At 34.5% G+C, this 72,089-nt stretch overlaps 5 protein-coding genes across 13 annotated transcripts; 3 read left to right on the top strand and 2 right to left on the bottom strand.

Annotated features, from left to right (window-relative positions):
* The first annotated feature begins 29,348 nt into the window (after window positions 1–29,348).
* LOC145110903 (uncharacterized protein At2g34160-like) lies at window positions 29,349–30,570 on the top strand. The gene is made up of 5 exons (XM_079047217.1): window positions 29,349–29,583; window positions 29,788–29,836; window positions 30,060–30,122; window positions 30,218–30,282; window positions 30,355–30,570. Exons 1-5 carry the CDS (start codon window positions 29,464–29,466, stop codon window positions 30,448–30,450), a joined length of 393 nt encoding a protein of 130 aa, XP_078903343.1. The 5' UTR covers window positions 29,349–29,463; the 3' UTR covers window positions 30,451–30,570.
* Window positions 30,571–31,545: 975 nt separating this feature from the next.
* On the top strand, window positions 31,546–44,386 carry LOC145116568 (Putative thiol-disulfide oxidoreductase DCC). 9 transcript variants are annotated; one of them, XR_013712187.1, is made up of 7 exons: window positions 31,546–31,789; window positions 32,171–32,228; window positions 32,311–32,418; window positions 32,515–32,607; window positions 32,709–32,791; window positions 33,527–33,595; window positions 34,661–34,866. XR_013712187.1 is itself a non-coding variant. In XM_079052901.1 (6 exons), the coding sequence occupies exons 1-5, from the start codon at window positions 31,573–31,575 to the stop codon at window positions 32,788–32,790; spliced, it is 558 nt and encodes a 185-aa protein (XP_078909027.1). In that variant the 5' UTR covers window positions 31,546–31,572; the 3' UTR covers window positions 32,791–32,805; window positions 44,011–44,386. The 9 variants fall into 9 exon arrangements, 3 of the variants coding, with proteins under 3 accessions (XP_078909027.1, XP_078909028.1, XP_078909026.1); XR_013712192.1 differs by having other exon boundaries at window positions 33,504–33,595; XR_013712191.1 differs by having other exon boundaries at window positions 33,453–33,595.
* On the bottom strand, window positions 32,843–35,545 carry LOC145116567 (putative polygalacturonase At3g15720). Its single transcript, XM_079052899.1, has 10 exons — window positions 35,446–35,545; window positions 35,089–35,244; window positions 34,679–34,819; window positions 34,342–34,512; window positions 34,228–34,251; window positions 33,924–34,131; window positions 33,757–33,838; window positions 33,478–33,583; window positions 33,278–33,394; window positions 32,843–33,167 (listed from the first exon to the last, which is right to left on the bottom strand). The coding sequence occupies exons 1-10, from the start codon at window positions 35,530–35,532 to the stop codon at window positions 32,937–32,939; spliced, it is 1,323 nt and encodes a 440-aa protein (XP_078909025.1). The 5' UTR covers window positions 35,533–35,545; the 3' UTR covers window positions 32,843–32,936.
* Window positions 42,644–43,195, top strand: LOC145113465 (uncharacterized). The gene is made up of 2 exons (XM_079049556.1): window positions 42,644–42,842; window positions 42,933–43,195. The coding sequence occupies exons 1-2, from the start codon at window positions 42,644–42,646 to the stop codon at window positions 43,193–43,195; spliced, it is 462 nt and encodes a 153-aa protein (XP_078905682.1).
* A 4,689-nt stretch (window positions 44,387–49,075) lies between the features above and the next one.
* Window positions 49,076–50,231, bottom strand: LOC145115766 (embryo-specific protein ATS3B-like). The gene is made up of 3 exons (XM_079052126.1): window positions 49,902–50,231; window positions 49,603–49,710; window positions 49,076–49,497 (listed from the first exon to the last, which is right to left on the bottom strand). The coding sequence occupies exons 1-3, from the start codon at window positions 50,022–50,024 to the stop codon at window positions 49,207–49,209; spliced, it is 522 nt and encodes a 173-aa protein (XP_078908252.1). The 5' UTR covers window positions 50,025–50,231; the 3' UTR covers window positions 49,076–49,206.
* Between the last annotated feature and the right edge of the window lie 21,858 nt (window positions 50,232–72,089).

Genomic DNA, 72,089 nt, shown 5'->3' with positions numbered 1-72,089 from the left:
CACCTCATCCTACCCGTCCTAACCATTATTCTTGGCTCAATCATGTAAAAGACCCAGTTTACATCTTACCTAACCCTAGCATCTCCGCCTTTTCCACCAGCGACCCTGAAACTTGGTTCTTACCTGACGAGTTAGACGATGATGATGAAATGCAGGTCGACCATTCCAATGCTGGTAGTCCATTTGAAACCGAAGACCATTATGACCTCCCGATCCAACAATTGCCACCACCCCTTTATGGTCAGCCTTCGGGAGCACATTTTGAGCCACAACATGAGTACCACTCTCAACCGCAGCCCAATGATCCCGATCCCGAACATGAGTTTCCTCTTGATATCTACAGTCAGCTTGCTTCCTTGCGCCTCCAGAGCAATCGGAATACAGCCGCCATTCGCCGCATCGAGGAGCAGCAAGCCCGCGCCAACAACTATATGGAGGATCTTTGGTATCATTTTCGGCCCGACGACGGTTACCCCCCTCGTGGGCCTCCTCCACCTTGATCCCGGTATGATCCTTCCTTACTCTCATCCTAAGCATTGAGGACAATGCTTAATTTTAAGCTTGGGGTGAGGTATTCTTATATTTTTATTTTTATTGCATTTAGGTTGTATATAGTTGCATTTAGAGTAACTCATTTAGGTCATTCATAAAAATTGCATAAAAATTTCAAAAATATTGCATATTTTGTTTCTTTCTTTTCTAATTTTCATACTTTTTAGATGCATTCTAGTTTAAGTTCATGCATTTTTGTTCTCTCTTGTCTTCTCATCTTAACAGGTACCAGAGCACCGAGTCATAAGTATTAAATCATAGATTGGTCCCGGGTCTTGATATGGAATTCCTTGTATTTGATAAGTGGGACACGTTTTGAGCCTCACAGACCATTTTAAGACCGCTTGTGTGGGGGTCAGATGCATGTAGCTTGATTGGGTCTAGGTGCGGAGGGATGTGATTGGTCAAACCGATGTGTGCGAGCAAAGATTAGCCCGGTAAGGTACATTGAAGATATTGAAGACTTGCATCTTGGTTTTGGGGGGAGTACCCCATAGTACTCCCGAGTCTCGTCCGAGCCTTACTTAGTTAGATTCTCACCACCTTTTTAAGATAGGTTATTTTTTTTAGGAGTCTAGAGTAGATAGATAGATAGATTTTGTTTATCACACCTTGCATTGAGGTGCTTGATGAACTTTGAAATGGGTCCCCCAATTCATATTTTTTGGGACCAAGTCTTTTCGGTAACACCCATTTTTTGAGTCATTCCCCACCCTTTTTAGTTGATCTTGGCACATTGTCAATGATCATTAGGTGTTCATGTTAGCCTCCATCCTATGTTACATGGTGAAATTCTTTAGACCTTCAAAGAAGAAAACACAAAAAAATGAAGAAATTGGAAAAAAAAAAAAGCAACAAAATCAAAGAAGAAAAAATGAAGAAAAAGAGCAACACAAAAAGAAGAACAAGAATCCAAGTTCAAGGCTTTAGATCAAAAAAAAAAGACTGAATATCAAACAACAAAGAGGCTGAAGACCAAATAACAGAAGTTCAAGATTGAAGATTTAAGCTGTTAGGTTTAAGTTTAGGTTAAGTAGAATTTTTTATTATTTTTATTTTATTTTTTTGATTTTTGGTGAGAAAAGGCCTTGACGATGAGACAGTAGACTGTAAAGGACAGTACAAGGGAGAAACCTCTGAAACCGGATGTTTCCCGGAGGCCGCGCTGCAAAGCCCTATTTCGTACTATACACTTTAGCCTGACAAATGTAGGAATCATAGTGTGTGAAGAGGCGCCTTTCCTTTGTGCATTATGATCTGCATTGGTGATTTAAAGTGCCCCCACTGGGCGCATCTCTGTTTCCTTTGTCTTGCACACCGCGACTACATCCAGCCGTGATCTATTCGCCCATCAAGTGGTTGAGAATGTGGTTTATGGCTCTAAAGCGGGGAACATTTTGAAGATGCGTAGGGTCCATGAAGGACTAATTCTGACCATGTTGACTGATGTTGACCAAGTTCTATGGTACCTTTCTTTTTCCTTTTTAGTTTAGCTCATCCCGAGCTCATTTTAGTCTTGTTCTAACTTGAGGACAAGTTAGGTTTAAGCTTGGGGTGATTTGATAGCTTATTTTATTTCCTTATTTTTATTAGTTTATTTTAGATTTTTTAGCTCTTTTTATTAGTATTGCATTGTATATTCTTTATTTTCTTTAGTATGGATCGTACCGGGTGCTTTTTATGTTGCATGAGGAATTTTGCAGGGTTTTGGAGCTTATTGCGATTGTGGATTACAGTGAAGACGGATTTGTGGGCTCTCGAGGCGCTATTGGGCTTGGCGGATCGATAAGAGAAGAATTGGGCCTTAAAGAATTGAAGGCTTGGATGAAGTGGACTTGTGAAGATGGATCATGGATAATTAATTTGGGTTTGGAGCATCCACATTTGAAGCTAAAAGATGATTGGTTGATTTAAATCTCATGGATATGGAGGGGACCAAAGGAATCTTTGGTAGTGGAAGGGTGGAGTGGTGGAATGAAGGACCAATAGCATCACAACAACATTTGCGCGGGTGGAATTTTCGTCGCCCGGGTACCCGCACAACTGCCCATTTTGGGCATTTTGGTCATTTGGCTTGCCATAACCTTGGGGTATGAGACCTAGCAGCCATAACTTCGATTTTACACCATTGGAGACCTGGAGGAGGCGATTTTGGAAGCTCAAGACTCATTTCTCTTCATCTTTCCAAGATTTTGGTAGTTTCTTTATGCAATTAGACTTTTGTGATTGTTGTTCTATTGCCATGAGTGGCTAAACTCTTTATATTGGTTAACTTTGGTTAAAACCTTAGAATGTTTGTGGGTTTTTGAAGGATTCATGCTAGATTATCAATTATCTTATGTTTATGGTTCTACATCATATTTCTTGTGCTTGTTTAATGCTTTGATCATGAGCCTGGCACTTGAATGAGCTATTGTTAGTTTATTTCTTTGGTTTTGCATTGAATCATTGAATTAACTTAGAACAAGGGCTTTATGATGGTAAAAATCATCTCTAGTTTATGAATCATAGCTCCTTTATGGATGTGTAAGCATTGACATCCTCTAGGAATTGGGGATTCCTTCTTTCTTAAGGCTAATTAACTTCTTGGGTTCAATTGCTTCAATTAAACCCTTGATCTTGATTAAGAGGGTGTGTTGTGGGCTTCCCCAACCTCCATACTACCTAAGAGGAATCTTGGCATATCATGCTTCATGATTGCTATAACCAATTTGGGATGAATGATAAGCTTCATGTTGAATCCTAATGATAAGCACACAAATGTTCATTGTGTTGAATTGCCTTAGTTAACCAACTCTCTCCACTTTGTGAGCATCTCACTATCTTGCTTAATTGCAAGTTTTTAGTTATTCAAGTCTTTTAGTTTTCAAGCAATCACAACACCCCCCCTTTTTAGTTTAATTGTAGTTAGTTAGTTTATTTACAATAGTTCTTTTAGATTGCATTGGTGATTGAATACAACCATTTCCACGAGGATCGATACCCCTTTTTACCATTATATTACGTTTTATTTGCAAACAAAGGGTGTAATTTGCTTGGTGGACTTGACATCCCACCACACTGCTTGGCAAATACTACAGTTCCCCGCAGTATCGCGACACTCCCTCGCTGACTAGTGAGTACTACGACTCCCTGTAGTACCACGATGCCCTTAATCAGCTCGCAACCTCGAAATATTCCCATCTCACACATTGAAACACGGAGGAATCGTCAATGACTAAAAACACGTTGACGAAAATCCGAAGCTCCATCCTCTACTGATCACCACCCATGCGAAACTACTCATACCACTCTGAAATTGGTTGGCAAATCAACTACTGCCCCTCCTGAAGTATAGATCACAATCTATACCTATACCCACAAATGTCAGCTATTGCACCCTGAACTCAGCGACCCAACCGCCTCGAACTCAACATTTGCAAACCCGAAAAATCCCTAGTAAATTCTCTGACCAACGGCCAACCGTCGTGGATTCACTCACCCTTTCACAAGCACATACGCATACATCACCTTGCATCGAACCTCACCTCTTTCACCAAATACCCAGGTTTCGTGTGTCCGCACCGCAGATCCCCATAACCAGTACTATAACTGCACTTGAACGGATCACTGATCCTCTCAATAGAATACCCAGTCCTCCCCCACTCAGGGTTCGAACCATTACCAATTGGCATACCACAATCTACTCCATAGACTGTTTCACCAGGTATATCACACTTGACTTTTGGAATGTATCACGTGATCACTTTAATGATCTTCCTGATGGAAACCAAGAAACTCCACATATCCCGTAACTCAGACAAAATCTCAGAATCCTCCCGCGTGACTGCCTCTAGACATCTCGAAGCCTCCGACCGACACACCGCCGGATACCCCAACTAATCTGAATTAGTCTTGACTCTCGGTCCGGGAATAATGCACTATCACGCACCTCGTCTCTGATTCCTCGACCAGTCTCCCACCGTGGGAATCCTCATAAAATCAAGAGACCTCACTCTTACAGTAGATACACAACATAGACCACGAGGGACACCGCCTCGATATACTCCTCTTAACCACCGGGAACTGCCAATAACAGTACATCACCCTCAATAAGGCATCTCCTTGATCTCATCCATCTTAGTCCCACTAATAACTCTCTCATGGGATAAGAATACCTCGCAGCAAACATATTGTCCAAAAACTCTGGTAAAAAGGTCGTAACCCCTTGCTGCCCCACGGGGTCTACCTCCAACTCTGAAACCGAAAGCTCAATATCCCTTCTGCTTCTCACAGAAATTAGCATAAATCTGGTCACAGAAAACGGCCTCTCCGCTATCGGCCGGCTGCTCAGCTCAGACCGTAATCCTCCATAAAGCACCATCTCTACTCATCCCTGAGTCTTGCGACTCCAACTGGCATCTCACCAAAATCTCTCGAGAACCAACTCGATTTCCCTCTCAAGGTATGATCCATTGAAACTCGTTCAACATGGCCCTCTGGCCCCACACTCTATCACATCTGATCCCTGTCTACACAATCTCAACAGGACAACTCGTAAAACCAGAAGCACTAACCGCCACGAACCATGGTGCTTGAACCACGTGATCACCTCTCAATCTGCTACGGATCATGGTACTCGAACCATGTAATCACCTCTCAATCTGCTATGGATCATGGTACTTGATGTTGGATTAATGTCTAAGTCCATAACTATAATTGGTAAGACTTGACCTGACCCGGCATTGTCCATTTGGGTTGCATGGCATCATGCATTTGGATAGACTATAATGAGAGAAATAACACTTAAGGTTGGTTAATATATTATAAGTTCTAATATATTAATAAGGTTATTTAATTAGTATTGATCAATAATTAATTTGGAATTAATTACGTGATCAAAAGGAGACTAATTAAATATATGGGTTGATTGTGTAAATCATTCATTCTTATATATATGGGCTTGTGATCCAAGATTCCTTATGTTGGACTAAGTCCATGGGGTGACCCATGGATACTCCATGGAGGTTAAAATCCATGGATCATAAGGAATGGGTAAAGTTATGAGTTACATGGTGTAACCCTAATAGCCACCATATAAAAGAATCCCATGGCTCAAGAAATCGTGCACTAATGTGTGAGTGTGAGGGCTAGACGATTTCAAGGAGTGTTCAAGTTTCTCTCAAGTTATTCCAAGTGTATTTGGTGTTGTGTGAACCATTTGAGGTGTCACACTTGGGGCACTAGGCACTCAAGCTTCATGAAGACATTCTACATCAAAGAGGTATGTATTCTATCTTGTTATATTTATTATTTTGTATGCTAGATTAGGATAATACCTTGGATGTTCATAATTGTATGTATAATAGAGAAAACATAGATCCAAGGTATTTAGGGTTGCATGTACACTTAGGAGTGTTAGAATGCTCATAACCCAACAGTGGTATCAGAGCCTAGGCTTGTTTTCTTGTTATACTTGCAAAAGTAGCTGAAAAATCGAGTTGGATGCATATATTCGATTGTTTTGGCTGGAATTGGACTAGGAACATTACCCTAAGATGTTTTTGGACTTATAAACTTGTTTTTGATGTGGTAATTTTCATGCTAATCCAATTTCTAAGATAATTGTCATAATTTCAAGATTTGTATTAGTTTGTATGTTCATGCTAATTTCTTGAAGATTGATGATTTGAATTATCTTGTTCTTATGAGGTTCTTAGATTAATAGAAAAGTTGTGTGAAATAGTTGTTTTCAATCCATTTTAATCTAAGAGTTGATTCCAAAGTGTGTTTTTGTAACTTGTCCTCAAGTTATATGAAAAGTCACATTTAAGAATCATAAAACTCATAAAAGTTGGCAAAGGTTACAAAATGAAGAGTCTGGTTCTAATTAAATGGTTTTATGGCTCCATAACTTGTCCTCAAGTTATGGAGGTTCAAGAGTCTCTTCATTAAATTAAAAAAAAAGTGTAACCTTAATTAGTTCCATAAGTTACAATAAAAAAAGTTATTTTTTTTTATTAATTAGTTTAAAGTCTTCCATAACTTGTCCTCAAGTTATGGAACTTGAAGAATTTTTTTTTTAATTAAAACTACTTTAAACTCATAAGTTATTGAATTAATTAGTTTTGAATAGTTTCAAAACTTGCCCTCAAGTTTTGGAATTTGAAAAGTTTTCACTTATGAATACTTTAATTCCAAGTTAGCCCTTAGAATTTTAAAAGTTAAAATTCAACCCTTATACTTTATAATATTATAAGTTAATAATATTTATATATATGTATAAGAGTAAAGTCAGTCTTACCGTTAGTAGGCCTCATTCACGAAGCCGGTCTATAAGGGGGGTATAAGGTTACTGCCTATAAAATGGCAGTTTAATGGGTGTCCACTCTCACCCACCGCTTCCTTGACTGGTGGAGGGTCGTTAGCCGAACGGGTAGGACAAGGACTATAATTCTCCTTTCATTAAAAGTATTAATGATAAATACTAAGTAACTAAACTCTTATTAATACCCAATCTTAGTTACTTAGGAAAATGTGAATTTGGTGCTAACCCATGAAATTACACTTTGCACTTTGCTTAAGTCGTTAGTGGAGCGTGTGTGGTTAACCGGCACACTAACCTGGACTTAACAAGGTAGGCAAAGGGTAACTTAATATTTATCATAGTATCGGTGGAGCGTGTGTGGTTAACCGGCACACTGATTAAGGGGTAAATATTAAGGGTACCAAGTATATTTGCATGGTTATTCACACCTTGTTTTGTGATCCTCGGCATCCCAGTCACAAAACCTGAAGGGCACACTCGAGATTGAAACATGCCTTTGAACAGTTCAATGAATCTCAAAGATCTAGGACTTTCAAATCCAATTAAAACCTAATAAATTATTTCGTTTTTCATGGTGGAAATTGGTGAATCGTCATTCACCTACCTTCAAATATTTTATAGCTTGGATTACGGCATCCCTCTTCTAAGTTATAAAATAGTTTGTTGGGTCCTAGCCTTAATATTTCATATTGGGTGTCATATTAAGGACTTTAAATCAACTATCTTGAATATCTCCCAAAAAGATGTCTGGTCTAGACATTTATGATCTTCCCAAATCTCTTGAAACAAGCTTTCCTAAATGAAGATGATGTCCCATGGATATCATACTTCTTTCACCTCCTCCAATTATTCTCCCTAACCCACAAGTTCCTAAAAAGTTTAAGGTCACTCAAGCCCTATTGGCAAGGTAAGGTCTAGGTGTGATCACATCTTGGAGATGTAGTCACATATTGACAAGCCGGGAGAGTTGGGTGTCAAAGTCTTGAGAAAGTTGGTGGCTCAACTACTTTCTAAGTCACATAGTGAGTTCTTTTGGGAATCCTATGAAACAGACTAATACAAGACCCTTAATGATCTTATCTATTTGCTAAGATCAACTTCCTAAAACGCTATGGACATTGACAATGATGACATTGGATATCCAGTAAAGCTCTCTCTTCCCAATGGAAAGGGATCGGCCATAGTCAACTCGGTTGACCCAATGGTAAAGAGAGAGGCGAAGTCTGAGGTAGTCCCATTATCAAGGGTCCATAGGTAACTATTGCCAAAGGAAGGGCATTGGTTACGAAGCTGCCAAATTTACCTAAGGATGTTAAAGTCAATAAGTTTGGCTCTACTTCAGGTAAAGTCCATTGTCTAACTCTATTAAGTACATGTTGATTCTGATTGCGAAGATGGATTTCAATCGCATGGTTCGGTGATCAGAATTTTGGGCTATTACTTAAGAGTTATGATATTTATATTGCCTAGGAATAGATAACAACAAGGTTTTCATATGGATTGTAAGGATAAGTTTTTCCGCAAAGTTTTAAAATAAAAGAAAAAGGTTTTGATTTTATTTATTTTAAGTATCCTTACAATGGCATTTGTGAAAAGTTGTTGCTTATAAGATTCCATTGATAGCAATATTGGAAAAATGGATTTGATTTTTTCGGTTGTGGTAGTGTCTAATATTACAAAATAAGGAAAGATTCTCATCACCTAAGGTTCAATTGGATCGAAACTTGGAATCATGCAAGTTGTATAGTATGATGAATGAGAACTTTCAGCTTGGAAAATTAAGACTAATTCCTTATGTGAATAAGGAAAGGACTAAGGGATCGAGTACACATTCTTGTGCACTGGTCAAGTCCACCACAAAAGATCAAGAAGACTATTCGTCATGATTTACTTAAGTTCAGTAAATATGGTTATACTTATAAGTTTAAGTATAAGTCTGTAGCATTGGAGAAGTTTCAATGTGAGACAGAATGAATAAGAAGAATCAAAGTATGGCAGAAAGATAAAAGTTTCTCAAATCTGAAAAGATGGGAGAGTACTTTAGTATCATGTTTATGATCATCTTAATGATTAAGATACCATATCACGGTTGGTCCTCTAAAGTCATCTTAGTGCATTCTTATGACTAAGAAGAGGAGTCATGAATTGTTGAAATGGTTAAATCAAAAAGATGAGTCATACTTCGTTCCAAAACAATTCTTAGAGTCATACTCCAAGATTGTAACTTGAGTGACATATCTTAAAGAGGGTTTGTTAACACTAGTCAAATGTAAGAGTAAAAGGTTATCTACTCTTGTACATTTGAAATTGGTAAGTTGTGATGTTTTGGATAAAACAGAGACCAACTTAGGCCAATTGTGTAAAGTGTTAGTCTTGATAAAGAATCCGCACTATCTCTTGAATATTTGACAAGGGAGTCTTATATGTCAAGAGGACAGTGGGAGTCTTAAAGCTCTTGAAAGTTTCAAGACTTAATCAAGAATAAAACCTAAAGTCCTTCACTAGCACACGACTTGAGGTTTATAACCTACTGTGTTGAAATTTTTGTGCCTATTCAAGTTGGCTTTGCATAGGAGTTCTGAGAGTTCTCAATTGGTTGCACAACTACTTGGAAGCAATGGCAGGCACCTGAGCTGCCAAATGGCAAGAATTTAAGATTGCACAAGTTTAATCAATATGAGTTTGGATTTGTCACTAACCTTGTCTTGTGATTATGGTTTTGACAAATTCACATGGATAAGAACACATACACTATTAAATCTAAGTGTCATAAGGTTTCTCTCCGATTCATGAAAATGATGGTGAGGAAACACTTTCACTAAGTAGATTTTAGCTAGATAGCAATTGTGATATTTGCATTCTCAAAGTCGTTAGTGGAGCGTGTGTGGTTTACCGGCACACTAACATGGACTTGTGAGAAGTGGCAAAGGTCTAAACAATTGAGACTATGATTACGGCATCCCTTTTCATAGTTCTAAAATTGTTTAGACACACATGTGAGCTATCTAAGAGAGGTGTATGATTTTGATAAAGTTTTATCAAAACAATCTAGTATCAGAAATCTGAACTTTGGTAAGAAAGTCAGCTGATTTCTGAGTACATGTCAAAGCTAGTGGGAGCATAAGTGTTATGCTAATAATCATCATGTTAGTGGGAGCATGATAATTATGACAAAGGTTGCAAGTTAGCAGTGTTAATTATAGAAAACAAAAGTTTCAATTCGTGAGGTTGCAGGGGTTGAAAAAGTTGTTTTGCTATAATTAAGGGAGAGGAAATTATACTTCATTTCAATTCTAAAAGCTTAGATTGAGATTTTAATCGTATTTAATCAAGGATATATATATATGAATTTCATGTTGGAATGGCTCAACATAAGGAAATTCTATATATGGGTCCATTATTTGCGTTCTAAAATTCGATTATGATTACGGCATCCCTTTTCATAATCTGAATTTTGAGAACTTGGCAAATTGAAATGGAAATATTATAGCAAAAGACTGGTTTAGTCTTTATGTGAGACATCATGAATCGTGTCCCATATGCTTCGGATATAGGATCGATTACATGTGCTATATTCATCCTTTCTAAAATTTTCCAAATGCCTGGGGCATTATGAAGGGAAAAGGTCTAGAATTGGATATAACTAAAATGATTAAGCAATTGTCGAGGACAATCTAAGGTTTACCAAAGATTGGTTGCTTAAGGACTGGAAGTATAATGTTAATTCTGGAAGGACCATATTGACATAATCTGTAAGGAGGCAACTCTTGTTCAGAAGTGATAGTCAAAATGGAATATGGAAATGTTTCAAAGTTAGAAATTATTCAATCTGTGTAAGATTAGGAAACTTAATGAAAGAAGGATGTTTCCAAGGAGCTGATCTCCTTTGGAATGCTCTGTAATGATTGTTGTCAAGTCTTTCTGACTTCGTGCATAATCATTAAGAGGATCAATGCATATAAGTTTAGAATTTAACATATTTCAGTAAATGACATGAATTTGGAATTCTTGCATTTGCAGTAAGGATTTGGGACTGTGAAAAGAGGATCATTGGAGTGATGTTCAATTGATCTATTTTACAAAGTAAATATCATAGACAAACATAGTATGCATACTTGGTGTATGGCATGACTAGTGTTTAGAAAACATAGTGTACATGCTTGGAGCATGGGACAACTATTGTTTTAAATTCAAGTATAAAGTTGATAAAACCGAAACAATGAATAATGAGTAATCAGTATGGTGATAAATAAAAGTGTTTATTTATATTCATAGGGTTTGATACCATATTTGATTCATTTATTCTTGTGTTTCACTTTGCATGTTTTGACTTCCAGAATAACTAAGTCGCTCTTCCTGAATGATTAAGTTATTCAAACCATCCACAGTCGGTCATATGTTGGAAGTAGATATGAATCAAGACTGTCATGGGTTGGTTTGTAGAGGTCCAAGTTGGTGGACAAAAGTGGTGCTACAACACTCATGAGTGCTCATAAGTTCTGAGTATTGGATTCAACCCGCGCTCATTTGAATCACTTCATGGATTTTATCACGAGTGATCATGAGACGATAATATCTAATATTCTTCAAACCTAGAGATATGAGTTGTTACTATGAGTTGGTTATACATTGATTGCACGAAAACGCATTGGTAACTCGATGTTATAAAACGTGCCTTTGTGTATGATTCAACAAGTAGTAGAACAAGCCATATGAGTCGAAGTTTATCCATTCCTTTTACCTTCGGGATAAAAGCGATATCTGTGGGCCCCTCGATGATTTAAAGATGATACATGTGAGTGCTTGGCCAAGCCAGGACTGATTTGATTTGTTCAATCAGTCAGTCATCATGAATCGGAAATCGGGAAACAACAAATGGACAGAGAGAATGATTGATAATCCATGTCTCAGTCCATATGATATCTAGAATGGAGGAATATATGATCCCTTATCTAATGGACAAGTCATTGACAAAGGTCAGAGTTCATCGACAAGGTCAGAGTTCGACAGAAGCTTTTGAGAGCTACGATTGCTGATCGGTTCCTGAAGTCATACGCAATAATAGTTTTAGACTTATCCAAGTGGGAGACTGTTGGATTAATGTCTAAGTCCATAACTATAATTGGTAAGACTTGACCCGACCCGGCATGGTCCATTTGGGTTGCATGGCATCATGCATTTAGATAGACTATAATGAGAGAAATAACACTTAAGGTTGGTTAATATATTATAAGTTCTAATATATTAATAAGGTTATTTAATTAGTATTGATCAATAATTAATTTGGAATTAATTAAGTGATCAAAAGGAGACTAATTAAATATATGGGTTGATTGTGTAAATCATTCATTCTTATATATGTGGGCTTGTGATCCAAGATTCCTTATGTTGGACTAAGTCCATGGGGTGACCCATGGATACTCCATGGAGGTTAAAATCCATGGAGCATAAGGAATGGGTAAAGTTATGAGTTACATGGTGTAACCCTAATACCCACCATATAAAAGAATCCCATGGCTCAAGAAATCGTGCACTAATGTGTGAGTGTGAGGGCTAGACGATTTCAAGGAGTGTTCAAGTTTCTCTCAAGTTATTCCAAGTGTATTTGGTGTTGTGTGAACCATTTGAGGTGTCACACTTGGGGCACTAGGCACTCAAGCTTCATGAAGACATTCTACATCAAAGAGGTATGTATTCTATCTTGTTATATTTATTATTTTGTATGCTAGATTAGGATAATACCTTGGATGTTCATAATTGTATGTATAATAGAGAAAACATAGATCCAAGGTATTTAGGGTTGCATGTACACTTAGGAGTGTTAGAATGCTCATAACCCAACACTTGAACCATGTGATCACCTCTCAATCTGCTATGGATCTGTGTACTCGAACCATGTGATCACCTCTCAATCTGGTATGGATCATGGTAGTCGAACCATGTGATCACCCCTCAATCTGCTACTTAGAACCTCTGGAATCCTCCATGTATCAAGTATGAGTCCTCTGCTTTCAGTAGTACGGGCCCATACTACCTGCCACATCTACCCATACTTTCCACCTGGATCGTCCCAGATTCCTTAAGTAGCTGCTCAACCTCCTCGATCACTAATCCCGTCATACCTGATCGCTCTCCTGTGAATACTCTCCTCTATCAGCATACTCATCTGACAAAGGTCACTCCCTAGGCTCTTCCTAGGTCCTCACACCTTTCCGCCATTAGCTGCTGAAGAACTCCTTATGATGACAACCATCTACCTCTTGAATATCGTCATATTCACTTAGTAGCTGACTCCCATCATCAAGAGTTCCACAAAGCACGAAGCAAGCAGCATTCGGGCATTGAATAATCTCCACCATCACGTAAAACCACTCTAGGTTACAACTCCACTTTCTCTACACACACTCAAAGGTGTCACCGAACTCAAGCAACTCTACCCCACACGGGTATCTAGCTACTCTCTTAGTAGGCTCCCCCAATACTCATCTAGGTATCTCTCCTAGATTACTCCTCTACTCAAGGCTCTCTCTAAAAGATTCATGCTGGATACTCCTACTCCGTACATACTCAAAGCACTTCACAGATAACAACAAATCCTAGGCCAAGGCATCACAAATCAGGCAACTCTAGCCCTAATATATGAAATACCTAGCCGATCTTCTATCATGCATCACTAATATTTCAATAATAACTCATAACACAAATAAGTAAGGGTATTTTGGGAAATCACCGTTCGGGCTCTGGCTGATTGTACACACTGCTCTTTCTCGTTTTTCTCTTAGAAACTCTTGGTCGTTTTTAGAAAAATCGTTTCTTTTGAAAATTTTCTCAAATCCTCAGTTTGAGTTCAGATTTACTCGAAGGTGCATCCGAATCCCTCAAACCAAGGCTCTGATACCAACTTGTAACACACTAAATTTCTGAGCAAAATTTTTCATTTTAAAATCATATAATTCTCATAATACCTTTCACCAAAGGTCTCATTTATTTAATTTATAAAACACAACTTCATTATTGTTTGATTAATAATCTAGGATCCTCAAAACATAACTCTGTCTCTGTTGTGTACAATCAAGACGGTGCCTTCCCGCGATCATGAGAATAACTTGAAACACATATCACATAATACGGTAAGCACGAAGCTTAGTGAGTTCCTCAAAATACTACGTACATAAAATTAGCCACACGGGGCTATAGCTCTACGAGACCTTCCAGTCAATGTGTCTCAGTGGGACCTTCCGGTCCCACAACTCTGGTAAACCTTCCGGTGCAACCCATGATGACCTTCCGGTCCTAACACTGTTGACCTTCCGGTCCAACCCTGTTGACCTTCCAATCCAAACCATGCAAACATATACATATCACATAGAACATATATCATGATGACCTTCCGGTCCTAACTCTGTTGATCTTCCGGTCCAACCCTGTTGACCTTCCGGTCCAAACCATGCAAACATATACATATCACATAACACTTATAAACACATAAGATTTAGTGTATGTAAGTAAATCGTCATACTCGTGTATGTGTGGTTTTATATTTGAATAAAACACCTTAAATCACTGTGAACTGTGTGTTTTGCTAATTTCCCATGTGAGATGTTATAACCATACTAAACTCGAAGACCTCGTACTCGACGTTCTTCAGGCGTCGGAATGTTATGACACTTGTCACCACAGACCTGCCGGTCTAGCTGTTGCAAGCAGCTTAGGTGCGGGATTGTCAGACCCAATATAGATCTATACACAACTATCACGCTCTCCCTCCAGGAGATTCTGATTATAACTACAGGACTTAACTGTGGTACTTAAGAGTACCCCGAAGGAGAATGTCTCACAAATTTATTTATTAACAAGTTCACGTAGTGTGTAATGAAATACTTGATTTGTAAGTCGATTGAGTTATTGTTTTCTTTGTCAAACGAAGTGCTCAAACTATACCTTTTACAGTTTATCAAAAGTGTTGTGTGTTTGAATGAAACCTTGTTATGCATGTCTTTGTATTTCCATCAAATGGTATTTAAAATACTAAGTGTAAATCATACACACCTTGCTCAGCATGTTACAAGGTGTGAATAACTCTTAAACATGTATTTGACAGTTTTACCCTTAACTGTCACTGTTTTAGAATATTTATATAAAAATCATCGTAAGACGAAAACTAAATCCGTAAACTCTGAGTATTTGGAAAAGGAGTCTACTGTATCCATAAATTTTCCTATAATTTTTGGTGGTCTCAAACCAGGGTGAAAATGTTCATCTTCACAACATGGTCTGACTTTGATGCTGCAGTGATAGGCCGTTTTGTAAAAATCACCATAATTTGTAGAAAAATCTTATGGAGATGTGCAAGTAGTCATTTTAAAGGTATAAACCTGAACTACATTCATATTAAACAGTTTTAAAAAATATTAAGTTTAAGTTGGGTAAAATAGTTCGTGAACAGGTCACAATTTTTCTGTCGTAAGCTGTCAAGTTAAGTTTCAAATATGTTTTGGTGTTTTAACCTGTATTCCTCCCTAAAAACTAAAGAAAACGGGAAAATGTAGGGTTATGAACTCACCTTGAGTGATGACTTGAAGAGTGGAAGGTTGAAGTTAAGGAATATCAAGTCACGAGCACTTGATGAACACGTGAAGACTTGGATGATCCTAAGAACGATTTTTGGCGTTAAGACATGAGTCAATGATCCAAGAGTGTTATGAAATTATGGAATAACACTTGAGTTTAGATGGAATACTTACCAAAAAGTGCAGTAGCAACTCAAGAACACTTGCACAAGGTGGTGGGGAGTAGAGAGAAAGAAGCTTTCTTGAGGTGGTATGAGAAGTGTGTGTATGTTTGAAATGAGCAAGTAAATCAAGAAATCCTCCAGGGATTTCTTTATATATAAGGTTGCTGGAGCAACTTGTGAGTTTGAAGTGATGTGTGCATTGGTTTGTGTGATGTGGATAAGGTGGCAAATGAGAGGATGATACATGGAGGGCAAGTGGGCACACTTGACCCACTTGATAATCTAAGCTATTTTAATTAATAAATCATTGAAAATTAATTAAAATAAGAGTTCTGGGGGTTAAAAATGATAAAAATATGAATTTGGTGAAAAAATCCCTTCAAAGTCAAAAACGGGCTTAGGAAGCGAAAGTAGTCGAAAACCGGGTAATATGGACCGAACCTGCGAGGTTCGGTTCTAGAGAAGGGAAAGAAAGAGCCGAAGGGGGAAGAGGGGACCGAAGGTCCGAAGGGAGGGACCGAAGATGCGAGGGTCTCGGTTCGGTCTGCTGAGCTTCGGTCCGAGAAGGTGCTTCTGACAAGTTCGGTTCTGACAGAAGGGTTCGGCTCCTAAGAGGGGTTTCGGCTCTAATTAGCTGTTTTTCGATCTAACTCCCCGTTTCAAGCGGTTTTTGGCCAAGTTAAGGGTCGGGATGACTATAAAAAGTTGAGAGAGATTTTGAGAGAGATTTGGGAGAGATTTCACATACTTGGAGAGATTTCACATACTTGGAGAGATTTGGGAGAGATTTCACATACTTGGAGAGATTTGGGAGAGATTTCACATACGTGGAGAGATTTGGGAGAGATTTCACATCCTTGGAGAGATTTCACATTCTTGGAGAGATTTGGGAGAGATTTCACATACTTGGAGAGATTTGGGAGAGATTTCACATACTCGGAGAGATTTCACATACTTGGAGAGATTTGGGAGAGATTTCACATACGTGGAGAGATTTGGGAGAGATTTAACCTTAGCCATTATTATTGTATAATCTCGTAATGCAAGGTTCGTGAACCCCGTTATGCTTCGTTTATGATTGTTTTAAGTCCCCGCAAGGGTCCTTAGTCGTGTTTCGATGCGTTTAACTCCCTTTTTAGGGTTTTTACATTGTTAACACATAGATTCTTCAAGACACTTGAATTTTTGACATACAAATGTACATTTTTTATACATAGAATAACTTTGAACATCTAAGTACAATTTGAGTTTGACCGGTTTGACTTGTCGACTTTGACTTGAATTTGACGGTTGTTACATTATCCCCCCGTTAGAAGGAATTTCGTCTCGAAATTTGCATTTTGAGTAGGACTTCAAGGGTTGGGGAATAGATGTGGGTACTTTTGTTTCATTTGGTCCTCACGTTCCCAAGTAAATTCGGGTCCTCGCTTGGCGTTCCACCGGACCTTTACGATGGGAATGCGGCTTTGTTTCGTCGATTTGACCTCTCGGTCCATGATTTTAACAGGTTCCTCTACAAAGTGGAGGTTCTCGTTGATCTCAATTTCTTCCAAAGGAATGACAAGGGTCTTATCAGAGAAACATTTCTTCAGGTTTGACACATGAAAGGTAGGATGAACGTGATTGAGTTCCTGTGGTAATCGTAGCTTGTATGCCACCGGGCCAATCCTGGCGAGGATTTCGAATGGTCCGATATACCTTGGATTTAGTTTCCCGCATTTTCCGAAACGTATTAAACCCTTCCAAGGTGATACTTTTAGAAGTACACGATCCCCAACTTGGAACTCCAAAGGTTTTCGTCTCTTATCCGCGTAGCTCTTTTGTCGGTCTTGCGAAGCCTTCATTCGCTCTCGAATTCGGACGATCTTTTCGGTTGTTTCCCTTATGATCTCCGGGACAGTGAGTGCGCTGTTAGGGACTTGCCCTCTTGCTAGTTGCTTATCGCCCACCTCAGCCCAACACAGGGGTGATCTGCACTTACGGCCATAGAGGGCTTCGAACGGAGCAACTTTGATGCTAGTGTGATAACTATTATTGTATGAGAATTCGATAAGAGGTAAATGGACGTCCCATGCCTTACCAAAGTCTATCACACAAGCTCTTAGCATGTCCTCTAACGTCTGAATGGTTCTTTCACTCTGCCCGTCAGTCTGTGGGTGGTAGGCTGTACTCATGTCCAGCCTAGTTCCCATAGACTTCTGCAGTGACTGCCAGAATCGCGACGTGAACTTACTATCTCGATCGGAGATAATGGATATCGGTACTCCGTGAAGGCGCACTATTTCTTTAAGGTAGATCCTTGTCAGTTTCTCTATTTTGTCTGTCTCTTTTATTGGTAGGAAGTGTGCGGATTTGGTTAATCTGTCGACGATTACCCAAATGGTGTCAAGTCCACCCGTGGTCTTAGGTAACTTGGTAATGAAATCCATCGTAATCCGCTCCCACTTCCACTCGGGTATCTCTGGCTGTTGAAGTAGTCCCGAGGGCCTTTGATATTCTACCTTAACCTTGGCGCAAGTCAGGCACTTGCCCACAAAGGTAGCTATTTCGGCTTTCATGTTCGGCCACCAATACATCTTCTTGAGGTCTAAGTACATCTTGTCTGAGCCGGGATGCACGGAGTAGCGAGTTTTATGAGCTTCGTTCATGACAACGTCCCTGAATCCACCAAACTTTGGTGTCCAGATCCGGTTCATGAGACAACGAAATCCGTCATCCCTGACTTCAAGATTTTTGTCCATTCCTATCAATGCTTCACCTGCCACGTTCTCTGGCTTCAAGGCTTCTTCCTGTGCTTCCTTGATTTGAGCGGACAGGTGTGAGTGGATGGTCATGGTTAATGCCTTTACTCGGCGGCCCGAGTATTCTTTTCTACTCAAGGCGTCTGCAACCACGTTGGCTTTTCCGGGGTGATAACGAATCTCACATTCGTAATCGTTTAGTAATTCCACCCATCGTCTTTGTCTCATGTTGAGTTCTTTTTTATTGAGAATATGCTGAAGGCTTTTGTGGTCGGTGAAGACGATGTATTTAGTGCCGCAGAGGTAATGTCTCCAGATTTTTAGGGCGAAAACTACTGCTCCGAGTTCGAGATCGTGCGTCGTGTAGTTTACCTCGTGTGTCTTCAGTTGCCTTGAGGCGTAGGCAATGACCTTTCCTCGTTGCATTAACACACATCCTAGACCTTGGTTTGACGCATCGCAATAAACCATAAAGTCTTCGGTTCCATCTGGTAAGGACAAGATCGGAGCGCTGCACAAAGTTCGTTTTAGGGTTTGGAATGTAGCCTCTTGCTTATCCCCCCAGACGAAAGTCACTTCTTTTTGAGTCAAGGTGGTGAGTGGTTTTGCGATTTTGGAGAAGTTCTGAATGAATCTTCGATAGTAACCGGCGAGTCCTAAAAATTGCCGGATCTCCGTGGGTGTTCTTGGTGCTGCCCAGCTTTCAATTGCCTTGATCTTTGAAGGGTCCACATGGATTCCTTCCTTGCTGACTACATGACCGAGGAAATTCACCTCTCGAATCCAGAACTCACACTTTGAGAACTTTGCGTACAATTTCTCCGCCCTCAGCGTCTCCAGGACTCGACGTAAATGATGGCTGTGTTCTTCCTTACTTCGGGAGTAGACTAGTATATCATCGATGAAAACAATCACGAACTTGTCTAAGTAAGGTCGACACACCCGATTCATCAGGTCCATAAACGTTGCGGGTGCATTTGTTAAGCCGAAAGGCATCACTACAAATTCGTAGTGACCACAGCGCGTTCTGAAAGCTGTCTTGGGAATATCCTCCTCTTGAACTCGTAGTTGATGGTACCCAGATCTAACGTCAATCTTTGAGAAGAAACTTGCTCCTTGTAGCTGGTCGAAGAGGTCATCGATTCGAGGAAAAGGGTATCAGTTTTTAATGGTGAGTTTGTTCAATTCACGGTAGTCAATGCACATGCGGAACGATCCGTCCTTCTTTTTGACGAACAAAATCGGTGCTCCCCAAGGCGAGAAGCTTGGTCTAATGAAGCCTTTGCTCATTAGTTCGTTCAGTTGACTAGACAGTTCCTGCATTTCGGTCGGGGCTAGACGGTATGGCAATTTGGCTACGGGGGTAGCTCCAGGAATTAAGTCGATTCGGAATTCGACTTGTCGAGGAGGGGGCACTCCTGGAAGGTCTTCCGGGAATACATCGGGGAAATTACAGACCTCCGGAATGTCCTTGATGTTTTTCACTCCTTGATCCTTGTCTACGACGTGGGCTAGAAAGGCGTGGTACTCCTTGCGGAGATACTTTTGAGCCCTGACACAAGAGATGATCTGAAAGTTTGAACTAGGTTTGTCGCCATAGACAACGAGAGTTTCGCCACTCGGCAGATTAAGGTGAACGGCCTTTTCGTGACATAGGATTTCAGCATGGTGAGGGCATAACCAATCCATGCCAATGATAACATCAAAACTTTTTATGGTGACCGGCATAAGGTCGATTTGGAAATAGTGATTGTTTAAGGTGAGGGTACACCAGTGTAAATGTCGTTAGTGTTCTCTGTTTTTCCGTTAGCCATTTCTACGGTGAATGTGTCTTTTAGTGTTTGTGGTGTTTGATTTAGCAAGCGTTTAAATTGGTGGCTCACGAAGCTTTTCTCCGCGCCACTATCGAAACGAATGCATGCGTATGTATTGTTGAGGAGGAACGTACCGGTAACCACAGCTGGATCTGCGACGGCTTCCTCATGACCTATTGCCAGAACTCTGCCCACTTCGCCGGGGTTGGGGTTTCTTGCCTTTGGGCAGTTTCGCTTGAAGTGTCCTGCTTCTCCACATCCGTAGTAGGTTCGGCTGGCTCCGGCGTTGGCAGCTTGTGCGTTCGGTTGAGCCGGAGTTCTACAAAACCGGGCGGTGTGCCCCTTTTTGTTACAGTTGGTGCAATGCATTTCACGGCAGGCGCCGTTGTGGTGAAAGCTGCACTTGTTGCACTTAGGTAGGTTCCCGGCGTATTGCCTTATCGGAGTTGGGTTGGTAGTGGTTGTGGCAGCGTGCACCGCAACCACTTGTTGCTTTTTGGCAGGGTCTTGAGCAGGTTGACCCTTCTTCTTATTCCAGAACTTTCTTTTGTTGCTCCCCCCTTTTGCTTTCTCGGTGGTGGTTGCCACAGTGCCATGGCTGGCTTTGTGATCGATGAGTTGTTGTGCCAGTTCTTTGGCACTGTCAAAGGTAGTAGGCTTTGAGGCCAATACATTTCCTTGAAGTTGGGAAGATAGTCCCCATATGTATCTTTCCACCTTTTTGCTTTCCGACGGAATCATTCTGGGACACAGCATGGCTAGATCAATGAACCTCAAGGTATATGACAGGATGTCAGAACCCGTCATTTTGAGACCCCAAAGTTCCTCTTCCAGCTTCTGTATCTCGCTCCTTGGGCAGTACTCATTCATCAACATCGTTTTCAGGTCTTCCCATGGTATCGAATTAGCCACCGAAAGTGTTAATGCCTTGACGTGGCCATTCCACCAGGTTAAGGCCCTTTCAGAGAAGGTACATGCGGCGAATTTGACCTTGCTTGCTTCTGGGCATGCACATATTTCAAAAATGGATTCGGTTTTCTCGAACCATTGTAGCAATGCTATCACCCCTCCGCTTCCATTGAAGGTTTTGGGTTTGGCATTTGTAAAGTCTTTGTAGGTACACTCTCTCGAGTGTCCCTGGCTGTCTCCGTGGTTAGAATTTGTGGCACCATTACCCGCACCACCCGCATTGTTGGTGCTAATTTGGGACATTGCAGCTGCTACTGCGGCTGTTACGGCCGCCTGGAACATAAATGGGTCGAACTGAGGGGGTGGTGGAGGTGGTGGAGGCGCTGCAGCTCCTGCGGCGCCGCCGCGTCTAGGATTTCTACGAGGTGGCATTTTCTGCCATATCAAGAATGAAAAGACAATAAGTCTTTGATAATGCTCACAAGTCGAGAGTTTAAAACTAAACATTATTAGTTCTTTATATGCATCATGATTCCGACTTGTAAAAATTTTGTATGAATCCATTCATACTAGAGGTCTATAGATAATGAAATATAGACTTTACGAATGCTGATAGTTTTGATCCACATGAAATGTTCGTAATAGAATCCATACCGGGCCCATTCAACGATCGTTTGAGGTATAATATTTATATATAATTAAGATTAAATAAACTTTCGAATCTAATGGGTCTGCCCTGGGCCCACAACCAAACAAGGAACAGGATCCAAGGCGGAACCACCATTTCTAGGTCGACATGGTCTTAATCATATATAACTTTGATTTATACACCAAACTATCATAAATCGGACACCAGTAAATTTAATCTGAAAATAGCTCATGTCATGAATTTGATGTAGTAAGGCAAATAGCGAGTCAATTTCATTGATATAACTTAGTATACAATATTGGGGAAAATTTGACCCGACTAGGGGTCTATGCTATATCCATGCATGGGAAAATTTTGACCGCCTAACTGATCTCGGAAGTGTATACACTTAAATCGCGAGATTGAACATAAAATCCTAGAAAATAATAGTAATATTTATCCGCAAAACTAGATTAAACTGGAGCGAGCAGTGCAACACTACTTGCGGTGGTCGAAGCTCTGAGGATCACGAAGTGAAGACACGAAGTTCATCATTTCGGTTCTGGATTCAGCCGCTTGGCGCTCTGCTGCTGCCAAACCTCCTTCTAGAGTGGCTCGGTGTTCTCGGAGTTGACTTGGCTGTTGGCACCAATTTCCATGAGGTGGCGGAGGTTCACCCTTGTTTGCTCCTCGTGGCGTGCGACATGGTGAACTATGACAGGAAGGGCTCGGTCGGCTGATCCTCCTCTGCTGAGGTCGTAAAAACCTCGTTGCATGCCATATGGAGGTCGTTGACCTTGCTCTCGGCTCCATCGATGTATAGTTTCGGCCCATTGGGGCGTCAGGCCCTGGAAGTGTTGCTGAGGAATAGGGGCAGGGTGCGGATTGTAAACTTCGGGTTCGGAGTTGGTTCCATCCGAGTCTTCTTCCTCTTCACCGTCTACGGATTCTTCCTCTTCCATGGGTTCTTCATCCTCCATGGGTTCCTCTTCGGAATCTTCCTCTGGGTCTTCCACAATCCATCCGACATTCCCTTGGTTGGGGAAGTAGGGGTCACCCGGCAAATGAAATCCAGCCATTGCGCCTGTACGAGAATAGGGATAAGAAGGATACCGCGAGAACTTTTGGGAAAAGAAGTTATTTATCGCAATTTATAGTGTGCTTATTACGGTTTTTGAGTTAAAATACTCCTATAGTATTTTTATGTTTGATTCTCGAAGTTTTTGATAAGTTGAAGACTTGTTGCTCATCATGATCCTTATTCGGCATACATTGGTCCTACCTTGGCTAAATATAGTTGATCAGGCTATATTCATCCAAGATCTGACTACATACCCCGAAGCTGAATCATGGTGTTCAACTTGTCTTGATACTTTTATGTTATCGCCATTATGATACTGAATTAGTATGTGCGATTGTGCGAATACTTCTATAACAATATAAAATTTTATTTTAAAGTATTTTTGAAAAGCTACGTCAGAGAATTTTGTCCCTTTGTATTTATAGTTTGTATATCTTACGTGATTCGATATACTTAGTTCACTATAAACAAAGCTCTGATACCAATCTGTCACACCCCCAAACCAGAACGGCGGAAACGTTCGGGGGCGGAGGACGTCATGCTCAGTATCATAACCATAGTGAAGAAAGTAAACACAACCATCATAAATATAATTTAAAAGGTTACATCGATTCAAAAGTATATGTTTCCAAATAAATTACATATGATGTCAAGATATAGCAAAAGAATCTACGCCTTAGCGTCTTGACTTCAGAAACCTTGTGGTTACCTGTTTTACTGATTACCCGAGAATACAAGTTGTTTTGAAAGAGTATTAGCATAAAGCTGGTGAGTTCATAAGCAAATTTATGAATGAAAAATAAATGATGTTCCTTTTTGTTTGTTACAAGTTTGTTTCCAGAAAATCCAATATTTTCTTAAAGATTGTTATAGTCTTAACTTAAACAAGATTTAGTGTATGTAAGTAAATCGTCATACTCGTGTATGTGTGGTTTTATATTTAAATAAAACTCCTTAAATCCCTGTGAACTGTGTGTTTTGTTAATTTCCCATGTGAGATGTTATAACCATACTAAACTCGAAGACCTCGTACTCGACGTTCTTCAGGCGTCGGAATGTTATGACACTTGTCACCACAGACCTGCCGGTCTAGCTGTTGCAAGCAGCTTAGGTGTGGGTTTGTCAGACCCAATATAGATCTATACACAACTATCACGCTCTCCCTCCAGGAGATTCTGATTATAACTACAGGACTTAACTGTGGACCTTAAGAGTACCCCGAAGGAGAATGTCTCAAAAATTTATTTATTAACAAGTTCACGTAGTGTGTAATGAAATACTTGATTTGTAAGTCGATTGAGTTATTGTTTTCTTTGTCAAACGAAGTGCTCAAACTATACCTATTATAGTTTATCAAAAGTGTTGTGTGTTTGAATGAAACCTTGTTATGCATGTCTTTGTATTTCCATCAAATGATATTTAAAATACTAAGTGTAAATCATACACACCTTGCTCAGCATGTTACAAGGTGTGAATAACTCTTAAACCTGTATTTGACAGTTTTACCCTTAACTGTCACTGTTTTAGAATATTTATAGAAAAATCATCGTACGTCGAAAACTAAATCCGTAAACTCTGAGTATTTGGAAAAAGAGTCTACTGTATCCATAAATTTTCCTATAATTTTTGGTGGTCTCAAACCAGGGTGAAAATGTTCATCTTCACAACATGGTATGACTTTGATGCTGCAGTGATAGGCCGTTTTGTAAAAATCACCATAATTTGTAGAAAAATCTTATGGAGATGTGCAAGTAGTCATTTTAAAGGTATAAACCTGAAGTACATGCACTTGATGAAAACTAAAGAAAATGGGAAAATGTAGGGTTATGAACTCACCTTGAGTGATAACTTGAAGAGTGGAAGGTTGAAGTTAAGGAATATCAAGTCACGAGCACTTGATGAACACGTGAAGACTTGGATGATCCTAAGAACGATTTTTGGCGTTAAGACATGAGTCAATGATCCAAGAGTGTTATGAAATTATGGAATAACACTTGAGTTTAGATGGAATACTTACCAAAAAGTGCAGTAGCAACTCAAGAACACTTGCACAAGGTGGTGGGGAGTAGAGAGAAAGAAGCTTTCTTGAGGTGGTATGAGAAGTGTGTGTATGTTTGAAATGAGCAAGTAAATCAAGAAATCCTCCAGGGATTTCTTTATATATAAGGTTGTTGGAGCAACTTGTGAGTTTGAAGTGATGTGTGCATTGGTTTGTGTGATGTGGATAAGGTGGCAAATGAGAGGATGACACATGGAGGGCAAGTGGGCACACTTGACCCACTTGATAATCTAAGCTATTTTAATTAATAAATCATTGAAAGTTAATTAAAATAAGAGTTCTGGGGGTTAAAAATGATAAAAATATGAATTTGGTGAAAAAATCCCGTCAAAGTCAAAAACGGGCTTAGGAAGCGAAAGTAGTCGAAAACCGGGTAATATGGACCGAACCTGCGAGGTTCGGTTCTAGAGAAGGGAAAGAAAGAGCCGAAGGGGGAAGAGGAGACCGAAGGTCCGAAGGGAGGGACCGAAGATGCGAGGGTCTCGGTTCGGTCTGCTGAGCTTCGGTCCGAGAAGGTGCTTCTGACAAGTTCGGTTCTGACAGGAGGGTTCGGTCCCATTAGAAGGGTTCGACTCCTAAGAGGGGCTTCGGCTCTAATTAGCTGTTTTTCGATCTAACTCCCCGTTTCAAGCGGTTTTTGGCCAAGTTAAGGGTCGCGATGACTATAAAAAGTTGAGAGAGATTTTGAGAGAGATTTTGAGAGAGATTTCACATACTTGGAGATATTTGGGAGAGATTTCACATACGTGGAGAGATTTGGGAGAGATTTCACATCCTTGGAGAGATTTCACATTCTAGGAGAGATTTGGGAGAGATTTCACATACTTGGAGAGATTTGGGAGAGATTTCACATACTTGGAGAGATTTCACATACTTGGAGAGATTTGGGAGAGATTTCACATACGTGGAGAGATTTGGGAGAGATTTAACCTTAGCCATTATTATTGTATAATCTCATAATGCAAGGTTCGTGAACCCCGTTATGCTTTGTTTATGATTGTTTTAAGTCCCCGCAAGGGTCCTTAGTCGTGTTTCGATGCGTTCAACTCCCTTTTTAGGGTTTTTACATTGTTAACACATAGATTCTTCAAGACACTTGAATTTTTGACATACAAATGTACATTTTTTATACATAGAATAACTTTGAACATCTAAGTACAATTTGAGTTTGACCGGTTTGACTTGTTGACTTTGACTTGAATTTAACGGTTGTCACATCACTAAATCACCAAAATGCTCAAGAATCACTCAAATGGAGGCTTAGGGTCGATTTATAGGGTTTAGAGGGATGGAGGCTGAAGATATTAGGGTTAGGTTATGAGATAAGGAGCTTAAATAGGGTCCAAGACCATAAAATAGGGTTCAGGTCTGATTGGCGTACGCCCAGTGTACTCCGAAGAACATTCGCGACCACCCCTGGTCAGTACGCCCAGCGTACTCCAATATACGCCCAACGTACTTCCTTCTTCACCAGTATGCCCAGCGTTCGCTTTGTGTACGCCCAGCGTACTCGGCTAAGCCTAAAACCACAAAACTTCTGAAAGCCATAACTTCTTCGTTATAAATCCATTTCCGACGATCCTTATATCCATGAAAAGTTAACGAGAAGCCCTACACTTCTATCAACTTTATTCCTCCTGAAGCCCACTCGAACTCAGATCCAAAATTCATTAAAAGCCCGAGCCAACGCCTTTAACAATACACTTGGGCTCTAAAGCACAAACCGAACTCTTTTAGCACACAGCCTACCTCACCCACATCCCAAAATGGCCTAACCTTTCTCTTTCAAAGCCTCAAAACCTTCTCATACTCGGATTAAGGCCCACGAGCCTTAAATCACAAAACAATCCAGAACAGGATGTTACACCATGGTTCCCACTCGTTCCCTTCCCCTGTTCCTCCTGTTTCTACGCCTCAGTCACGATCACCGCCGCCGCTCCAGCGACAACTTCATCCCGTAGTCACCCTCCGACCGATGCACGCCACCAAGTGGGTGGTGGTGTTCATTTTGTTTTTAGCATATGTTGATGTGGGTTGCTTCTACGATCGAGCTATGTATATGCGTGTGTTTGCTTGGCCGGACTTCACGAGAAAAGCCACCACCACTACCACCGTGAGGTGGTGGCTGTCATCCTCAACCACCGCCTGCCGCCACAAGGGTGGATGAGTGTGTGTGTATTTTATTGTGTGTGTTTATTTTGGAGATTTTGTTGTATGTATGTTGTTATTTTGGCCTAAAAAACCTATCACCACCACCGTGAGATGGTGGCTGCCACCTCACGCCGCCATAATAAAAATGAAAATTTTACCCTTGATTTTTGAGTCGTTACAAAAACTATTTCCCATTCTAGTATACATTCAAAAATATTTACCTTATTAGTATTATTCTAAATTTAAAACTAATATTATTGTCTTTTTTTTTTTAAAAAAAAGTTTGTCCATGCCTCATAGAATGAAACAACAAAACAGAAAAAAAATCGAAAACTAAGGCTATAATCGTCGTTCTTCGGCCAACAACTTCCTCCGCCCATCGCCGACCACCTACGGCTTCCTCTACCTATCGTCGGCCACCTGCGGCCTCCTCTACCCGTCGCCGACCACCTACCGGCTCCATAACCTGTCGTCGGTTTCAAGGTATGCAACCTCTTTTTCTGCTCGTTTTTTTCTGTTTAATTCGTTCCATTCTGATTCTTTCTTGATTCTGATCCCTTTCCACCGAATTGATGATCAATTTTTGCTTCTGTTTGATTTTTTTTTGTAGATAGATTTTATCACAACTTGTTTTTTTATGTTTTTTTAAATGGAATTGATTGTAATTTTTGATTCTTTCTTGATTTTGATTCTTTGTTTATGTTTCTTTTTTCTTGTTGTCATAGATGATATGATCAGTTTTTGATTAGTTTTTGTTTGTATTTATTTGTTTTGTAGATAAATTCTATTATAAACATGATTGACAATGATAATTTTTCTATAATCTCTCAAGCCGCTGTTGTAACTAATGTGATGAATATAGATAATAAACTTGAGTTAAATGAAAATTTGGAAGATGGAATTAGAGATGAAAATGATGAACAAGCACCTTTCGACAACAATGTTCAAGTACCTTCAACTTTTACTAATATGGAAGGAACAAATTTGAATATTGATGACAATTAGATTGTGAAGCAATTAACGAGTAAGAATGATTTTACGCGATGGTGGAAGGAGATATGGGTTACTCACAACAAAATTGTCAGAGATTTTCAACAGTGTACTTAAAGGTGCTCGTTTTTTTACCAATTACAACTTGTGTGCAACTTACATTCTATAAAATGGTGCATTATTTTGAGATGAGACGTCATTTAGGATCTAGTTCTCAAGCTAATGGAGATGCACATACTCCACATGCTGTTACAAAACAAGTAGTTTTGATGGCAAGAACAAGTGCACATTCATTAAGATATTTAACTGAGAAAAATGTATATTTGAGTTGATAACTTAAAGAGGTCGAAATGTGCAAGTAGTTAATTTGGAACAAAAAACTTGCACAGGTGGTAAGTGGGAGACATTTAAATATCCTTGTTCTCATGTCTTGAATGCACGTGCCAAACTCTCTTTGAATAGTTGGCAATATCTTGATAAATGCTACACGATTGTATATTATTGTGCTACTTGAGCATCCGAGTTCTCCCCGCTTTCATGAAGCGTATTGGCCACAATCACCATTTAATGCATTACTTTTAAATTTAGAACTATTACGAAATAAAAAAGGTCGTCCTCGTTCAACAAGATTAAAAAATGGTATGAATATTAAAGAATAAGAAATGCCACTATTTGTGGAGTTTATATGCAATCGGGTCATAATCGAAAACAATGTCCGTCTAAGCCAAGATAATTAAAAAGATAATATTTTTTTATGGTATTGTTGTGGCTATTCTCTTAATTTATTTATTTATTTTTTAATCTTTTTTATAAGTAAGGATTTGTTACCGGTTCAAGTTCAAGCAAATTGTGATGTTTTTCTTTTTGTAACAAACAATATTGGAGTTTTTTATTTTTATTTTTATTTTTTATATTTAACAAACAATGTTGAGTGTTTTTTATCTTAAAAACATTGTATGTGTAATGTTGGAGTTTTTGCATCTTAAAATATATTGTATGTTTAATTTTATGATGGCTAAAAAATTGTATGTATAAAAAATAGATATTTAAAATAAAAAACAAAAATTAAAAATATAAATAAAAATTTTTATTTAAAAAAATGTAAAAATTTAAATTTAAAAAAATAAAACCGTAAAATGTAAAATAAAAGAGAAATGGAGAAAAGTTGGATATATTTTAAAAAAAAAAAAAAAAAAAAAAAGTTAAAAAAATGAAAAAAATACTAATATGTTAAATATTTTTGAAAATATATTAGAATGAGAAATAGTTTTTTCAATCATATTATTATAGACAAAAAATCAAATTAAAAGCTAAATTTATAATTTTTTTATTAATAAAATTGAAACTTTTTACCGTAAAACAATCCGTGTGGTTCTAGACTGTAATCCGTTAAACTGTTTGAGTTCCGTCCAGGGTTCATTTATCTGTTTCGACCTCTCTCTGCGGCTGTGGTTGGATCGTATCACGATTAGGGTTTTTCTGAGTTCAAATTCGATCATGGAAGAGATAACAGATGGAGTAAGCAACATAAACATGTCCTCCGATTCTTACAAGAAAAACCGAATTCAAGTTTCCAACACCAAGAAGCCTCTATTCTTCTACGTCAATCTTGCCAAGGTAACTCCATTAATTCCTATCAGAAACCCTCTACCCTTCCTTTTGATTTGATTTCCACTTCGAATATATTTCTTGTACGCAATCTTCGTTGATCAGTCTTTATTGACATAACCGTTTGCGTCATGTTGCTCTGTATTTAGGGTTTTTATACGGTTTAATTTGTAAATTTATAACCATTTTTTTGTCCTTTTGATTGTACATCAGAGGTATATGCAGCAGCATAACGAGGTGGAACTTTCAGCGCTTGGAATGGGTATTGCTTTATCTACTTCCATGTTTTGCCATTTTTATTCTCGTTTGAAGCTTAATAATTCTGGAATCTCTAAAGTTTAAAGCTTCTATTACATGCCATGGTTTGTTTTACAAAATTTGCTGAAGGGAGGATGGGAGCATTGATTATCACTTCAATTTGCCCATTATTAATCTCCTTTTCGTTTTTCAAAGTACCCCTCCTTACAATAACACCATTTTTGCAGCAATTGCAACCGTTGTAACAGTGGCAGAAATCTTGAAGAACAATGGATTCGCTGTAGAAAAGAGTGAGTTATAAGTTATAACTGATACAGAAGTATACTACAGACAAATGTAGATTTATAAAGTTGTTTGATTACACTTTTGGCATGTGTATATGCAGAAATAATGACATCAACTGTAGAGATGAAGGGGGAATCCAGGGGAAGACCTGTCCAAAAGGCCAAGGTAAAAATGTAAAATTTCCAGTGATTTGATTATTCTGTTGATAATTGATTGTTTTGAAAATTGTATGTTCAGATTGAAATAGTATTGGGGAAGACAGAAAACTTTGATGAGTTAATGGCTGCTGCACAAGAGGAGAGGGAATTGGGATATGCAGAAGAGCAGAACTGAAAGAGAGAATAATAGAATGTATGTGTGATTTCTATATGGAGTTGTTTTCAGCTTTTTGTGGTATTAAGATTGTTTTTTCTGTTTGATCTTCTAACTAAATTTGCATTATTGTTTTTGTCATCTTACCCTTATGTATCTATGCTGTCTGACTTTCTACACAAAACTCTTATATTCTAAAAAGGTCAAACAAATTGTTGGCATGAAGAGTTTAAATCATTAACTCCAAAAAAAAAAAAAAAAATTCAATATCAACATTGCAGAACTGTAGTTTTAAGAAAAAGAAAATTCTTAAAATGGAAGGTAGTGACATTTAACAATAGATAACTTTATAACGATATTTTCTTATCCAAAACCTACTATTCCATGCAAAAAGCCACTAAAAAAATAGAACCCACAAATAGTAAACAAAGTAAAAACTGACACAACCCACTAATAGTAAACATCAAAGTGATCAAGACAACTACCGATGAATTTTGAAGGGTGATTTTAAAATCACCTCATGTATTCAATATTTATACCCCACACTTATAAAATATATTCTTTTATTAATATATTATGAATGATAATGAGATGTTAGATTAGATATAATTATATAAAGATGTTTAGTTAGACATAAAGTATACCCCTTTATATATAATATATTCCACTACAATGTGTTTGTTAACACGATCTCTCACAGAGATCTATAAATAGATGTCCAATGGTTGTCTATAAATGTGGGGAAAAGTGGTGCTTTCAATATGCATAGAGTAATTAAAAGTAGTCTTGAGACCATATTAACATGATGTTAATGGACATTTGAGGACTCTACTTCTATTTATAAAGAGAAGATCAAAGAGAAAACATCAACTATATGCATATTGTAACTGTTTTAATGTTAAACTGGTAATATTAATTTTAAAACGAACTGGTGTAACGAAATTTTATAACAACGAAATGAAACAGACGGGTAAATTAATAAATCTGTTAATTGTCAAAGAAAGCTTTTGAACAACTTCTGAATTCCACAATCCTAGTTTATTGAAACTCCACGTGGACATTTCAAGACCCACAAATATAATCAGAGTATCTCAAGAATTACATAAATGAATTTCGTCATTCGTGGAACTGTAAGTAACAGAAATGGCGCTCATTCCTCCTGCAGCTCCTACTCTTGCTGCTAGCAGCGCACGGCTTAGCGTGCTACCTCCAATCGTACGCGTCAGAATCGCCGGTCGCCGCCGATCTGCAGTTCTAGCCAACTTATCTTCTCCGCCGCGCAGTGTCGAAGCGGTGGATTGGGTGGATGCGACATCAAGCTTCTTCGAACAAGATACCAGGCCTATCATGCTATTTGACGGTAATAATAACACCTATTTACGATCAACGATGCTTTGTTTCACGAATTATGTATTTATTTTCAACAGCCTTTAAAATTTACAGTCTCTGCATCTGTAATAACTTAGGTTTGCATAACTTTTTGCCCAAAATGATTAATCGTGCGGGTTTGATGATAGACGCACTAATTTAAATGAAGTTTGTGTAATTGTTTCGTGTATTACTAACGTGGAAGCAAGAACACTTCATAATTTGAAACGCTCTCTGAAATATCACATGATCTACAGAAATCATGCGATAGTTTTGATATATGCAATCATCTATTAGTCGTGCCTGTGATAGATGATAATGTGCAGCGTTGTTTGTATGTGACCACGTAAAACAAGCTGTTCAATTTTGCTAGGTGTCTGCAACTTATGTAATGGAGGCGTCAAGTTTGTACGTGATAATGACCGACAAAGGTTTCTATTCATATCCTTCTGATTCAGTTAAATTATACCAAAACAAATCAGTTTTGATTCAATGGTGTGCCTTCGTTTTCAGGAGAATAAGGTTTGAAGCCCTACAAAGCGATGCAGGAAAGAATCTACTACAGAGATCTGGAAGATCTCCTGATGATATTTCAAGTGTTGTACTTGTAGAGAAGAACAGGTAAAGTCATACACCAATCCTGCTATTACTGTAGCATATTGTTCATCAACCTTGAGATTGCATAGGTAATTAAGTAAGGACTCTGGTGTGTTTCAGGTCATATATTAAGTCAGAGGCTGTGTTGAAGATCATGGAGTACATAGACTTGCCATTTCCCCAACTAGCTTTCTTTCTCCAGTTTGTACCTTTGTAAGACCTTTTCCTCACTGATCTCTCATTTCTCTCTTTTACTAATGAATGCAATTTGATTAATCTTCTATTCATTCTTAAATTTTCCCCTTTTCCTGCAGATTCATTAGGAATTTTGTGTATGAAAACATTGCGGACAACCGTTACGCAGTATTTGGTCGTTCAGAGTCCTGTGAAATTTAAGGTACTCATTCTAAGGTAACTTCTTATGTACTACTGAAATAAAAGATGTTCATTATCAGAAGGAGCTCATATGTTATTACAAAAGGTTAAAGTAAGCATACAAATGACAATTGACAAATAGGGGGGAATAACAAATAAATGTTGGTCTAAGGTTGTAGGCATTTTAATGAAGGTTTAACATGGCTAGCTCTTCCATGGGCATTAATACAAGTCCCATAAACCTTTCTTCCTGGAATTGCTGACTTGATATACACACTATCCACCACAATATTTGTGCATGCAACACTTTTACTGCAACTTATGTTTATTACATTGTCCATGTTTGATGTCCCTGCGATTCCTCTGAATGTTATGTCACTCAACTTCACAGCTGTTGTCTTTGTCACATAAAGAAAAGTGTTAATGATTTAGATTTTAAGGGTTGGAAATGGAAACAACTTTCATTCAATATCTAAGTTACTATTTATAGATTGACACTGATACTTACTGAGGTTAGGCAATCTTTCTGAGTGGGACAGTAGTATTGGTCAATCATGATAGGGTTCCAAACTGCATCAAACTTAATGCCTGAAAATGAGATCTTCTTTGCATAACCAGTTCCTCCCTGTTGAAAAAAAAAGAAAGTTAAAAAGGGTCCCTGTATTTACGCTTTTTTTTTTCAGTTATAGTCCAAAAAGGAATCCTTACCTGATAAGATTTGATCCTTACTCCAGCTAGGGTTTTTTTCATGGTACAGTTTCGCACATCTACATTTTCCACCACATCGAATCCCCCATGTCCCAATGATCCAATGCTACACAAAAAGGTATATATATATATATATATATATATATATATATATATATATATATATATATATATATATATATATATATATATATATATAGATTTTGTGCTTTGTATGTAATGAATTAATGATTTTATTTAATTATTTATGTTATAAGTTTCAAAATGTGTATAAGCTACCTGATTCCATGGCCTGGCCCACACATGATCCCGCTAATTTTGATATTAGATGAACCTCCACTAATAGCAATACAGTCATCTCCTAAAAAGCGGGTTTGAAAAAAATTGATATTTTTGAAAAAAAAAAACGAGCGAATTTGGAAAAAAAAGGGTAAAAATGGAAATACCTGTTCCGATAACGGAGTCACGTATGTTGACATTGGTGGAACTTGCGATATTGATGCCGTCAGTGTTGGGGCTTGTTTGAGGGGCGATGATTTTTAAATTAGAAAAAATAACACCATTGCATTTGGTCATTAAGAGATGAACTCGTGGACTATTTACATGTGTTAACCCATTCAGTCGCAAACTGTTGCATTTTTTAAACTGTATTGCCTAAAGTTTTTAAAAAAATAATGATGGTTAGTTGATTACTTTGCTACTTGCAGTGCTTGTGCATTACAAGTTGTACCCTGGATAATGGTTACTTACCACTGGTGCACGGCAAGTTGTACCCTGAAATTAAGTGGAATAATAATATGTAAGAATTTTTATCTTATATGAGATAAAAATTAGAAAAATAAAATACATAAATAATTAACTTACTGGTAGTGGAGAACCAATGCAGGCATTTGTCCACCAAATACGTCCATTTCCATCTATTTTCCCATTTCCACTGACTGTAAGACCATTCACGGTATTAAAAGATAGCCACGTGTCAACATGATGGCCAAACCAATCGGTTTTTTTGGTTGGAGCAACAATGTTTCCTGACACCTGTTTTTGACAGTTTTAAAGATCATGTGATTATAATGTGTCTTTTTATTTTTAGATAGTCACATACATGATTCCTTTTTGGGAATTACTATGTTATGTTTTTTAGCATAAATGCATGTTGTTTGACTTTGACCAAATTTATCTATAGCTATATGCATATACTTACCTGGATAAAGATACTGGAGGGGTTGCATGGACCATTGAAATCCATAGGCTTCAAAAAAAACGTCCTCCCTGCTGGTATCACTAATATACTCTTTTTATTTGGTTTCGATTGACATGCCGCTTTCCATGCATTCGCAAAAGCCTGTATATGTATAATCTGCTTTATAAACTTGTACCATACAACTGTCATTCGTTTGTTACATGAGAAGGGTATTTACGTCTTTTGCACAGACGAGAGATCGGGACGAAAAGTTGCAATTTTTGTCCCGTAACATCAGTCCCAGTCCAATGCACGTCAAACAAAGTACAAGACTCTGTTTTGTTCTGTCATGTCATGTCATGTCCTGATCTGTGTGATAACAGTACAAGCTTAATGTACAATCTAGAACTATATAGAAGGAGTTTGAGTACCGGTGAGTCGTCGGTTTTCCCGTTTCCTTTAGCGCCATATGCCATCACGTTAAAAATGGTGGTGGATGCAAGACTGACTTTTGTGACACCAGTAGCACACGAGATAAATGAAAGCATGCATGTTAGCAAGACCACAATCAATGTCACCAAATGAACCTGCATGAATAACTTCACTTTTAGTAAAACTGAGTATGCATCTTTATATGTGAGGATCACAATTACTGCCAAATAATTTTACCATATTTAATGCCTACAAAAAGACAAAACACTCCCTGTTCCAAAACCTGGTTAGTTTCTTTTTTTTGTATTGGTTTAAGAATCTGCAAAAAGACTTTGAAAATGAAAGAAGGCTCTCACCATTCTGGTAATCTGACAAGATATCATATGTAACCAACAATTAGTTCTCAGTAATGTGTCCGTACTCTCATGTTCATGTGTGTGCATGTATTTATATATACAATAAACTCACACTCACATATATATACGTGCTTTAAGGTGAAGCTATATAGGTGTTATTTTATTAGTTTCTATAATTTTCTACACAATGCTATTGCTACCACTTAAAGAAACCAATTGAATTACTGATTCGTAACTTTGTCATAAAGTACAATGCCCAACATTGTGTACAAATACTTCCACCTTTAAGAATGTGATAATTTATAAGACCAATAATTACGGTATATATAGAGCTATAAGATGAGAATACAAAATGACTAGAGCGATTACGCTCGGATTCTTGTATGGTCTCTTGCACGATCTTTTTATTTAAGGTATGCATTATTATTAGAAGTTTTCTTTGCTACGTATTATTTTTACACCAAAAAAACTACAATGAATACACACTTGCACACGTTATATAGGTTTTTTAACTGATGGCTCTGTAGCCTACAAATCTATCGGTTTAACTTGTATATCATGTATATCGTTATACTTGGTCATTGCAATGTTAATAAAATATTTTCAACTTAGTCTCTTATTTAGAGATGTAGATTTCAGTCCATTTATATGAAAAAAGAATTGTCAAAAGGAAAATCCGTTAAACGGGTGTAATGCCGTCAATAACATATTGTAATAATTTAAATTGTTTTATTTGTTAAAAGAATATATTATTATTTCAAATAATATAAATTTTTGTAATCATATTCATAAATTTATTATCTAGATAAAAATATAATTGGTTAGTGCAAATCAATTTTGTGACCCATAGTAAAGTTTAGAAATGGTTATGTTGACATGACATGTGTAATTAATCTGGTAAACGCAAATGTCTTGCTTAAAATATGGATTACGAAATATACGGCTGAATGTGTGTTGTAAAATGGTTAAGTACGGGCTGATTAAAGTCGGGAAAAAGCAACCATTTACAAATCACATGGATCTTTGCAGTTTTATACTCCACACACCACCTTTCACGCTTAAAGGGGGGTTATTTGGACTCTAAATGATATCATACCCTTATTATATCTCCTAAACATAACTAAGCTTTGGTTTCAATTCAAAGTAACCACTAAGTAAACTTTACTTAGGAATTGATGGGAGAAGCAGTAATTTGGTGTTAGTAATTTCATTTTTGGTTCACATGTTGTGTTTTCAATCAATAACGTTAGAGGTGGCAAAATAAATGTGTGACTCATGAGTTGGGTAGTATGGGTCAAAGTAGACAGGGTCGGATAGTTGAGTGAAACTATTTAGAGTCACAGTAATCAATCATGAAATTTTGTCTATAATAAATGAATAGCATGTGTCATTAGTCATACTTGAGAGAGGTTTGTTGTAATCGGGAAATTTAGCTATAATATGTTTTGTGTATTAGATAATTTGATAAAAAATATTTAATTCATATTCAACTATATTTAGATAACTTTAAGTAAGATAAAATTAAAAAGACATTTGTTGATCATAATCATCCGATCAAATATCGTGTAACAGTCATTAACGACCAAGATTTTTTTCCCAAGAATAAATATCGTATATCTTTAATATATTATATCAGGTATGTAACAAGTAATGTTGTATAAACTATTAACGAATCCAATTCTTAATAATTGGAAATGGATCTAGCTAACTTGCAAGTAACCAGTTACTTGTGAAATTCAATAACTTCATGATCGGAAATGAGACTGCAAACGTTTTCAGTAAAAGAAAAAAAAGAATATGAAATCTCAAACGAATTAACATAATATTTTTGACAAAGTAGTAAGTTATAGTTGGTTAATTATTACAAAATTTAAAAAATGTTCAGATTCATGCATGGGAATTTCAGAAGATATTAGTGCATATAAAAATATTTTGGTTGGGGTAATTGGTTAAAATGAAGCTTATGTAAAAGTTCAGAAGATATTTGATTTATTTTTATATATATGAATCGAGATTGTCATATTTGAGCAAAACTCCATTTGCTAAGGGAGTCAGAATATTCAAGAACAAAGGGCAAAAATTATAAATATATGTAAGTATGTAACTTTAATAATTGTAGGGTTTGGAAAAGACAAAACGAGAATCAAGAATGAAAGAGAACCGATAAATTAATTCTTCATCTTATTTCTTACTTCAATATATGTTGTGATCAAAAGAAGAAAGAAAACTCTTAACTATCTTTAACAAACAAGTTGGTGACATGGTCTTTCTCTAACATAATCAGTTACATTCTAACTCTAACTGTTAACATGAAGAGTTGACCTCATGCCACAAACTCTAACAATCAATGTTAACATAAGAGACATGCTTTTCATTTTTGTATTTTTTTCGTAAGTACAGTTTCAAAATACAGAAGAAGTATAAGGTGTTGTTTATTTTTTCTGGTGCAAAATGTCTGCAGTCTGTGGATCACATTTGTAAATTTCTGCAGTAGAAGAGGTAGACCAAACGTCTGCAGTCTGAAAAAAGAAGACTGATGGTTTTTTTAACATCTACAAGCTACTAAAATCTAAATAAATTGATTTTTTTAAACTTCAAAGTGATTATTTAATATTTTTATGACTTTGTTATAAATAATTAACAAATCTAGATCAACTTTTATGCATTATTGTATAAAAAGTGAAAATAAAATGATACGAATTAACATATATATTTGATAAAAACCAACAATTTTGGTCGTAAAGTTATACATAAACATTGTAATTAAGAATCAAAGAATTTGACATATAAATGGATGGAAATAAACTTCGATTTTTTCAATTAAATCAATTAAAAACGTATAATAAATATTTTCCCAAGAAATTGATGATACTGTATTAAATAATGTTTTATAAAATTTGGCATAAAAAACATAAGAATATATAATGATTTTTTTTATATATTTATATAAATAATTTCAACGACCATTATTGTAATAAATCTATATTTATAAATTTATTAAAAATGTCATGTTTGTGTCGTCGAACTTTTTTTAAAAGTATTGTAACTTGTTTTTTTCAAATTGTTTATCATTAATAAAGTTGGATTAAATATAAATTTAAAAAAAAACTAAAAAAATAAAGATATATGTGTTTTTTAGGCTAGAAGATGTTAGAAGACTATGATCCACATTTGTGCCAAAAAGAGGACGCACAAACATTTTTAGGCCTGCAGTCTTCAAAAAAACAAACAGAAGAGGCCAAAAAGATCTACAGACAAAAAACAAACACCTAAGCCATTACATTAACTTATTATAACATCTTAAACTGAATTTTAAGGATGTTATATGTGTGAGGATAGACGCTAGCATACAACACACTTCTCATACCCTATGACACCGTGTGAAATGTCGCAGTTCTCATACCCATCAAAACTAGGTTTTTGGAAGCCATCACCCTCGTGCTACTTAAGAGGTTACAAATCCCTAGTGCATGTGAGTCCTTTTAGAATGTAGTCACTAACTCTAACGTTCAAAATTGGTTACCTATGAATGTAGTCTTTAACTCTTAATCCATCCTAAGTGGATGTACATTCACTATCAAAACCAAGTTCAAAATATCAAAAAATCCCATTTAAATTAAAATATTTTTAAAATACATTTATGAATGTACAAACATACTTATAGCACTCGTATAACTTAGAAATAGGGTTTCATAGAGAAAAAAACACTTTTATTTTTATTAAAGTATTATACAAACTTGTATTATTGAATAAACACTCACCTTAACAAGTGTAGACACAACACTTCAATCCTAGTTTGGATTAGACACTTAGTGGTCACCTAAAATTAACATCAATTTAAGTAATTAATGACTAATTACATTCTAGATATCTAAACTGAAGTTACACACGCAAAATAGATTTTCCATCATAATTAATCTTATGGAAAGTAATGGAAGCAATCAAAGTGAAAAAGGATAGAAAAAGTTCATTTATGTGAAGTCAGGACATTAGTCGGTTGAGTGAATTTGAGCTAGTAAATCCACTCAGTTGAGTAAAACTACATGTTTGCACAACTTCGAGCACATGTTTTAGTCACTAAAACATCACAATTCACCACCGGTCCAATGATTTATAGGACAAAATAGAGATCCAGAGGTTTAAATTCAACTTTTTCTCTAAATGAGTTCATAAACTTCAATACAATCTTTAATCCTTTATAAATGCAAATAGCTCCTAAAATAATGACTCCATTTGATAAGTTTAAACTATATTAATGAATTAGATTGATAATCCAACTACTCAAATCCATCCAAAAGCAAATCTGGATTTAAAATCATTAAATGAACTCATAAAGTCCAAAGTTTAGCTTGAAATTACTACAATGGCAAATTAGAAGTTATTAGTCACATATTATGGATTAGTTAACCTCATTCGAGATTAGGAAACTCATTTCTAATTTAGAATAACATTAAATTCATGATCTAAAGCTTCCAATCAACATTTCACCGATTTAAGGTTTGCAAGCTTCCAAAACTACTTATGATATTGAAATCAAACAACTTTAAAGGATGTTGTTGACAAAATGATTAACTATTGAAAGAATCTAAACTAGAAACTCAATTTAACTCCTAATCAACATATCATTTTTGGATTTTAAGGGAAATGTAAACCCTAGGTTACTAGAATGAATAAGATGATCAACGATTGTAACATCGTGAAAATTCAAACCAAAATTTTCATTTTTAATTCATAAAAACATATATCATATTGTTCAACACCAATTATTCATTTAACAAAGTTTTCAAAATCATCTCATAAAATCCAGGATCCCCAGCAGCTCTTCCCAAAACATAGTGTGTGTGTACAATCATGCCGGTGCCTTCCCGCAGTCCTCTGAAGTACCTGAAACACATATCACATAAACGGTAAGCATGCATGCTTAGTGAGTTCCTCAAAATACTACATACAACACATAAGCCACTCGAGACTGTAGCTCTACGAGACCTTCCGGTCAATATGTCTCAGAGGCCTTCCGGTCCCACAAACTGAGTAGACCTTCCGGTCCATACCATATTGACCTTCCGGTCCATACACTGCTGACCTTCCGGTCTATACTCTGTTGACCTTCCGGTCCATACCATACTGATCTTCCGGTCCATACCATTCTTACTCAATACATACATAACATATACATATCACATAGAAACATATATCACATACTCGTCATAGCACATAAGACCTTCCGATCACACATAATTACCACCCTAGGTAAGGTATAGTGAGAAGACTCACCTCGTATGATGTCTAGTAAACTCTCGTGTTCGATATCCCCGATCTAGCATCCGCCTAATCACATTAAGTAATTTATCTCTAATTAACAACGATTCTCATAGGCTAGACTAATCCCTTCCTATAATCTCCCAGAAGGGAAAAAGACCATTTTACCCCTCCAATGGTCCAATTATCCAAATGTTGACCAACCCTAAAAGTCAACGAAAGTCAACTCCAGTCAACGGTCCAACTCTGACCAGACTCGCCGAGTGCACTCGTGCGACTCGTCGAGTCCCATCGATTCTCAGTGAACTCAGGAAGACCCAGCTCGTCGAGTTAACCCCTAACTCGTCGAGCTATCGCATGATTCAACTCATCGGGACAAACCCTAAGCTACTCGCCGAGTCGGCTCATCAACTCGGCGAGTCTATTAAGACTCAGCTTGCATTCAGACGATTTTAAGGCGGAATACTTCCTCAAACTCCAGATCCATACTCTAAGGGCTCATTTACCACGTAAAGTCATAAACTTTACGTCCATGCATGGCATTTTGGGCATGAAATGCCAAGAACATGATCTAAATGGGGTTTTCACTCATAAATACCATCAAGGCTGAATAAAGCAGGAACCTTTGGGTGCTAGAGACCTCCTAAGGTCCAGATCTGGAGTTCAAGCCTCCTCATGAACCCCAAATCCTCAAAGTCCCAAAATGAAAGGAAAAGAAGCCCTAATCTTCAAAATGAGAGATCTACTCAAATAAAAGGGAAAGGTTCGAACTTGATACCTCTAATAGAAGCTCTTGGTCGTATAAGCAGTAGATCTATCAGCCTCTTCTCAATCCTAGCTTGGAATCTTCCTTTCCTTCACCAAAATGCACTCACAAATCTCAAGTAAGGCTCAAGATTCTCTCACAAGCTCAAGGGGCGATTAGGGTTTCTTCTCAGTGAGGTGTGGCAAATGAGGCTATAAGTGCCTTTAAATAGGTCCCAAACCCAGGGATCTAGGGTTTCCACTTACAGCGCCTACTCGACGAGTCTACTCTTGGACTCGTCGAGTAGTTCATTAAACTCACGTGGCCACCCCGCTTCTACTCGACGAGTTATAGCACCAACTCGTCGAGTAGATCAATGATCCTCAAAAATAAATAATTAAAATAACATACCTGGAAATCCGGATGTTACAACGATGGTTACCTCTTTGAGTTTCCTATTAAGATTCTAGCACTAATCCTTCAAGAACTCTTAAAGTTAGCTTTAAACTCTCTCTAAGCTCCAAAAGGCACCACTCTCAACTTTTACACTCTTCAAAACCGTTCAAGGAAATGAAGGAGGGAGATTGGGTTTATGTTTAAATCTTTGGTCACTAGATAATTTAAGTCCCTTAAATTTTTATTTTCCACTTTTAACCCGAATTAAGTATAAACTTAACATCTAACATATATTTTTATGGAACTACCCTATTTAGTAAAATCGTTGATATTTTAGACCCCAAACAAACCTAGTTAGGTCAAGGTTTACTTAAGATTTCGAAATTGATAATTTTAGTCCCTTAAACTTTAAATTTCAATTTAACACATATTAATCTTTTAATTGACTTTAAAATTTTCAAGTCCATCAATTTTATTTAAGTTTATAAATTTTTTCTTAATGTGGGTAAAACTTCTAGCCCCGAATTACAGTTGTTACAAAATCCGATCCATTAGATATAAGTCGGATACCTCAAAAACTGTTGAAGTATATCAACCTTATCTTCTTATCTAGCTATTATGTATTTGAATGTAATTCTTATCTATTAGTTTGTTTTGTAATATGATAGGATTATTTGTAATCCGATCCAAACAGATCTCTGATGTATAAGTACCAACGTTGTGATTAATGAGATACACACATTAAAATCGCATACACACTTGTATCGATTATTTCATGGTGTACACAAACCTAATATCATGACAGGAAAGACAGGAGAAACATTTGGAGAATCATCGACTCCCAAAATTGAGTCGAATTCTCCATTCTATCTTGGCCCTCAAGACCGACCCGGTGATTACATCACATCGACGAGACTACGTGGTGATAATTACGATGACTGGGCCGGAGATATCCAGATGGCTTTCGAAGCACGAAGAAAATTTGGGTTCCTAGATGGTATGATCACCGAAAGGATTCCTCCAATCACGGAATCTGATTGGAATACCATTAATGCCATGTTAGTATTGTAGATTATGAACATGATAGATCCTGAAGTAAAATGCTATTTGGCGAAGCATAGAGACACGAAGAAACTATGGGATACGCTCAAGTCTCGCTATGATGTTGTTAATGGACCAAGAACCCAACAACTCAAGGGTTTGATCGCCAAGTGTGAACAAACGAAAACAATGTCAGTGTCGGAGTACTTTGGGAAATTCATGGCGTTGTGGGAAGAACTTCACAAGCATGAACCGATGATTACATGTACCTGTTGTAATGCTTGCACTGCTGGAACCAAAGACAAATAAAGGAGAGACACAAACATGTTCCATAAATTTCTTATGGGATTGAACTCTGATTACTTCTCTACTTTACGCACAAGTATACTTTCACAAGACCCGTTACCATCACTTGACAAAGCATTTCAATTGATAGTACAATATGAGCGTAAGGACTGCTAATGTGGTCCTCGAAGAAAAACCTGCTGATGTTTTGGGTTTTTCTGTCCGAACCAACACAAACAACAAAGGAAGGGGGCGAGGAGAGAAGACAGACAAGTCATCTCTTCTGTGTTCTCACTGTAATAAAAATGGGCACGAGGTGGTGAATTGTTTTGAGTTGGTTGGATATCCGGAATGGTGGGAGCAGGATCGAAGTAAGCTTGATGGTGGGGGTAGAGGAGGCATATCTGGTGGACGTGGAAGAGGTTCGGCACATGCAAACGCGTTGACTACAAACCATCATCATGGATCATTGCTTTTCACTGCTGAGCAGTAGAAGGCACTCACAGGTTTGATGAGCACCTCAAAAAATCCCTGAAGAACAATTAAACGGTATGTTGCAAAAGAGACTTTGGATAATTTATTCTAAGGCAACCCATCATGTTACAAGAGATTTTTCTTGGCTTCATAATACTCATAAAACCTCGAGTTTGTTAGTAGGACTGCCGAATGGTAGAAAAGTTATTGCTACCCATGAGGGTAGTGTGCACTTATCTGACAAAATTACACTAAAAAGTGTTCTTTTGGTTCCAAAATTGAATTGCAATTTGATCTCAGTTTCTCAAATGAATGATGATATGAAAGGCATTACATTATTTAATTCTTACATGTGTGCGATACAGGACCGGTCGAGGAAGCGGATTAGAACGGGAGTTAGACGGGACAGACTATACTACTTTGGAAAAGGCGACTCTTTTCAGCATGTCTCAGCCAATAGAGCTTCATCCTCATCAACTCTTGAACTTTGGCATAGAAGAATGGGTCATCCCTCAGAAAAAGTGGTGAAATCCCTTATTCCTACTAGTAGTTTGCGGGGTAGTATGAATAAAGTCTGTGAAGTCTGTTTCCGAGCTAAACAATCTAGAGAAAAATTTCCTTTAAGCATTAATAAAACCAGTAGAATTTTTGAAAAAAGTTCATTGTAATTTGTGGGGACTGTACAGATATCTTTCCAGTTGTGGTGCACACTATTTTTTAACCATAGTTGATGATTATTCTCGTGCTGTGTGGATATACTTCTTGATTGACAAAACTGAAGTTTTTCAAATGTTCATGTCATTTGTTGCAATGGTCCATAGACAATTTTCCCAAAAGATCAAGATTGTTCAAAGTGATAATGGTACGAAATTTAATTGTTTAATGAATTATTTTTCTACAAAAGGCATTCTCTTTCAAACCTCATGTGTGGGTACTCCACAACAAAATGGTCGTGTAGAACGAAAACACAAACATCTTTTAAATATCGAACAGGCTCTCATGTTTCAAACTAACTTGCCTGTAAGTTTTGGGGAGAATGTGTGATTACTGCCTCTCATTTAATTAATAAGACATTGTCCCCATTACTAGACAATAAAACTCCTTTTGAGATCCTGTTTGGTACTTCGCCATCTTACTCTACCATCAAAACCTTTGGGTGTTTGTGTTTTGCTCATAATAAAAAAGCTAAAGGTGATAAATTCGCGAGTCGTAGTAGAAAATGTGTCTTTGTTGGATACCCATTTGGCAAGAAAGGATGGAAACTTTATGATGTAGACACCAAAACATTTTTTGTTTCTCGTGATGTGAAATTTTTTGAGGATATATTTCCTTTTAGTGATTTGTCTATTCATTCTAAAGATCACCCTCATGACCTTCCCAATTACTTTGAGCCCATGGAGAATGCCTAAAATGACAGCCCATCGACACAACCCATACCCGCTGATGAGTCCAGATTGGTGTCTGAGCCCATTTCTACCACTAAGCCCACAGTGAATCTGGATCCCCAGCGACATTTGTTTCACCATCAAACGTCGAACATCAAATGGGAAGAGGGCACCGCGATAAATTTCCATCGGTACTTCTTGAAGATTTTGTTACTCACACCAAAGTAGTCCAAAGTCCATCCTGTCCTTGCTCGTCTCCATCGGCAACCTCAGGTACTTCTTATCCTATTTCTCATCATATAGCTTGTGATAAGTTTTCTCCTACATATCAGAAGTTTATTGCTTCACTTGTGGCTGGTCAAGAACCTAGATCATTTAAGGAGGCCATGCAACATGATGTTTGGAAAGCTTCTGTGAGAGAGGAGAGTCGTGTACTTGAAGATAATGGCACCTGGATTTTGACTTCTCTTCCACCTGGGAAAAGAGCCCTTGGTAGTCAATGGGTTTACAAAATTAAATATCACTCCAATGGTGAAATTGAGCGACACAACTCCAGATTAGTAGTCTTTGGTAATCATCAGGAAGCGGGAGTTGACTATAATGAGACATTTGCTCCCGTCGCCAAGATGATGACAATGCGTGTTTTCCTAGCCGTGGCAGCATCCAATAAATGGGAACTTCATCAAATGGATGTTCATAACGCCTTTCTACACGGAGACCTTAATGAAGAAGTTTATATGTGCCTTCCACCAGGGTTTCAAAGTCCTAACAAAAATCTGGTATGTCGATTACAAAAATCTCTCTACGGCTTAAAACAAGCTCCTCGTTGTTGGTTTGCGAAGCTTGTCAAATCTCTCAAATCATATGGTTTCGTCAGTCTTACTCTGACTACTCTTTGTTTACACTTAGTCGTGGTGGCACTCAAATTAATGTCCTCGTTTATGTGGATGATCTTATAATTTCGGGTAACAACTCCCGCTGCTATTAAAACATTTAAAGGTTATCTCAACAGTTGTTTTAAGATGAAAGATCTGGGCCCCTGAAGTACTTCCTCGGCATATAAGTGGCTCGAAGTCCCCAAGGTCTGCTTTTGTGTCAACGTAAATACACTCTTGACATAGTCAATGAAACAAGTCTTTTGGGGGCAAAACCTGCAAGTTTTCCCATTGAACAAAAACATAAACTTGGTCGGGCTCATTGTGCACTATTAACAGATCTTGAAGCTTATCGTCGTCTAGTTGGACGACTGATCTATCTTGTTGTCACACGTCCAGATCTGGGCTATTCAGTGCACATTTTATCTCAATTCATGCAAGCCCCACGCATTGAGCATTGGGATGCAACATTGTGAGTGGTCAAATACCTTAAGGGTACTCCTGGACGTGGCATTCTATTGCGTTCTGACAATACTCTTTCTCTACAGGGCTGGTGTGACTCGGATTGGGCGGCATGCCCCATTACTAGACGATCTCTCACAGGGTGGATTGTTTATCTCGGGCATTCTCCAATCGCCTGGAAAACTAAGAAACAACACATAGTCTCCCGCTTTTCTGCCGAGGCAGAATACCAATCCATGGTAGCTATCACATGTGAATTTAAATGGCTGAAGAGTCTACTTCTCAGTCTAGGAGTCAAACACCCTCAAGCAATTAATCCATTTTGTGATAATCAGGCAACTCTACATTTAGCAGATAATCCTATGCTCCACGAACGAACTAAACATATAGAAGTAGACTGTCACTTTGTGCATGATGCTATTGTTGAAGGTCTAGTGGTTCAATCATATGTTCACACATCCGAGCAACTGACAAGTATTCTAACTAAGGCACTTCGCAAAACTCAATTTGACAAATTGGTGGACAAGTTGGACATTTTCGATCCCCATGCTCTAACTTGAAGGGGGATGTTGAAGTATATCAACATTATCTTCTTATCTAGCTATTATGTATTTGAATGTAATTCTTATCTATTAGTTTGTTTTGTAATCTGATAGGATTATTTGTAATCCGATCCAAACGGATCTCTGATGTACCAACGTTGTGATTAATGAGATGTACACATGAAAATCGCATACACATTTGTATCGATTATTTCAAAAACCTATGACCGTATTTTTTACCCATATTTTCATCTATATATTTTTTATCCAAAAAATGCTATAGTTTCCAATCGAAATCCAAATGAATCGTATGTACACCATTTTTTGACAACATCCTTTAGTTTCCAACCAAAAACCCAAAATCCGGATAAATCAAATCCGAATGATCAGATAGTTGATATAGCTAAATTATATTTTTACCATATTCGAATATAAAAATATTGAAACCCGGATTTATTAAAATTGTCATATTTTATATGAAATGTTGCTGCATGGAATAGTGGTCTCAAATGAAATCCATTATTTTTTATTTTTTATTTTTTATTTTTTTTGCATTAAAACACTATTATTTTATAAACATGGATTTAGATAAAACAAACATATATAACTAACTAATAATACATATCAGTAATCAAATATAACTTTATTAAAAGTAAAATCATAATGGAAATATTTTATATACATATTATTTGCCTTCCATCCGGCCCGTCCAAGAAGGTGGACGATATAGGCGACCGTCCATGGTACATCTTTTAAAGGGGTCCAAATTTTTTATATATTTTATTAATATAATGTTAGACATGATCGATTTTGAAGATGTTATTAGTGATTTTAAATCTCAAAAAGCAAGAATAAGTATTTTTCTTGAAATATATGAGTTTTTATAATAAAAAATGTAATATTTAGAAGCTAGTATACATAATTTTTTTTTCAATTATTAAGTTAATATAAAAACAGTTGATGAAATTTGTGTATTTTAAGAGAGTATTTTTTCCTCTTTTGCCATGGGCCCAAAATATGTTTGGAACGGCCCCGCCTTCCATACGGAATGCACATTCAAATACATGGTCATATTTGAGATATTTCCATTGTAAAGTAATCATAGACATCGTCCTACATTCATTGTTACTTCTATATAATGACAACAATTTCAAACCGGATTGCAATATAAGCGTGTTGATGCAACATTATTTTGGGATGACCCTCCATATGTAATGGCTGTTATGATCAACATGCTCAACGTGATTTAACATTATTCATCTACAAGTCTTCTACTAATCGAGTTTCTTCTCCAGACAATTGTATTGCATATAGATGACACTTCATATGCAAAGCATGCTCATGATTATGTGTTCCACACTTCCACAAATCATGTGTACTGTCCAACAATCATAATAGATGAATGGTTTCCCATTAAACCGAAGGGACAATTAATCTTTAGTACCAATAATTTTACTAAAAAAATTTTGTACTTTGATATGTACAGCTAAGATCACATCTAAATATAATTATAAGACCCCATTTGATCTAGTTTTGTTTCTTTTAATGACAATAATATCCCAAGAGAATGTCCTCAATCTTGATGATAACTAAACATCTGAAATTGATTTTTATATTAAAAAAACTACTAATATAAAATATAAAAAGTATAAAAAAGAACTAATAACGGGTGGAGAATTCTAATGATCATTTTCATAATCTCATCGCTTGAATTTCTAAACATTCGATAAATTTCTCTCCAACTAGCCATGATGAAAGATGAATATAAGAAATAAATATTTTAAATATATAGAATATGATTTATTGATGTATGGTGGTATAATTGTTTGAGTGGTCTTAATGTCTTATGCCATATTTGGAATATTTCACTTGATCAATACTGTTATTTTATAATGTCATGCAAATATGCAATAGCTAGAAGCATTAAAAAAGTTTATATAATTTATAAATTTTAATATAAAAATCAGACCGGATAATAATTGGGGCGGGCCTCGGACCGGCCCACCGGGCTTAATCAAGCACTAGACATTGGGACATTGTTGATCTCTCTACTCTCTAGTTCTACATTGAATTGCAACATTCTGGAAGTGCATTTGCAAATTGCAAGTAATCGATGAAACATGATAGAAATACGAATATGAATCAAAAGCAAAAACGGAAGGAAAATCAATGAACAGATGCCATTATCCATTCATCTATAACAAGTGGTTCTACAAGTCGCCTCGTTTTATTCATCAAAAAAACACAAAGTGGAAAGAAAAAGATCAAAATCTACACCGCCAACTTCCCCTGATTTATCACTTCATTGCTGCTTTTGACGAACGAACAACATCATCAACTGCATAGGGCGAACAGTAATCGAACCCATACCACATCTCCGCCGGAATCCAATCGTTATAATCAAAAGAAACCGCCTTCGTATTGTACCCGTACACCTCTACTCTCTCCGGCAACCACCCGTCGTAACCGCTTCTGTACAAGTACACGTAACATATCTGATTCGTACACGGACCGTATACCTCGAATGTATCGGCCGAACACCGCTCAAACGTCCTCGTCGATGGATCATCCAGTCTGGGTGCATAAACCTAGAAATTATCATCATTATTCCATATCAATATCATATACATATTCTTCACTCAATCGATGCGAATTTCGAGCAGTTATAAATGTGAACAGAACATCAATCAGACCTGATTGCCGTAGGCATCGCCAAAGGAGATACTGATTTGATCTCTGGTATACGAAACGGAAGAACAGCTTGTTACAAGCCTTACAGTGAACGAACAAGTTCCTTCGTTCTATGAAAATCAAACGAGGTTAGTTAATTTATGATTTCTGTAAACGTCTTCTATGAAATCAGCTTTGAATTAACGCGAAGAACATCATACTACAAAATGAACAAGTGAAAGTGGTTACTGGAATTCTGCTTTCAATTAACTGAAAAGTAGAAGAGGCGAATGAAATTCTCTAATCAATTAGCGCTAGTTACCTGATGATTAGCAGAGTCGATCTTAAAATCAGGGTTTGGTAGTGGTGTTTTGATACTTGATCTTGCTTGAGATGATGTTGAGATTAGGGCACATAGCAGAATGAAACACGCAGCTCTCATCATTTTTCTCTGAAACAGGAGTAGTGCGTGGCAAAAGTTGATGACGAGAACAGTAATCCAGCATCAGTTAACTACTTGACAATCTACTTGTTTTTTTCTGGGGCGGGTACTCTGCTAGAAGAATTAATTATGAAATAAAAGGTAAACCTTTTTACGAGATATTATTACCAAGCATACCATTTAAAAAAAGTGAAACAGATAATATTTTGTAGGAACATGTAAATGTGTTAGTCGAACCAAATTACAAGACGGCGGTAATGTCAAAATTGTGGAATCTCGGGTTAATTAAAGCTATGAGGAGTGGCTTGGCACTAGGGCGGAACTTATCATATAATTTGGGGCCGAAATTATTAGGGAGGAGGGAGTCGTTCCCTCCCAACCCACCGAACCCACTGCCACATCAATTTTTCTCTTTTATTTTTCTTCATCTTTCCGAACCCATAACACACAAAAATCCTATCTTTTTGAACTCACTCAACCCACTCAATTAAAAAAAAAATACAAAACAACTAAGGTCCAAGTTTTAAAACACATGGTACAAGAGAAAATAAGAAAGAGAAAGTAGAGAAAGATGATGAAGTGGGTTAGTGAAACCAATCAACCCACTCGTTGAAGCGGGAGTGGTATCGCCGATAACTCTATTGCTAATTAAGATTTTACATTTGATTGTTTTGTATTTTTTTTAATTGAGTGGGTTGAGTGAGTTCAAAAAGATAGGATTTCCGTGTGTTGTGAGTTCGGAAAGATGAAGAAAAATAAAAGAGAAAAAGTGATGTGACAGTGGGTTCAGTGGGTTGGGAGGGAATGACTCCCTCCTCCCTTAGAAACTAAAATTAATGTTTTAACACATAAAAAACCAAAATTTTTCAGCAATTAAACACCAAAATATCTAAAATTACCGTTCTATAAAAATCAAAATCGAGGAATAAATCATTCAAAATCAGCTCTCTAACTTAAATCGCACATTAGATAAACAAAAGCAAATAAGCAATGCTCATCACTAATTAGTTGAACCAAGAAGAGAGCATTTAACAATGTGTGAAATCCTAATTAGTTGATTTCCAAAATTTCAACAACAATCAAATATAAAGGAACAATACATATCAATTTATTCTATACAAAAGTCACAAAATAGGCTCCTGAATGAAATCATAATGTGGGTGCAAAAATCCATTTAAATGTGTGTGAACAATTCCAACAACAATAGAAATTAGAAAAGAGAGAAGACAGATTAGGGCAATAGGCTACAACCGAACATACCTGGTTTTCTTCACTTATGTGAACAAAAAACTGAGAAAGAACAACATAAGTGTAGAATGGCTCGACAACAGGTAACTGTGGTGACTGGCGGTACTGCGTTGGACGGTGGTGAATGGCAGGCTGCAAGCGGCCGATTTAGTAATTAGCGAAGTGCGAAGATGGGGCCTGGGGGATTGGGGCGGAAGGTTTACAGGTTAGGACTCGATTGAATGATTGTTCTCATTCTCTCATGGATCAGACTTCTTGGCAACCTGAACACGAGGGGACACAACCCAAGATTTATATTGTTGGGCCTATATTTATGAAAATTAAGCTTATACGGGGTTACTTCTAACGTAAAATTCAGAAGGGGGGGGGGGGACCCCTCCTGGCCCCATAGAAGATGCGCCCCTGCTTGGCACCACCCTTCAACATTGCTCAGGGTTCGGTGCACACCACCCTACCTCTTCCTTGATATGCCAATTCGACAACCCCATTCTCTCTCTCTCTCTCTCTCTCTCTCTTGACCGTGGTGTTGACTAGACAGTAGCCCTGTGGAAAATACCCGATACCCGAATTACCCACCCGATTTTTTTAGTTATCGGGTTAATCGAGTATTGGGTTAATTTTTTTGGGTATTCGGCTAACCCGATTTTTTTCAGGTCGGGTAAAGGATACGTTTATTGGGTTTCAGGTATACCCGAAATACCCGAATTATTCTAAAAATTCTTTTTTTTTTCTTTCATAGAGCTTGTACTGTAGCAGGTATTTGATCACATTTAAATTAACTATCATTATTGTAAAACATGAATCTCTTTTATTATGGCAGTATGACACCAACAATATCAAAATCAATTGTTTATATGTCACCATGTTCTTTAAAACTTAACAGATTTCTAGATTATAGTTTTTGTTGCAACTAACAAACTTATTATCTTGACAAAACTTCAGAACATGACAAAACTTATGGCTACAATTATCTTAAACATTTTAAACTTTTAAACTAAGATCTTTAAGTAGTTGTTTTTTAACATCTTATTAGATTAGATTAAGCTGTTAAAAGATTACTTGATATCTCAAGTATTATCAACTAAAAAATCTCAATGTTCAAATTTTGAATAACTTCGTTTATGCCTCGTTTGTTTATATAAACAATACTAATAGAGCACGACATATTATTTCATTAAATTTATTTTCAGGTGCCATTAAAAAAAATTATATATTTTGGGTAATACCCAAATTACCCAAACCCGACCCATTACCCGAATTACCCAAACCCGAATTTAATTTGGGTCAGGTAACAAGTATTTTTTTTAACATGAAAAATCCGAATTACCCGAAACCCGAAAAAATTACCCTCCCTACCAGGCAACAACGACTTCTTTTTTTGTTCAATTTCCGTACACTATAAATACCAACCTAATATACTATTTTATATCAAACCAACATTTTATTCTCTACCAAATGTCTTCTTCATCTTCGGAAACTTTTGACAAGGTGCTACAAGAGGCAATTGGCATTGCTAAAACATTGGCGAGCACAGCTGAAGAACTCAGCAACAAGGAAGGCGAAAATGCAAGGTGGAATATATATATATATATATATATATATATATATATATATATATATATATATATATATATATATATATATATATATATATATATATATATATATATAAGGGCTCATGCGAAAATGCAAATAATTTGCGAAAACGCGAAAACAAGAAAAACCTATGAGATTGTGTCACCTCAACCTTATATTTTGCACAAGAATCCATTCAAACTTTGAACTACATGATGATAATCGATGATACATGAGAAATTGTTTCATATTAGCAAAGCCTGTTTTTTGACATTTTTATTATGAAAACTTGAATATAAAAGTGGTTAAGGACGTGAAAAAAACGGTTGTTAAAACCACCTTTAAATCTATATTACAATAACATCCTCCAATATATACTTATTATCTTTAATTTATTGCTAATAAATTTAATTGCCAAAATACATGTCTTTGATTTTTATATATATATATATATATATATATATATATATATATATATATATATATATATATATATGTTGTCAAATATAACTAATATGATAAAAAAGATGTTTATTAGGAGGTTTGATATTTAAGACTTATATTATAATACATATATCAATTATATACTTTTGATTGTCTCTATCTACATGTTGCATATAAATAAATCATACATACTTATAAAGCTAGCATTTTTTCTTAAATCTCATGCATTTGAAACCCCATTTTTTAACTTCCTTTCACCACATTCATTTGAAACTCCCATGACTTTTCAATTTCTTTACAATAATATTATAAATAAGTTAAATAATGTTCTATAAACAAGAAAGGGTGTTTTATTACAATGCCTTCATCCCACATCGATGGTGAGAGTAAACAAGAGAATGTTTCCTCTTCTATAAGAACTTCCTCATGCCTACCTTTGTAGGATTTTGAAGGTATTATTTGGTGAGATTGTCTATATTGGCAAGTGTCCAGTTAACTTTTAGAATTCCAAAAATGGTTTTGAACCGAATTTTTTCAGGTTTAAACCGTGTTTCAGTTAGAAAAAAATTATGTAGTTAGGTATATTGAGTTGAACCGGAGCTGGATCAATTTGGACCGATAAAGGAATCATTTTCCTTTCACAACAAACATTTGAAACTCCCATGATTTTTCAAATTATTTCTAATAATATTATAAATAAGTTATATAATTTTATATAAATATAAAAAAACATCTACCTAAACCTAAAATTATAACTGTTTGGAAAATCACTTTGATTCAAAAGCACGAAATATATACAAACCGGATTTCACTAGAAAAAAAAATATGTAGTTTGGTATATTTAGTTGAATCGGTCCGAGTTTGATCTATTTGGACCATAAAAGAAGCATTTCTTTCACTACATACATTTGAAACTCCCATGATTTTTCAAATTGTTTCCAATGATATTTTAAAAAAGTTACATAATGTCATATAAATATAAAAAACATCTACCTAAACATAAAATTATAATTGTTTGAAAATTCGATTTGATCAAAAGCACGAAATATATACGCAGATTATATTCTATAAATGAATTCTTTTTATAATGAACTTTTGAATCTTGAAAATACATATAAACAAACTTTCTATATTAAGTATCTAACTGAATTTATGATTTTAGAATTGAACAAAAAGTTATTCAATAAAAACTTACTTTTTTGGATAGCAACTAACGAGATTATAGAAAAATGGAACTATTGAACAATAAAGAAAGGGTAAACAAGAGAAAGGGTGTTTTACTAAATAAGTTGAATAATGTTTTATTAACAAGAAAGCGTGTTTTATTACAATGTCTTCATCCCACATCGATGGTGAGAGTAAACAATAGAACGTTTCCTCTTCTATAAATAGGAAAGGTTGTGAAATGTTTCAAAGGGACCAAACCATGAGAACTTCCTTATGCCTACCTTTTTAGGATGTTGAGGGTATTCTTTGGTGAGATTGTCTTTATTGGCAACTGTCCATTTAAGTTTTAGAATCCCGAAAATGGTTTTGAACAAGATTTTTTTAGGTTCAAACAGAGTTTCAGTTGAAAAACCGTTATGTAGTTTGGTATATTGAGTTGAATCGGTCTGAGTTTGATCAATTTGGACCGATAAAGGAAGCAATTTCCTTTCAGCACATATATTTGCAACTCCCATGATTTTTCAAATTGTTTCTAATAATATTATAAATAAGTTACCTAAACATAAAATTATAATTGTTTGAAAAATAAGTTTGATTCAAAAACACAAAATATATACAAACCGGGTTTCAATAGAAAAAACGTTATGTAGTTTGGTATATTAAGCTGAATCGGTCCGAGTTTGATCAATTTGGACCGATAAATGAAGCATTTTCCTTTCACCACATACATTTGAAACTCCCATGATTATTCAAATTGTTTATAATAATATTATAAGTTACATAATGTTATATAAATATAAAAAAATCTACCTAAACATAAAATTATAATTGTTTGAAAAATCACTTTGATTCAAAAGCACGAAGTATATACTCGATTATATTTTATAAATGAATTCATTTTATAATGACATTTTGAATCATGAAAATACATATAAACAAACTTTATATATTAAGTACCTAACTGAATTTATGATTTTAGGATTTAACAAAAAGTTATTCAATAAAAACTTAATTTTTTATAGCAACTTACGAGATTACTGAAAAATGGAACTATTGAACAATAAATTTTCTGGATAACGTTTTATTTTTATTCTTTAATATTTTATTTAACAAAATGAAATTATTGGCAAATAAAGAAATGAGTTTAATAAAATGTCTTCATCCCACATTGATCGTGAGAGTAAACAAGAGAATGTATTCTCCTCTATAAATAGGAAAGGTTGTGAAATATTTCAAAGGGACTAAGCCATGAGATCTTCCTTGCATCTAACTTTGTAGGACGTTGAGTGTATTCTTTGGTGAGATTGTCTTTGTCGACAAGTGACCAATTAAATTTCAGAATTTCGAAAATGATTTTGGACCGTATCTTTTAGATTTGGATCGAGTTTAATAAGGATCTGAGTGTCGTCTGGCTGAGTTAGGCAAACTCGCTTCCATTGGAGGCCGAGTTTAAGTAACATGTCGAGTATTTGGTTGTGTTAGCCAAGTTCTACAACCCTGTATGTAATACAATTTAAAGTTTTAACCTTATAAAAGACGTCACTATTATCATATGTTCTACATAATTATGGTAATATTTATGATACAAAACATTTTTTTTTACTATTTAAGATAAAAAGTTGTTTCTATTATCATATGTTGTACAGAATGATAAAATTTAAGATAGATAAAAAGATGTCTCTATTATCGTATTTTCTACATAATGATAATATTTAATATAAACGTTTTAATTTAATATGAAATTATTATTTAATAGATAACAATAACGATTTATTTATTTTTAAAAAATAATTTTTGTTTCTATTTTAATCATATAACTTTGTATATGCAAAACAACTTCAACTTTCAACCTTATCTCTTATAATATAGTTCAACATAATAACAATACTAAAAATCATTTTTTATATATTTTATGAAATTATTATTTAATTGTTAATAACAATGATTTAGTTATTTTTAATATAAAATATTTTTTATACCCCACGCAACGCGCGGGCATTCGCCTAGTTTTTTATATAAATTTTGATTTATTATTATTTTTAAGTATTTTTAAACTCAATTAATTTAAGACTACTCATTTGTTTATGTATTCAATTTCTTCAATCATATTCATTTGAAATTCCCCACAACTTTTCATTTTGATGCATTTAATGGATTTATTAATTAAAATATTTTTTACTACATAACTTCTAAGACTTTTCAATTACGTTAATTAATTCATTAGTTAATCAAAATATATGAATTTAGATTAACCATATAACTTTTTTTATTATTACATTTAAACACTTTCTTAAAAGATGTCATGATCTAGTGAATTATATAAAAAAAATAAGATGCAAGAAAAATGAGCATAACATTTTTTTTGTATTAATGGTGATTATCATAATCTAAAGAAAAGTCAATATGTTAATGGAGTTCTATCTGTACACAAAAGTTATTAATATACTTAGAAAATTATGAAAAAAAAAACTAAAATGATCTATAGAAGAAAAATATACTATAATCCTACATCAAACAAACTTTAACAAATTATTTAAAAATGTATCATCCTTTTTCTTTTGGCTCTAAATGTACCATCGTAAATATTTTCTTGAAATTTAAAGAAAGTATAAAGAAGAAGTAGTGAAAATTATAAAAAAAACATACAAGATCATATATGGATATTAGCAGTGAAATGTTACACATAAATAAAATACATACTTGCATATACAATATGTTAAATCACTTGTAGTCATCTTTTACTTTGTAATTCTCTCTATGTATACCTTCTTTTTCATTTTCATGGACTCTAGATTAAAAAAAATAAGCGAGTATAAGTAACCTAACATGAAAATAATGTTATTAAACGATCTGTTATACCCACACTAACCACTATAATGGTGGGTGTCACATCATCACCACATTCTCTACCAATAACCGTGAGATACCTACCACTAAACATCTATTCCACCTTATATTTTTAATTAAATTTAAATAAAAAATGCATAAAAATCATATAAAAATTTTTAAATGGTAGTTTTTCATTAAATTAAAATACCAAATTACATTAAATAAAAACTACATTAATTAGAATAAAAAAAATAAAAATAACATTAAAAATAAAAATTACATTAATTAAAATAAAAAAATAAAAATTACATTATAAAAATAAAAAACCTAAAAATACCAAGCATAGCTAAAATAAAAATCATGGTTGGGATCCATCAATAGCGGAGCTACATGGGGTGTTCGGGGTACTACAACATCCCAAAAAAAATGTTTTATATATATATATAAAAAAAATTATTTGTAAACATGTTCTATGTTATTGTACCCCCAGATAAAGAGATTATATCATGTTTTTTAATGCCCCAGATATGATAACTATATAGAATATTTATTGATAATGTTTGTACCCCATATAAAAATTTATGGCTCTGCCATTAGGATCCATGTTTTTTGTTTGTGAAAATGTTGTGTGTAATTTCTGTATAGAGAAAGAAAAGAACAGTGTAAAAAATAAATTTTAGAAGAAGGTATTTTTAGGTAAATTTTGTATGTAAAAAATGTTATTTAAAAAATATATTTTTTCAAATTTTCGGCCGTTGAAACGGCTAGTCAACCGGTCAAAGGAAGAAGAGCCCTCATTGGACGTTGCTACTCGTGGTCCGGACAACGAACCATCACGAAACGGACAAACCACGACTGGCCGGGATGATGTGCACCAGGGGCGGAACACAAGTATTAGAATTAAGGGGGCCGAAATCAAAACTCTATAGCAAAACAATATAAACAAGCATAATTGGTTCATTTTTATGATATCAAAATTTTGAACTAAGCATGAGATATTTTCATCCGAAACAATTTCTAGTGTTTTTTGGATGTATTTTCATCGAAAACAATCTCTAATGGTTTTTCGAAATAAAATACTTGTACGTTTTCTTTTAACAAATCTACCAATTGCTTTTTTTTAAAATTTTTTTTTTTTTGGTATACTGTGAAAATTACTTAATTAAAATTAATAAATAACAAAATAAAATGACAACTAGTAAATATATCTTAGCAAACACCTAAATCTTTAACAAAACTACGATTTGTACGGACAAGATGAATAACAAATTAAGAGCTGATGAATATATTTTAGCATATAATACATTTATACATTTTAGTTTATGAGTTTCTTTTACATTTCGTTGGTTATGAGAGTAAGAAAATAGAAATATCAATAATTAATTTTTTTTTTAGTAAAATGATTAGGATTTGTATTCGACACAACTTTTAAAGTGTACTCTCTGTAAAATAAAGATCTTCAAAATCTCGTATAGTCATATATTCACAGTAATAGAGTTATCACTATTTCTATATACCAATTAGAAAAATATAAACAAAGTGAGAAAGAATCAAAGAAGCAAATAAAGATATAGAGTACGTACAATATACATCTGACGGAGAGGAGACCCTTGATGGAGATCGGCAACCGGCAAAAGTGCACGGCGGAGTAACTAGTAAGGCGAGGTCGCGACCAGAAGAGAGGAGAGAGGTAGTGCACGCATCAGACGCCCTGTGGAGGAGGCGTGGACTCCGGCGGCGGCGCCTTATTCTTCTGGTCAGTTTTGAAACTATTTCCGGCAACGACATATTCAATCGGCTTTGAGATTTGGAGGGAATAAGTTTTTCAACTCAAACTAAATTGTAAATTGGATTAGATTTTTAGTTTTGTATACCGAGATTAAGAGGAGTTCCTGGTTTATTTGTCTAATAGAAACAAGATTGGTTTTGATTTTTGAAACTTTCAGTGATTTTTGGAAGTTTTCGTTGATTATTGAGGGATAATTAGTAAATCATTTGATAACTAATATATATATATATATATATATATATATATATATATATATATATATATATATATATATTATTGAGTGTTTGTTGATTATTGAGGAATAATTACTAAATTATTTCATAACTAATATATATATATATATATATATATATATATATATATATATATATATATATATATATATATATATATATATATATAAAGTTAATGGATGCAAAGAAGGATGGGGAGCCGTTCTCCTTTGTAAACCCGATAAATATAGCCCAAAAGATACAGAAAAAATATGCTCATATGCTAGTGGAAGCTTTAATAAGACAGGAATGAATTGGACTTCTATAGACTACGAAATACAAGCTTTAATAAATGCTTTAGAAAAATTTAAGATATTTTTACATAAAGAATTTACAGTTAGAACAGATTGTGAGGCTATAGTTCGTTTTATTAAAAATGATCAAAGTAAGAAAATAAATAGGACACGATGGATTAATTTACAAAATACAATACAAGGAAGTGGATATAAAATAAATTTTGAACATATAAAGGGAGAAAATAATGGAATAGCTGATATGCTATCCAGAAATATTAACAGATTGTTTTCTGTAGATGGATAGTCAAAACAAAGGAAAGAACAAATTAATACAGCCTACACAGCAAAAAAGGAGTTCCTCTTCCATGAGCATTTCTTCAGAGGAAGATAGAAACACAACATCAACAGAGAAATTATTGGATTCAGCAATAAAGACAGAATATCTACATAAACCCACACAACAAAACTCGATTCCGTATATGGAAATAACGAGTATTACACATAATAATAACCTCTTGCAGGGAAGACCACAATCTCAAAATATTCAACATGCATATTATAGGACATGACCTTCAAAAAATTATACCAAATAAGGGGGTATGGCGGTTTTTTCCGGGTTTACCGTTAAACCATAAACATAATATGAACAAGAAATAAAATCAAGAAGAGTAAACTTACAAAGAAGGCTATGAGGGGAGGAGCAACCAGAGTTGTATGTGCAACAGCAGCTCTTTTTTTTTCTCTTTTTTTTTTTTTTTATGTATAAGGGATATAATATGAAGTGCTTGAAAGAACTAGGAATATAAGAGATAGGCTAAGAGAATAGGAAATAGATCGTTTAGAAAGACATGAGGAAATTTGATAAACAAGATTTTTTTTTTATTATGAACACTCTCTTGCTTGATTTACAACGAGTTGCATCTATTTATATATACAAGGGATAACATAGGAATAACCTTTCAATAAAGACATGATACCTACTAGCACACTTCTATATTGACACATTACCTATTTACAAGACATAATATTCGATCAAGATAAATTGATCTTTACATAAAGTATGAAATGACAGCACCACCATATGAATCAATAATTCAAAAGAATTTTACATAAATGGCCCTTGAATTTATTTTATTCTGTCTCTTTGCATCCTAATCATTACTTGCTAAAAGTCCCGATGAGTACTGTCGATAGAAACCGGTGATCCTGGGTCTGTGTCAATCTGTTCTTCACTGTTCATGATATCCTCTAGTCTCAAAAGTGTATCTCCTTCACCGCTGAATGGCAGGAGCATATGCCAGTTTTGATGAGACCAAATTTGTAAGTATGGCGGTTTTTAATTGGTTAATTCCGTTTATAATTTTGTCTAAATCACTTTCTATACTGGGTATGATGAGAGGATTTTTAACTTCTATTAATGTATTTAATTTTTCAATAATTTGTAATAATAAACTGATTATAAAATTAAATAATATAGGATATGTTTTATCACTTTTTCCTGTACCCGAATATCTAGTAAATCCTGTAACTTCTTCTTTATTATCTTCTGGTTTATATTTTTTAACGTCTTCTAAAGCTCTAATGTATTCTTTAGAGTTTTCCAGTTTTAACTTTTGATAAATAGAAGAAACGAAATACCCTACATTGAAGGTATTACATCAAATTTAATGATAAGAATTTCTTATTCTTCATAAGGATCATCAAAAGGGTCTTGAGCGTCTTGAAATAAACCATTCTTTATAGATTCTTGGATTTGTTGTATTCTTACAAGAATATCTTTATTAGGAATACAATTCATCAAGATTTTGTTAGACATATTTAAATAATTCAAGCATGAATTTGATTATTAAAAATGACTACTATTTTAACAAATATTTCAAATCTTGTAGAATTAATGGTTAGAACAACTCGAAATGAAATTATCATGGAGAAATAGAAGCAATACAACAATTGAATAAAATATTTTAGATAATACCTTCTTGAATTAAGCTTGAATTACAATCAGTACATACATCTGGAGAAAGAATTATCTGAAAATCTAGAGACTTTGAACATCTGCTAGTAGAAAGAGAGACTCTTGGAGATTTTTTAGACATAGAATGAACATTTTTTAGAGAATGAATATTTTTGCCTGCTTTCTTCTACTAACACATGATGTCTATTTATATTCCTTTTGAAGTCTTCAAAACCTTGAAATCTTGTAGTGAAATCTTGCCGTAAGATTCAATGGCCAATCAATTATTTTTAAGTGGTTGTCACTTTCATCTTTTGAAGAAATTGTCGTTTGTAATCAATAAATATCACCTTTTGATAAAGCATGTCTTCATAGAGCATCTTCTAAAGTTTTTTGTCTTCATATTATCCATCATAGAGCATCTTGTAAAGTTTTTTGTCTTCATATAATTATTGATGATGAGAACAAATAATTTTGATAATAAATTTGATAATATTTGTTTTGTTTTATACACTATAAATACATATAGTGTATAATCACACAGTATATACACACTCGTATTTGAAAATAATGAATTTGATAAATAGAAGAAACGAAATACCCTACATTGAAGGTATTACACCAAATTTAATGATAAGAATTTCTTATTCTTCATAAGGATCATCAAAAGGGTCTTGAGCGTCTTGAAATAAACCATTCTTTATAGATTTTGGAGAATCATCAGAAACTGATGGAGTTTGGCGAATTTCTTGAAGTAAGTTTTGAAGTTCTTCAGGAGAAGAGGTAGCAACATCTTTAATTCTTGAAATTAAATCCACATCACTTTGAGGAAGACTTTTGATAAAAGTGGCTTCAACCTCCGGTTTTTGAATATATATTTCTTGATAATATTTAATTACTGCTTGTTCACTGGCTTGAGAAATCTTCATTTTATCCCACCATTTTGAGCGAAATTGTCGATTAAGCCAGGGAGGAGAGGTATCCTTTGCTTCTTGATAATGAAAAGTCCAAGACATTATCCATGGAACTCTGAATATCATAGTGAATTGTAGCATATATTCAAATTCTGGAATTTGTTGAATAAACAATTCCTTAAATTTGAGATATCCATCGTAAATTTCTTTTGGTAAACAATTTGGAAGAATTCCCATATATTTATACCAATTGATAAACCATCTTGGGGTATTCACAATTGAAGTTTAAATCAAAGAAGATGAACCATGAGTGTGAATAATTTCGAATAAAGAACGCCTTAGTCCAGGCATCTTGATAATCATAGTAAGAAAATCTGGGATAAGCAGGATAACTTATAAGAGGTTTTTCAGAATGAAGGTTTGGAACCCAACTTTCTGGAGAAATGATTTTGATGATGTGAGCTTTGCTAAAATCAATGTTTCCTTCTTTTGAATTAGAACGATGAACAAAATTGACCGAACCAGACTCTTGCAAAATAGCTTGATAATATTCTCGAGTTTTATATGAATCAACATAAAAGGTTTTCCCTTGACCAAAAAGATGATTTGTGAGAATATGAAAACCTTGATGTAACTTATGGATTTGAAAATCTTCAAGAATTTGAACTCTTAAGAAATTTGGATTAAGAACATAAGGAGTTTTTGTAGGAGGGCTAGGAGTCACAGAATTTTGAGTTTGAGGAGTAAAAGGTCTTACAAAAGGGCTTATCGTGTTTGTTGAAGTAACTTTTGGAGTAACAAGTTTTGATTGAAGGATATTAGAATAAAGTTGTGAATTCTTAGAAGTAGGGGTTAAAGGAGAAAAACGATTTTGATTTTGAAATGGAACAAGCTTTTGATAGACGGGTTTCTTGTCATCATGTTTGGAAGAGGACGATGAACTCATTTTCCCTGTAAAAATTCTCGAGAAAGAAAGTCAGGAAGCGAATTATTTTCGCCTTTTATGAATTCTATTTCGAAATCAAAGTTTCCTAAAAGGGCTTGCCATCGAGCAAAAATTTGTTTGGAAATAATATTTTTCACATCCTTTTCTAAAATAGTTTTTGCAGATTGACAATCTATTCTTAATAAAAAACTTTTCATAAATAAATCATCTTCAAATTTTTTAATACATAAAACAATGCTTAAAATTTCTTTTTTGACAGTTGAATAATTTTTTTGTGTATCATTCCATGCACTAGAGTAATATCGAACCAATTGTTCTTCTTTTGAATTAACAAATTTTTGTTTTAGAATTCCTCCGAATCCAATATCACTAGCATCGGTTTCAACTATGATATTGGCATTTGGATGAGGTAAATTTAAACATGGCAAAGTAGGAACCTTTTGTTTTATATATTTAATTATATCTGTATGTTTTTGAGTCCATGGTTCAGGATTATCTTTTAATCTGTTATAAAGTGGTTTACATATAATCCCTAAATCTTTGAAAAAATCATGGATATAATTTAAGCATCCTAAAAATCTTTGAAGTTGCTTTTTATCCTTAATTTCATCAGGAAATTTAGTAGAAAATTGCAAACTTCTTGTAATAGGTCTAATAGTGTTTTTGACAATATCATGCCCTAAAAAACGAATTTCATCTTTAAATAAATGCATTTTTGCTGCAGAGACAGCTAAACCATTTTGATAAATTAAATCATAAAATTGATTCAAATGTTTGAAATGTTGATCAATTGATTTTGAAAAAATTAGGACATCGTCAATATAAGCAATATCAAAACTACTTATAGGAATTATGATATCATTCATAATATTTTGGAATTCAGAAGGGGCATTTTTTAATCCAAAAGGCATTACATTCCATTCAAAATGCCCGAAGGGAACATTAAAATCAGTTTTGTATTTATCTTCCTCATGAAGTTGTATTTGCCAAAATCCTGATTTCATATCAAACTTTGAAAATATATTTGAATCATAAAGTTTTTTTAGCAAGTCTCGTTTATTAGGAATAGGATAACGAATCCATTCTAAAACTTTGTTTAAAGGTTTATAATTGATAACTAGTCTTGGTGATCCTCTTTCTAATTCTGCGGCATTCATAACATAAAATGCTGAACAAGACCATGGTGATTTAGAATGTCTTATAAGTTTTTTATTTATTAAATCTTGAATTTCATTTTTATAATGACTTTCTAGTTCACTATTCATGTGAATGGCTCTAGATTTTGAAGGAATATCCTTTTCATCAAAAATTTTTATATACGGTAATTTTACAATATGTTGTTTTCTATTCCAAAAGACATTAGGAATATTAGAACAGACATTTTTTTCAAATTTTAATTTTAAACCTATTATTTTATTTTGAATATTATTGTCATTTAATTGATTAGTTATTCGAACATTATTTATTTCGTTAATAAGATATTTAGCTTGTTGTGTTTTATAATTAAGGACATTAATGGTTGAATATAGATGAGGTTCACAAAATTTAAATATAATTTCTTTTCCAAAAACATTGGTTCTTATACCATCATCATGAACCATAAAAGGATATAGTTTTGTAATAAAAGGTGTTCCTAGAATTAAAGGGGAAGATAGATCTTTTACTAAAATTAGATGAGTTTTATAATAGTAATCTTGGTTATTACAAATATGAACATCGGAAACTTTATAATTTACAATTAATTTTGTACCTCCGGCACCAGTAAGTCTAGATGCAGTTTTTTCATAGAATTGTGTAGGAAAAATTCATTCTTGAATACAATTCATATCAGCACCACTATCAATTAAAGCCGTTAGGTTGATTTTAAAATTATCCTTGACTAAAGTAATTTGAGTGTTCCATTTTTGAGAAACTTGATTATTTATAATTTTTCCAATAGTTACATTTTCAATTTTATTTTCTTCTTCTTTATTAATTTTTATATTTTTGTTTTTAAAAATAGAAGGTTTTTCTTTTTCTAAAATTAAAATTTTATTTTTTATTTCTTTTATCTCTTGTTTTACTATTTTTAATTCTTCTTGAAGTTCTTGCATAGAGATTGGCTTTGCTTCAGTAAATCTTTCATATATATTTTTTAAATTAAAATTTTCATTATTATCAGGAGTTATGTTATTAGTTTTATTAAGCATCTGCTTTATTAATAATTCTTGGATATTTTTATCTTTTATAGAATCAAGAGAGTTTAAAAGATCTTTATCATCTTGTGAAAGAACGTTAATAGAACTACTAGTAATTACATGATTAAATTTTTACAATGACATTTACCAATACATTCGCAAACATCAGAATCTTCTGAACTTGAAGTAGTATTTTCGAGAATATTTAAATCATTTGTTTGAAAATCAGAAATACTTTGATCGGAATCTGAATCAGTATTTAAAATAATTTTTCTTATTTGTTCTTTTAAATCATCAGAAACATTTAACTCATTTATTTTTGTCTTAGCATAACAATTATTAGCTGTATGACCATTACGCCCACATTTATGACAAATAATAATGTCTTTTGATTTTCTCTTAGATTTTTTATAATTTGGTTTATAAGGTTTTTTGGATTTTGACGCATAATCTTGGCCTTTTTTATAATTTTCTGGAAGATTATAATTCTTTTTTCTGAAATATTTTGAAGGTCTTTTCTTATATACTTTAGATTTTGAAGTAGACGGACCATTCAAGGGCTGATAACCATATTGTTGGCAAAAATTTCCCAATTCATTTTTACTGTTAATTCTATCTTTTTTGAGCTTTTCTTTAAACCTAAGATCAGCACAAACTGCTAATCCCTCTTTATTAATGTAGTTTATTAGATCTCCATAAGTTAAATTTTGATAAGGGATGGTATTATTAAAACTTTCTCTTAATTTTTGTCTAACTCTTTCAGCAAAGAGTTTTGGAAGGCCAGCAATAAAACGTTCTTTCCAATAAGACTCTTTACAATCAGGTCTTGAAAAAACTTTAACAAGATAATTATCTTTATACCATCTAAAATCAGTAAGTTTTCTGCAATGTAAATTCATTAAAATTTCTGAAGTTTTTTCTTGAAAAGTAGTAGGATTTCCTACAAAGTTTTTGATAATAGCAAAAATTAAAGTGTTAACCATATCATCTTCAAACGTTTGTATTTGTTGATTATTTTCTTGTTTTATAATAGTTTTCTTAGCAGATAAAATATAATCTTTTTCTTCTTGTGAAATATAGAAATCCCACCATCCTTTGAGACTACCAGTAAAACCAGAAGTAATAATATTAACAATTTGAAGTTGAGTATTATTATGAGCTTTATAAGCATTAGCAGCCATAGTCATTTCTTGTACAATATTCATAATTTGATGTTCAGAATGGCCATCAACATTCCATTCATAAACAGAATTACCATCATATTGAGAACGATCAAATTGAAAAGTTCGTTCTTCTAGTTGAACATCTGGAAGAGAGGGCCTATTCCAATAATTTCTTATGGTTGGCTTTGGATTCTTTCCGAAAGAGCTTCGCTTTGATTGATGAATTTTATTAAGATTTGAAAAATCATTAGTGAGTTGACTAATATCATCATTTGAATTATCAAATTGTCGAGCAAGGGTTTCAAAATTTGTTTCACTATTAATATCATTATTTTCAGCTTCATCATTTGTAAGGGTATTAATACTGTTAGTGTTTGAGATATGGAGTTTTGAAAGTCTTTTTTCTAATTCGTTAATTAAATCCGTATTTCCTAGATTAAAATTACCATCGATTTGACAAGGAACAAAACTTATATTGCTAGTGCTTTCCATATCTTGCTTATTATCATTCTTGTCTTTGAAAAATTTTTCTTCAATTTTAACTAAATGCTCGGTAATACTAGATAAGGTTTCGTTTGCATAATTATTTTTTATTATTGTAATCTTTGTAATACTCAATATTTTTTAAGTAATCAAAGTCAACTTGATATTCTAAATTCGAGAAATTCATTTTAACATGTTGTTTTTGTTAGGATTGAAGAAATATGTTTTATTGATTCTAAATTATGACTTCGTGATTTTTCGTATTTTTTTATTCCTATCGTTAGCCTAGAAATTTTTTCTATTTGTTTATTATATTTATTAGTATATGGAAGTATTTTGTATAAATTATAATCTTCATGAGTTCTAGTTTCTTCTAAATGTTGAATGGTTTTGCATATATTAGAATTTATCTTCCAATGTCTTTTTAACATATTAGCCCAAAACTTATTATTTTTTGAACAATTAATTTGTACTTTAGAACTCATATTTGTTGTTTAAAATTTTGAAGTTCATCAATAAAATTTGATTTAGTAGGACTAGGAAAACTATTTTCACTATTTTGATCATCTTGATATAATGGTTTGGGAATAGAATTAGTATAGTCAACAGTTTTTAGTTTTAAAGATCTTGACTTTGATAACGAAGATTTTGAAGAGCTTGTTTCTGAGATAAAAGAAGTTGATAATCTGGATGATGAAATTTTTAAGGACGAAAAATTTATATCTACTGAACCATCATTATATTCTATAATATTTGAGATTTGTTTTGAAGAGTCTAGTGGTTTTGGATCGATAACATTTTGTAAATTCCAATTACATGATTGAGTTATATCAGACCATTTTAACCTTTTTGGTGTGTGGACTTTGGTATGGTTAGTATTTGCTTCAAAAATAATTGTTTCATTTTTAGGACTTGATAAACGTGTTTTCGGTTCAAGTGTAGTTGTCATAGTTTTGTAACAGACACGATAAATTATTGCTAAAGGCTTTGTATCATCTTTAAATTCTAAATTTTTTGTTTCTACAGTTAAGACTAAAGTATCTAAAATATTTTTATCAAATAACCCTACAGAAAAATTTGGATAACAATTGAAATAAATAGGTCCGTTAGCAATATTTGTTTCAGCCATAGCTAAAATAGAATTTTGAAAATCTTTATGTCTCTTGTCTCTTAAAATAAGGAGAACAGGGACATCTATTCCAAGTCTGAATAGAGGCTTGATAGCAATTTGGACTAAACCGACATGTAAAAATTTATATTTCATTCTATGTTCTAGAATAGATCGTGATGATAATAAATGTAAATTTTGTTGGTTTTGACCAATAGACAAAGTTTGTTCTGTCATTTTAATAGAATAACCTTGAAAATAGTCAAAAGTTCCTATTCTATATATTGTATTAACATTAGTTTTAGGTAATATAAACATAGTCTACATACAGAAAATATACACTTAAACGGTATAACAGATTTAATTATTAATCTAAGAGAAAGTTTAGAAAAAGAGTTTAAAAATAATAAAAATATAATAGAAAAAATAGTTAAAAATACAACTATAAAAACCGAGTTTTTAACTAAATTAATAGACAACCTAGGATATATTAAAGAACAAAATAATCAAATTATTAAAGAACTAAAAGATATAAAACGATTAATTCCAAGTAAAGAAGAAATTCAGCAATTAAGTTATCAATTAGAAAATAATAAACCTAAAAGAATAGAAATAGAGACAAAACAACTTATAAATAAAATAGAAAATCAATTATTACAATTTGAGCCTAAAATAAATACGTTAGAAGAAATATTACAGGTCGTTAAAACTATCGTTGAAAGTTAAAACTGGAAAACTCTAAAGAATACATTAGAGCTTTAGAAGACGTTAAAAAATATAAACCAGAAGATAATAAAGAAGAAGTTACAGGATTTACTAGATATTCGGGCACAGGAAAAAGTGATAAAACATATCCTATATTATTTAATTTTATAATCAGTTTATTATTACAAATTATTGAAAAATTAAATACATTAATAGAAGTTAAAAATCTTCCCATCATACCCAGTATAGAAAGTGATTTAGACAAAATTATAAACGGAATTAACCAATTAAATATTGAAGACAGTAAAATAATAAGAAAACCTAAACCTTATAAACATTGGTTACCAAGAAAATGAATAATAATAGAAGTTTCTTAGGACGTAGCAGAACATTACAAGAAGCTAGAAATTCAACTAGTAATATACAAGATATAATTACATCGGACACATTTATAAACAGAATAATTAGAAGAGGATCAGGAACTAATAGTAACCAACAAATTGTACAATTAGAAGAAGAAATTGATTTAGATAGAAATATAAATTTATATAACCAACATCAGCTGGATATATTAAACCCCAGAATATTATATCAAACTGGAATGTTAAACGTTAATACAGTATTAATACGAAGTAGTAGAGAAGAAAGTTTAAGGGTAGTAGATAATACAGTAACAATAGATTTATTTTCTCCAGAAACAATACAAAAGATAAAACAGTCAAAGAAACATTTCGTACATCTAGGATTAGTTATTATAGGAATAAAAGCTTTAGGAAGAAAAAATTTAGGAACAAAAATATTAGCATTATTATTAGATAAAGCATGGAAAACAGATTTAAAAAAGGCAATAATCTCAGGAATGGAGGTAGACTTGAGTCAAAATACTGCACTATTTTATTGTACACCTGGAATATTAAAAGATATAAAAGATTTACATAATATTAAAATAGCGTTACAAACTAAAGGATATGAAAATTATGAAGGTAACAATATAGTAATAAGTATAGGAGTTTTAGGAAAAGCAAGTAATAGATCAGGAATGAAATATAAAGTTAATATAGAAGGTATAGTAAATACAATAGCATCAAAATCCATAAAAATGATAGGTCCTATAAAAAATAGATCCAGAAGATTTAGCAGGATTAGAATGGTCGTTAAACGATTTGAAAGAACAAGAAGATGAAGTTTTAATTCCAAAGAAAAGCTATATATATGAAGGAAGTGATGGTATACAAAGTCTTAGATTTATAAATTTTAAAAAAGAAACAGTAAAACAAAGTGACGATGAGGAAAATACAGAGTATAGCTTTATGAATATAGAATACGATACTGAACCAATATATGATACAGATAATGAAAAAGAAAGTGAACCAATGGAATTAGGATTTAGCAAATTTGAAAAAGAAGAACATATAGATTATGATTTAAGTATTATAGATTATATAGAAGAAGAAACATATACAAGTTTTAAAACAGAAGAAAATAATAAAACAATTGAACATATTATCAATAGAAAATTTACAGAATTAAATATACAAGACGAGGTAGATGATATGATTATAGAATGCATAACAGATTTAGGATTAACATACGAAGAAAGTTATAATAAATTACAGGAATACTATAATTTACCATTAGTAGAAAATATATCACAAGGAAAAACTATGTTATCAGATTTTTATAAAAAAGAACAAGTCTTTATGAATAATGATACATATATGACAAATATCAGAAAAAGACCTAAAATGGAATGGAGTGAACCAGGCACTAGTACAGAAGACAGTATAGGACGAGAAATATGGTCACAACCAACAGTTACATATAACGGAGAATCTAATTATAAAGGAAAAGGTAGCCGATTACCAATTGGAAATATATATAGTGGAAGCATGTTATTATTAGAAAAACAAAAACCACAACTTTGGATGGATGAAATTTTGTCATGGGAACAAGTAGTCGTTAGAATGTGGGAAACTAATAAAAAAGATAGTATGGACATGTTTGCTTATTTAGAAACAACCTTAGGCCCAATAGCTTTGGGTATTTGGCAAAGTAAAAAAGCACAAGATCCAGATGAAATTAATAAATTAAAAGTCTTAGGTGATAACCCATATAATTTTACTAGTCAAATAAGAACATTAATTTTAGGGGTAGATCCTGCAAAAAATAATACATTAATACAAGATACAGCTATTAGGAATCTTGAACAATTAAGTATAGCAGATATGAAATATATTAATGAATTCACATTAGATTTTACTAGATTATTATCACAAACTGGGCAAGCAATGGATGATAATTTATGTGATAAATATTTTATAAAACTTCCAGGAGATTTAGGAAGATATATACATGAAACATGGAAACAACAATATGGAGAACAAAAAAACCTAGGAATAGGACCTAGGATCACATATACATTCGCTATATTAGAAGATAAGTGTAAAGAAGTAGCTTTACAAGAACAATTAAAGAAAAATGCTTATGCCTTTTGTAAATCAGCAATTTATACACCTCAAGCATATGGACATTATGAAAGAAAAAAGAAATTACGAAAAAGCACATCATATAAAAAAGGGAATAAACCATACTATAAAAATAAATATGTAAAAAGGCCACAAACAAGAAATTGTAAATGTTTTATCTGTGGTGATGTTAAACATTTAGCTAACAAATGCCCAAATAAAAATAAGAATATAGAAAAAAGTAATTTAATAGAACAAATAGGAGAATATAATATAGAACCTCTAAATTCTGATAATTCTGATAATGAATCAATATACAGTATATATAGTGATAGTGATAATAATATAACCAAAATAACATATACATACGTAAACACAGAACAAGAAGAATGTCAACATAATTGGATAAATAAACGAGGAAATAACTATATAAAATGTTATAATTGTGGATATTACCCTAGTATAGAAAAAAGATCACAATGTAATATATGTTTTACAGAAATCTGTTACATATGCCTTAAAAAGCTATATAATTTAGAAATAAATAAAGAAAAAACAGAAAAAGAAAATAAAGAAGTAAAATTCGGGTTACA

The sequence above is a fragment of the Lactuca virosa genome, chromosome 5 (assembly GCF_052849685.1).
Source record: "Lactuca virosa cultivar CGN04683 chromosome 5, Lactuca_virosa_CGN04683_v6, whole genome shotgun sequence".
Classification (NCBI taxonomy): Eukaryota; Viridiplantae; Streptophyta; class Magnoliopsida; order Asterales; family Asteraceae; genus Lactuca; species Lactuca virosa.
Note: the sequence above shows the minus strand (reverse complement) of the source record. Positions and strands in the feature narration are given on the sequence as shown.

Coding starts and splice junctions, on each gene's coding strand:
- LOC145115766 (XM_079052126.1), bottom strand. CDS start 50,024: ATGATGAGAGCTGCGTGTTTCATTCTGCTATGTGCCCTAATCTCAACA. Junction 49,711..49,901: donor TCGACTCTGCTAATCATCAG/GTAACTAGCGCT, acceptor TGATTTTCATAG/AACGAAGGAACTTGTTCGTT. Junction 49,498..49,602: donor GCGATGCCTACGGCAATCAG/GTCTGATTGATG, acceptor GATAATTTCTAG/GTTTATGCACCCAGACTGGA.
- LOC145116567 (XM_079052899.1), bottom strand. CDS start 35,532: ATGCACACACATGAACATGAGAGTACGGACACATTACTGAGAACTAAT. Junction 34,820..35,088: donor GGAAAACCGACGACTCACCG/GTACTCAAACTC, acceptor ATACATATACAG/GCTTTTGCGAATGCATGGAA. Junction 33,168..33,277: donor AGAAAGATTGCCTAACCTCA/GTAAGTATCAGT, acceptor TATGTGACAAAG/ACAACAGCTGTGAAGTTGAG.
- LOC145110903 (XM_079047217.1), top strand. CDS start 29,464: ATGGAAGAGATAACAGATGGAGTAAGCAACATAAACATGTCCTCCGAT. Junction 29,837..30,059: donor ACTTTCAGCGCTTGGAATGG/GTATTGCTTTAT, acceptor CCATTTTTGCAG/CAATTGCAACCGTTGTAACA. Junction 30,123..30,217: donor TGGATTCGCTGTAGAAAAGA/GTGAGTTATAAG, acceptor GTGTATATGCAG/AAATAATGACATCAACTGTA.
- LOC145113465 (XM_079049556.1), top strand. CDS start 42,644: ATGACAGGAAAGACAGGAGAAACATTTGGAGAATCATCGACTCCCAAA. Junction 42,843..42,932: donor AAAATTTGGGTTCCTAGATG/GTATGATCACCG, acceptor TGAACATGATAG/ATCCTGAAGTAAAATGCTAT.
- LOC145116568 (XM_079052901.1), top strand. CDS start 31,573: ATGGCGCTCATTCCTCCTGCAGCTCCTACTCTTGCTGCTAGCAGCGCA. Junction 32,419..32,514: donor GTACTTGTAGAGAAGAACAG/GTAAAGTCATAC, acceptor GGTGTGTTTCAG/GTCATATATTAAGTCAGAGG. Junction 32,608..32,708: donor TTTCTCCAGTTTGTACCTTT/GTAAGACCTTTT, acceptor CTTTTCCTGCAG/ATTCATTAGGAATTTTGTGT.